Here is a 72,089-nt window from a genome sequence, read left to right on the forward strand (position 1 = left end):
CAGTCTCCTGCAAAGTCTTGGGATATGGGTAAAATGTAGACTTTTTCTTTTTTTTTTTTTTGCCAGAGCATAACACATATGGCCTCTAGGCCAACTAACTGCCAATGGAGTTCTTTTTCCCATCTGAAACCTCCTGAGCCTGGTCTTTGCCCTCTGCATTGCTATCAGCATTCTGGTCTCCTGAACTCTGACCAGAATCATAAATCAAGTTTGGTTTATAGAATTCTAAGGCTTCTCTAGCCAGTGTCTCTAAACTTGTACAAACTTCTACAATCCAGTTCCAAAGGCTTCTTAACCACATGGTCAGGTACAGCCATAGCAATGGTTCCAATGACCTGCCTCTTTTGACCATGTCTGACCTCCTAAGTTAGTCAGCTATAACACCCCTATGATCCAATTGCCTTCCAAACACATGAGGCTTTGGGGGGCCATTTTAGATCTAAACTATAACATTACTTTTCTTAAATATTTTCATTTTTACATTGTTTATATTGGAGTGATGCAACTATGGAAAGAGGGCCACAACCAGGGAATGTGGGAAGCTGTTAAAGGTAAGATAATAGATTTTCCTCTAAGAAAAAAAAGCAGAAGGAATGCCACCTTGCCCCCATTTTGATACGTTCAATGAGACTTATTTCAGACTTCTGCTCTCCAAAAGGATAAGATAATACATTTGTCTTATTTTAAGCTTCTAAATTTGTAGTCATTTGTTAGAACAGCAATAAGAAACAAGTGTAAGCCTGCCTTGCAAGTGCAAGGTTCTGAGTTCGATCCCCAGTACAGTGGGGGTGGGGGTGGGGAGGGGGAAGACAAGCACAAGAAGGCTAAAAGGCAGTTCTTCTGCAAAATTTATCTTATTATTGTTGATTCCTCCTAGGGAAACTGATTTTCAGTTCTCTGAAGATTTGAGTAAAAGAACTTCAGAACCTAGAGGGACTCCAGAAAGAAATTCAGGTGAAAGATTTGTTTAGGCTAATCAGCTGTTGAGCCAGGACAAGAACCCAAGTCTCCAACTTTTCATCAATGCATATTAATGATCATAAAATGTCTAACAAAAAGGCTGGGATGTAGGAGATAATAAGTTCTCAAGTTGTCATTACAAATTTTTCTTTATAAACTATATTAGTATTTCATTTTTTGAAAATTGCCAAGTAAGGAGTTACTCTGTTTAAAAATCATCAAAAAGCTAATAAGATGGTGTGTGAGTAATCACTTGGTAAGGAAGAGGATAGGGTCTATAGATTAAGAGTAATCTCGCCCTTGGAGGAATTACCAGATCCCAACAGATGGCTGAGAGACTGAGTTACAGTTTTGGTATCCAGGAGAATTAAAAAATGGAGTCTAGGACTTTCCAACAGTGATGACTTTGTTAAACCATATTTTGGTCCAGCACTCAAGACTACAGCACCCTGGGAGTAAAGGCAAACCAAAATAAGTCAGGATGAAATTCAAGGCTGACAATTTGGGCAATATGAATTATATGCTATGAAGTAAACTGTAAAATAGTTTTTAAAGCCAAGTAGAAATTCTAGAATTTAAAATTACAAAAATATAAAGTTTATATCTCAATAGATGAGTTAATACCATGTGAGAATCAGTAATTTAGCAACTATATCAGAAAAAAATCTACCCAAAAAGAAATACAGGGAGACAAAATGATGGAAACAAGGAAAAAGAGAGTAGCTCAGTGTGATGATCTGTGCCTGTAGTCCTAGCACTCGAGTGACTGAGGTAGAAGGATCATTTGAGACCACAATTTTGAAGTCACTCCAAACAACATAGCAAGATCCTGTCTCAAAAGGAAAAGTCTAATACAGCGGTACCTCGGTTCACAAACCTAAATTTGTTCCATGATTCTGGTCATGAACTGAATCAAATTTTCCCATGAAGTTCAAAGTAAATAAGGTTAATCTTTTCTGAACCACATGTGTTTTTTAAACACAAAAATATGAAACAAAGTACAGCACAAGACAGTATGAAGAGAGAGAACATTAACCTTGCTTGACATGACTTCTGGCACAGCAGACAGAAGGTGAATGGGGAGAAGGTTATTGTTTGGAGGGAGAGTCCCCCTCCATAAGGACATTGGACATTGGGCAGATCTCCTTCAAGGGTTTCCTCTCTTCTTTGTCTCTTAGGCACAGGGTCAATTTTGATGAAAAATCTGTCACTTATTTTTTCCTGCACTGCATAACTCTCTTGAAATGAGAGACTACATTATCATTTATCAGATTCAACACTCTGTTCATTACAGTTATGTTGGGGTCGTGCTTCTCAAAGGAATCCTGGCACCCATTCTATTTTGCCATAATGGATTTTATCACATCACTGCTAACCTTCTCCCTTTCTTCCTTCTCCTCAGTGGAGTGCTCCTCAACAAGTGCCTTTTGCTGGTCATTCTGGAGTTCAGCAAGTTCTTCCACCATTAGCTCCTTCTTCTGGTCCTCTGTGTCTGCACCATCAATGTCCAGACCCATACTCTTGGCCATGGACACAATCAGACCTTCCAAAGTCATGTTCAGTGACACATTCTGGCCACAGTTTCCTCCAGGCTGAGTTTAAGGTCTGGTATGTGACATCCTCCCAGGCTTTGTCAATGAGGTTGATGCAGTGGAGGACATTGAAATGTTTCTTCCAGAACTCTTTCAGAGTCAAGGACTTTTCCTCAGTGACATTAAAACACCTAGTGAAGAGCACCTTTGTGTGCAGCTTCTTGAAGTTGCAGATTGCTGGTCCATGGGCTGCAAAAGAGGTGTCATGTCATATCATGTTATTTCTTAATGGTGGGGGTGAACACATTATGCAGCCATTCCATGAAAAATTATCTTGCATTGCCCCTCCAATGACAGGTAGTCCACCCTTGTTCACATTCTGTTCCTTGAATGCATGAGAGGTCTCGGAATGGTACGCCAGTAGTGGCTTAATCTTCCGATCAAAGCTTGCATTCACACACAGGAAAAGGGTCAATCTGTCCTTCGTGGCCTTGTGCCCCAGCAATGCCTTTTTCTCCTGTGTGATATAGGTTCTTTCGGCATCTTCTTCCAGAAGAGCCCTGTTTCATCGAAGTTGAACACTTATTGAGCAATGTACCCTTCTGCATTCATGAATTCCATGAATTCTTTCATGTAGGTTTCTCCAGTGGCCTTGTCAGAACTGGAAGCCTTGTCTTATCACCCTGCGGACACCACTTCTCTTGAGGAATTTATCAAACTACCCTCTATTGGCTTTAAATTTATCACTTGTTGCAGTTTAGAGGGGTTTTCTTGCAGTAAGCCACTGTACAATTTCCTGGCTTTTTCACAGATCATAGTTTAACTAATGGTATCCCTGCCAGCTGTTTCTCATTCCACCACACTAACAAAAGTTTTTCCACCTTTTCCAGCATTCATGTCCTCTGCTTGGATAACATCGTTAACTCCTTTGACAGCATCTTTATTCTTCAAAATAATTAAGAGTGTCGATTTTGCCACTTGTACTCTGGGGCCATATTAGTCACATGAATACCACACTCAAGCTTTTCTACAATTACCTTCTTCAATGCAATGGTTGTTTTCTTCAAAACTTTCTTCTTACCATTTTTACTCAACACTTTCTTGTCATCTTCATTACTGCTCTGCACTTTCTTTGGAGCCATGCTGGATTGAATAATACTTTACAGTACTATATGTGCTAAGAATCACACAAAAAAGCTTCACAGCTAGAGTGCACAGGTTTGTCTGTGGCTACGATCTTGACTAGAAGCCACAACCATGTGTCAAAGTGGGGAAGATGGCTGTAGATGTGTTCGTCACCCAACACAGAGTTCATGAACAGAAGCAAAATTTTGCCAAATGGTTCTCTGTTCAAGAATTGAATTGTCTGCAAACAGAAGTGTTCACAAACCAGGGTATTGCTGTATTTAATTAGGATCATAGAAAGAGAGAAGAAAATGGGAGCCAGAAGCAATGTTTGAAGAGGTAATGCCTGAAAATCAATCTTCCTTTCTTTCTTGTACATATATGTTCTTTACAACGCACTCACACTCTTTTGTACCACAGCATGTAACAGATTTCTTAGTGGCCCCATAAACATTATTTTATAAGGGTTTTCTCCTAGAAGCTAAAACAATTCCTTTATTTGCAGAGAAGAACTTAGAGAAGATGGCTTAGAATTTTCCAGAGCTCCTGAACCATGTTAATCCTTATATTCAAGAGGTTCAGTGAATCCAAAGCACATAAACAAATACACTTCCAAACATATGTAGTAAAAGAACAGAAAGCCAGTCTAAGACAGAAATATCTTAAAAGCAACCAAAGAAAAAGAACCCATTCTTTTCACGAAAACAGTACCCCCAATTTCAGCTGACTTTGCACAAGCAACAACGCAAGTCAGACAGAACCTTGGAATGATTTTTGTGTACTCCAACATAAACTGTTTCTATTGTCACATCTTCTCTGATTCTACTGCCTGCCTCTTTAGAGACTATCAAAGAAAATCTCATATCAAGACCCCTAACTTAATATATCTATATCTGCAAAGTCTTTTGCCTTGTAAGGTGAACCTAGTCACATGTTCCAGGGATCAGGACATGAACGCCTATGGTGGGTCATTATTCTCCCTACCATACCACCAATCTAAAAATATGCAATCCCTCTATGTGGCTCTTTTCTTCTATAATGCTTCATGGAAGAAAGCAAATAAGTATTTTGAAGCAGTAGAGTATAGGGAACTTTGCATATTACAGTATCTCATTTAATCTACCATCAATCTGCAAACTCAGGGAGGTTCTATTTTGATATTAAAGATTATGAGACTGAAGATGAAAGTAATTCGAGGTCATCTAGTTGATTAAACGACTGAATAGAAATTTGTACCCACATCGCTATAGACCCATTTCCATGACTACAACCACGCTTTTTCTACCATACCAAGTACAGTTGTTGCTTGGCTTATTGTATGATTTTTGGCCAGTATGTATCTGAAGAAACACTAAAGTGGTGGAATTTTATTTGGGTGAAGAAAATATGGGAGTGTTATGGGGAAAGGTTTCAAACTGGAGAGATATCTTTGAATAAAGTTTGAGGGCAAAACGTTAACTTTATTGACCATGTAACCCTGGTTGAATGACTTAGGTGCTATTAGGCCTATTCTCTCACCTGTAAAATGGGATGTTTAAGGACAAGCTTTTCAGTTCCCTCCTGGGTCAGACATTTTTAATTGCAAGAGAGAAACTCTTAGCCTTATGATACCTCTACTTTGGAGTGTGGGTATGGACATGAAGTTAGAAGCATCTGAACTATGCAAAGAAAATCTGGTGCGGATCTAAGGAGGAAAAAGAGAAAGGAAATGAAGGACAGCACGGAGGAGATGAAATAAGCCAAAGACTACACCGAAAACTGAGATGGAAATATAAACAATGTGCAAATAACTCAAGATATCCACCAATACCTAGCATTTACGATGCAAATAAAACCCTGAGGATCCTGAAGATGCAGGAATAAGACAGTGTTCTTAATCTTGAGATGCTCACAGAAAACCCGAAGATCACATTTGGTATTTAACCGTGGACATATAACTACCACTTTTAAGCCCTGGACATGAAAAATGGAAAGAAAACTGGAATTGAAGATTTAAAAAAAAAAATGTGTGAAAGACGGCACGTGAAAAGAAAGTCTCAGGAAACAAGCGGGACCCACTGGTAGCCTGGAAGCGCCGCTGAGACTAGAAAACTTCAACCCACTTCCTCCCCCCAGGCCTAGCCCAGATGCACACAAAAGAAACGGCCGGGCCCTCGCGGAGCCGCCCGCCCCTCAGCCGGGCAGCAGAGCCCCCGCCGCCCGCCACCCCCGCCTGAGTCCCCGGGCCTCGGAAGTGACGCAGCGCGCCCCGCCCCCGCCGCCAGATCCGCTGCTGCTCCGCGGCGGGCGGACCTGCAGGCGGCGGCGGTGGCGGCAGCGGCGGCTCGGCCGAGAGAAGATGGCGGACGGTGTGGACCACATAGACATTTACGCGGATGTGGGCGAAGAGTTCAACCAGGTACGTGAGGGTCTGGGCCTCGCCGCCGACGCGGGTGGCGCTGCGGCCTGGACGCGGCCCCGAGCCCGCTGCGGGCCACGAGCCGGCGCGGCTGCAGACCGTGCGCCCTTTCCGCCTCCGGCCCGCGCCGCCCACCCCGACGCCGGACCCGGCGCGGCGCCCTTCGACTCCCCTGTTACAATGCGTCGTTTTCCGGGCCGCGGGGCCTGCAGCGCGGGTGCAGGCCGCCGCCAGCCCCTCCCTCGCCGCGGCCTCACGCCCCATTGTTGGCTGCGGCCCGCGGGCGCTTCCCGCCGCACTAGGCCCGGGGACCGGGCCGCGTGTGCGCCGCGCGGAGAACTGGCTGCGGGCCGGCGAGAAAGCCCCGTGGGGCGGCCCAGTCGCCTGGGCTCAGATTTCTCCCGCCGCTCCATTTTGTCTCTGTCCGCGCAAGGTTGCCTCATGGAAGGCCGCGTTCAGAGCCCTTTGTATCCCGCGCGCCCGGTCTCCTGGGCTCCTGTTCGCGTTTGCGACGGGTTTCGGCGTGGCGCTTTCCTCCTCCCCTCTTCCTGCGTGAAGACGGCTTCAGTGTGGGCACGTCTGCAACAAGTCCTTTGACTTTCGGACCCACGGATCGTTTATGAAAGGCTGCACGCTTCCCTGCTTTATGCACTCAGGTCTTGCAGTGCTTTGAGGCCCGGTTGTTCTTGGCCTTTGTGATGAGAATACCTGTAAAGATAAATGGCTTGGGCCAAAAGGAAGACTTGGGAAGCGCAGTGGTTGAACAGAACAAAAAGATGGTAGCTCACCAACTGAACAGAGTGATTAAAATGAGGGAAGGACGTTCACCCGAAGTTCTTATGGTGTGATTTAAAAATACAGAGTTGCAGAAAAGACCCTGTTTTTGAAAACAAAAGTATTTTCCCCCGAGGGCTCTGCTTCACCTTTTGAAAGGCTGGAGAAAGTGAGAATGCATGGTTTTTCCGGAATCCCATAGGCCACGGTTACGTAGAGCTAACTGCGGGGCTGTGATGTCTGATGCGGTAGCAGCATCCTTGTTTGTTAGTAGAGTAGTGATGTTTAAGCTCTTAGCTTGCTTTTCACAGCTTTAATGCATTTTATGTAGTAACACATTTTTTAAAAATCAAATTGTGCCTACCCCGATGGACCCAAAAGCTTTTTTTTTTCTTTAATATTTTCCAGGTCTGTGTGAGAGCCGTAATAAAATTCCATTGGTTAATTCACCCCGCTCTTCTGTTAAGTCTTATTTGTTACTGAGAGTTAAGATTTTTTTTAAAATATGGAAACTCAAACATCTTTACTGTTTTCCAGAATGACTTTGTTCCTCAGGTTTAAATATTAGGAAAGAAAAGCAATTTTCAATAGGCTGTACATGTTTACTACGCTATTAAAAACTGGATGCATTTGGATGTAATCCATTGCAATAAAACTATTACATTTGAAAAATCTTTTTTACTGTGTTTATATTTTGAATACATTTCCTTGAGTGAAGATTATAATGCTTTTAAAGTCAACAGACAAAAGACCTCTAGGAAATTTCATTTATCAAGTGAGTGTAAAATCACATCCAAAAGACAGCCATAATTGGAAGTAAAGCAACAATTAAGTACATTGTTTGTAAATTGTACATGCTTCACCTTCAGAATTGCCCTTTTTTGTCGACTTTTATTTTTTACTAATATGTGTTTGCAGTACATAATGACTGCATTCCTTGTGGGGAATTGGTACACGTACATAACACATCTTAATTATTTTCTCATTCCCTTCGCCTCCCCTCCTGTCCCTCTCCCTCCATGCCTTGGTCCCCTTACCTTTTGCAAAAGATCTATCTCCGTATTTCCTATTATCCCTTTTATTCTGCTCTGAAGTATTTTCTGGGAAGGAGCTTTAGAGAAAAAAATGTTCAAGATTATTTTCATTAGCTTTTCTTTGAAGAGAATGCATTCCTTTACCCTTCTTTGCACAATAAGGAAACCGTGGGGCACAGTTTCAGAAGCTAAGCTTTCTTCAGGACCTCTTTGTAAAATATTTTTAGGTTTTTGCGTACCTAATTTGGGAGGGACATCTTTATCCTGATAGGTGGATGAGTGATGCTTTCTTATCTTTGTGCAGTAACTATTGCTAAACAGAAGGTAAGAAAAGATTAAAATTTTGTGGACTACTTTGTAGGTTTTTTAAATGTAGCTTCATTGACTTATACACAGAATTAATAGGTAACACGTCATTGTATAATTTTACCAGTACAGTCTTTATGTTTGAATAGGTTAATAGATTAGAGACATTATTTGGCACATGATTGGTCTCTGTAAACTGCTTTCTTAATTTCTCAACAATAATAACAACAAAAGGACAAAATGATTTTTAAGATTTGTCCTTTTTTAATGTTACTATCTTTTTTTGTTGTTGTCGTTCCCGAGGATCAAACTTGGGTCTTTGGGCTTGTGCTTGTGCAGCAGGCAGTGAAACCACTGAGCTAAATCCTCGGCACTAATGTTACTATCTTAAAGAAATATTTTTATGACTTATTTGCTTGTAGTTGAGTAAAAGATTCTACAGTATTAAGTGTTAACTAGTCTTTATTTATTTTGGCTTCTAAGCTCCTGTTTTAGAAAATTTTTATTCTCCAGCGTGAGCTGCGATTTTCATTGCAGCTGTATACTTTGATATTCTGTGTAAGTCATCTGTTTTCCATATTCTACTATTTTAAATAGTTTTTTCAAATATTGGTGTAAACACCGTATCCAGAAAGTGGGAAGCATTCAGCAATCTTAGAAGAAACTAATTTGGAGACTGGGTGAAGAAAAAGTTGGTGAAACCCATAGAATTTTTTTTAACCAAATGGATTTTAATTGAATAGAGAATGCAGGTGAGGAGGGACACAAAGGGCTGGCTGCTCTTCATGGGTCCTACTTAGTTCTTAAATTGAAGCTTTTTGAATGTCACCAAATTGAAAATAGTTGGTTTAGTGGAGAGATAAATGGAAGAGAGTAGAGCTTCTAAAGCGCTACTTAAATTTGCAATAATGTATCAGTTTACTTTGGACTGGGATTTGTATTTAGTTTTAGTAGTTCTTCACTGGCCTAATATTTAGTAGTTCTAGATTTTTAAATTTTGACCAAAGCTAATTAGGTTAAAATATTAAATTGCTCAAAATAATACTCAAGAATGCCAACAGCAAAGGATAGATAGTCTCTACTCGAGGAATCGACTATAGGGGGGAGGGTGAAAGACAACTACATAGTTGTAACACACTAACAAGTCTTTTACTGTAGATGCCACTGTTCTATGTGTTTTATCTGTAGAATTTTCATTCATGGCGGGAGGGGAGGTCAAGAGAAATTCTGTGAACTCTGAGGAACCTCAGGTTGTGCATATCTTACCTGAAATGTTTGGGGCCAGAAGTGTTTCATATTTTGGAATATTTGCATAGACCTTTGCCAGTTGAGTATTCCTAATCTGAAGTCAGAAAAGCTCCAGAATCCAAAAATTTTTGAGTATCGTGTTGGCACTGAAAAAGTTTAGGATTTTTTGATTAGGGATGTTCAACTTATACTCTGCATTGAAGTGGTGTATATTTTGCTTGTTTGGAGATCAGAAACTGTTTAGGTAGAATTTAGTTGCAGAATTTAATTTCTGGTTTGTCAGGCAGTGGAATCACTGATAGCAATCTGACCACTCAACTTTAAGTATACAGAAGTAGTACTGTAGGTGGAAAAAAATTAATTTAGGAGTTAAGGATCTAGTCATCCTCAAAAGTCAACTTTCATTTCATGAATCATTTTGCTTTATATTTAGTTGTTATTTACTCTAGCCAGTTATGGAAAATAGGTTTATTGAACAGATATCAGTGAAACAAGTATCAGTATAAGATCATTTTCTCTGATAATTTATGTTTATAAACATTGGTTTTAAGATAAGTTTGTAAGATCAACAATGAGGTGTAGGTAAAGATTGATTAGAAACATGGATAGAAATGTTTAGGGGAGCTAGAACTCTTCACTTGGATCTTGTTATTTATGACCCTAGTTAATGTAGCTGCCTATTAGTTGTGCACTTTGTGGTTTGTGTGGCATATTTTAAGTATTAATTTGGCTTCCTTGCTGTTGAGCTTCTTGCAGGTACTATAAACTGATTTTAATGTGTACTCAAAACATAATCAGAAAGTGATATGTATTCTTAAATACAGTTAGCCTTCTGTATCCATAGGTTCCACACCCACAGATTGAATCAACCACAGATCTAAAATATTTGGGGTAAAAACTGTATCTGCTGAATGCGCAGACGTTTTTCTTAATGTAACAGTTTACATAGAGTACAGCTGCTACTTATGTAGCTTAAATTATATTAGGTATTGTAAGTAATCTAGAAATGATTTAAAGTATAGGAGAGGATGTATGTAGCTTATGTGTACTGTACCATGTTACACCATCTGTAGATTTTGGGATGTACTTGTACCAGTTTGGCAGTAATATTCTGGAATCAGTGCCCTGTTAATACAGAGGAACAGCTGTAATGTACTGGGTTATCTACTATTGGATTTTATGTTGGCATTTTTCTTCCAGGCTGTGGGATACATTTCGTAAAATGCAAAATGCTACCCTCCACTCCTTTTAGTTCTTTAAATGGGCATGCTTACACCCCATTATTGTTTTGTTGTTGTTGTTGTTATTGAAGTAAATTGGCTTTGAAACGTGACCCTTGCTATGTGTTGCTACAGTGTACAGATGGTATTAACTATAATTTTAGGACTGCCAAGAACAGTGTTGGGGCTGTGAAGAAGAATGAAGAATGCTTTAACAGCTCTGTTAGTCCCAGTAATGGAATATAGTATATACAGTATTAAACTTTTTTTGTGATATTAAACTTTTATAAGGAATGTTTAGGGGAAAACTGTCTTAAAATATATGACCCCTTGGAGGAAGGGGATGGTGCTGATGAAAAAGATTGGGAAATAGAGCCTTCAGAGAGCTAATAGGGTGCTGGTCATTTTTCTTCACCTTATTTTTTTTTTTTTTTTTTTGTACCGGGAATCAAACTTGGGTCCTTGTGCTTGCGCAGCAGGTGGCGAAACCACTGAGCTAAATCCCCGGCCCACTTCACCTTATTTTTAAGTGCTTTTTCTGACTTGGCAACAGCTATCTATATATCATGCAGAACAGTCTTTTAGCTTGATTAGAATTAAAAGTAATAGGTGAAAAGTCCCTTCACATAGAACTTAGCAGTATTTGACTGTTTTTCTTTGACAAAGTAGAAGCCTTTGTTTTTAGTTTGTTCAGGTTTTCAGAACTCACTTCTTTATATGTGACCTGTGATGAACATTTTGCATAATTTCAGAATGTGCATATTCCTTGATTTAAGTTGAAATGAAGCTTGATGTATTCTGTAGTTTTTAGTATGAAAGATGGGTATGATACAATGAAGCTGAAAAGAAGTTACTGATACTACAAGAGAGTTAATGCTTTGAGTTGCATTTTTTAGTAATGGTGACAGATATACTCAAATTACTTAATATTTTTTCACCAAGTCCAAATGAATGCTGCTGGGGCTAAGTACAGGCTATGGCCTTGGAACCACCTAAAGCTAATTAATCCACCAGGAGCTCAAACTCCAGGACCATGGTCTCACTTAGCACCATACTTCAACCAATTGGAAACATTTCAACTACCAGGAAAAATGGCGATTCTAAATATTAGTAGAAGAGTATGAATGTAGAAAATTAGTTGTTGTCAATGTAGGAATTCATGGACATACAAAAAATAGTGATTTTAATCCACCAGGTTAGTGTAGCTGCAATTAATGGTTGTAAATTATTTATGTAAATTTTTCTCAGATTTACAATTTAATAAATCATAGTGTGTTAACCTGTCTGTGTAAGTGAAAGTATAAATTTAAATATGTTAGCCTTGCTATTAATAATTCTTGATTCTTTTTTACTCTCCCTCAGACTGTATATTGTGATTCATCTCTGCTGTTAGGATGGAAACACAACTCCTTTTGAATAATAGACTATTTGGTGTACAGAACTGGATTGTGTGGGAAGCTTTTTAGTACCTTTTTTAAAAATTAATTTTATTGGTACATTTTAGGTATACAATATAATTACATTCATCATTGGAAATTTGCACCTTTACATAATCTCTCTTGGGCAGTATCTTAAGTATATGGAATCAGTGTTGGTTGCATCCACACCACCTGACGCTTCAGCTTCACTCAAAAACTTTTTAACAAAACATAGCCCCACTTTTTCTGTTTTTCCTACTGTCACTGCAATTTCAGTATATTACTTCATTTAACACTCACTTCTTAGAGATTATTTTGGTATTGCTGTACAAACAACATAGAGTTAATGGTGTTATTCAGTGACTTGTGGTCTTAGTTTCTGCCCATTGCTAAAAATGGTTTTGTGCTCTTGGCTTTAGTTTCCTGAACCCCTTATTAAATAAGTTAAAAAATTGTGCCTTATAACAAATAAAATTGAAATGTAAAGATTCTTTTATATAAGTAAGTTGAATAGCTCACTGTTTATGCAGATTACCTAAAGATGACATTGCCAATTTGAGGTCCATTTGGATATATGTATATGAATGTGTGTCCCCGCCCCCTCCCCCAAGTTGTTTGCTTTTTGCTTTCTTTTAAAAAATATCTCACTCTAGTTGTCTTCTGAATAACAAAACAATAGCTGCACTTCCTTGGAGCCAATAATATCTTACTGATCTGTTTTCTATAACAAGTGCTTTCTCTTGATCATTATCTATATACTAGTCCCTAAAACTATCAGTTCTTTCTAATTTCTTAATAAATTGTAAACATTGGAGAGCATATGAGTTATATCTGAACAGTTAAGGTATCTTATAATTATCTTTTTCCTTGTATTACAAATGTTCTACTTCAGAAGAATAAAATAATTCACACTGATTAGATAACCTAGTCTGGAACTTTATCTCTGCTACAGGTTTAGTCAAGCTTGTGACCCAATAGTGGTTACCAGAGGCAATCAAATGTCATTGTGTGTTGTGCTCATACCTACATTGCATTTTTCTTGTGTTTATTCCTCTCTTCTAATTTTCTTCTGCTCACCTATCTCTCTTCTTTTCCTCCTCTTACTCCTTGCTTATCATTTAGGCATGTAAATGACATCACTAGATTGCTTTAATTCTGCTGGTGAAAATCAAATGGGAAAGGTTTACTAGATCTTTATTTGTACCATTTTTCCTAACTTACTTGGCTAGACATCTAAAATGGCAGGTAAGCACTGGCTCTTTGTTGAATGAGAATATTATTGTGAGATACTAATTTGGATAGTTCTTACCTGTGTTTCATTTATTGTTTCTCTTTCCGTAAATCATTTATCATTTCTAATCCCTTTCCTGTGGCTCAGCTCACTTTTCTTTTTCTGAAACTGTTAGCTTTTTCAGGGTTGGGAGCAAAAACTGAATATCATAGAAAACAAGTTACTTTTTTTTTTTTTTGTGGTTAAACACTGAAGACTTACAGTGGCTCTGGTTTTTGTTTGTGATACTCCTATGTCAGATATTCTTTTAAAAGTTTTCTATTTGCATTCATGTATTACTGTTTAAGAATATTTTGCTTCTAAGGAAAGTTTCAGTTACAGTTACCATTCAAGAATATGTCTGTTGAAAAAGTGAGATCTGTACTGAGCTCTTTCAGCCTTTTATCTTCCATCAGATTTTTGAAATAAAAAAAAAGTCGAATGAATTTGTATTCAAATCTGTATAGTAATCTGACTGTTATATAATCTGGAGCACTATTTCTGTATCTCAGGAAGCGGAATATGGTGGGCATGATCAGATAGATTTGTATGATGATGTCATCTCCCCATCTGCAAATAATGGAGATGCTCCAGAAGACCGGGATTACATGGATACTCTACCGCCAACTGTTGGTGATGATGTGGGCAAAGGAGCAGCACCAAATGTTGTCTATACGTATACTGGAAAGAGAATTGCATTATATATTGGAAATCTAACTTGGGTGAGTAAAGCTAACAAGAATTATTGGTAATTGATTTTGAACTGCTCTAGTAGCTAGTGTTTTTGTCTGGAGTTTTAAAATAAAAATTTGAAGTTACTATATTTGTTTTTCTAAATGTTTGGTCACGAGCAAAATCTGGCACCTTCAAAAGGCCATTAGTTTTAATTCTGTTTGAATTTTGTGTCCTTTTATCTCATCTTGGTAGACATACCAGTTAAATGTAAAAATTACTTTTGTCTTCAGTTGTTGTTCTTTATGTTACTACTCATTCCTTGCTTTCAGTGTTCCAATTTTACTAAGAAAAATGTTCAGATAAGGTTTGAAGCCAGAATTCAGGAGATAATGAATACCATTCCTGATCTTAAAATATTGTTCATTTTCTAATTTAGATTATAGACTTAAGTTCCATTTTGTTATGTTTGAAATCTGATTTATAGAAATACTGCTACATACTTTGAAAAGTTTGAGTTGTTTCAGGAAACTAAGATTATTGGCTGAGAGCTTCATTAAGTGCATGTCTAGAGACCTATTTATATTTACATTAGCATTAAACCTGAAATATTCACTAAAGCAACCCTATGGAGTTCTTCATCTCTATTATTAGACATATGTGAAAGTTTATAGATCTAAAAGTCAAAAGAAAACTCAGCACTTTTCTACTTTGTTAAAAACAGCCATTTATTTATTTATTTATTTTTCAGCACTGGGGATTGAACCCAAGGTCTCATACATGCTAGGCAAGTGCTCCTCCACGGGCTCCATCTTTAGTTTTTATTTTTTGAGACAAGTTCCTACTAAGTTGTTCAAGCTGTCCTCAAATTGTAATCCTTCTGCCTCAGCCTCCCTAGTAGTTGGGATTACAAGTGCATACTGCTGTGCCCAACTGAAAAATGTTTTACTTAAAATAATTTTTTTTTAAACTAAGGGACTAATTTTCCACAATGCAGTCTAAGCAGTTTTTGGAAACAGTAGCAATGTATTTATGAGAGTCTAGTTGCTAAAGAATTTGAACTTTGGTTCCATCATCTCTTAGTTTCATGACTTAGTTGTTTCATCTTGGCTCAAATGGGAATAATAGTAGGGTTTAAGAATCTTAAAAGTTATACAGTTGATATAAAGTACCTAGTAGGTACTCAACACATGTTAGTTTTTCGTCTTTCCATTTTATATTCAAGAATAAGATGAAATTTATTTCACACAATATTTTCCTTTGAAGGGAAAAAGTGACAAGTGAGATTGGTTTTATTGAGAATTTAAAATCATAGCAGTTTAAAGCTGGAAGAAACCAGAAACTCGTAAGAGTAAAAATCTATCTTATCTCTGAGGGTATGTACCTTCTAATTTCCAAAACTCTTATCAGGGAATGAAGTTAGGGTCTCAGATGCTTTTGTGGTATTTTAAAAATTGGAGGCTGATTGCTCACTTTGGCAGCACATGTACTAAAAATTGGAGGCTGACTGCTAGTAATTATGCTTAAATTTGCACTGAGCAATAATTTTCTGTTTTTCTTGAGCTTACCTGTAAAAGCTACATTTGAGCAATAAAAATTCTGGATATGCTTCAGTGGTTAATAAGGGAAACATGTCTTGCAGTGGACAACAGATGAAGACTTAACTGAAGCAGTTCATTCTTTGGGAGTAAATGATATTTTGGAGATAAAATTTTTTGAAAATCGGGCAAATGGCCAGTCAAAGGGGTAAGAATTTGTGTTTCTAATACAAGTTAGTAGCTGTTGATTGCAATTTATAAGTTAGCTTCCCTTGAGGTTAATGGTAATTACAAACATATAGGACACATGATTATATTGGAAGGAGGATCTTAGGCAAAGAGTCATTCTATCTTTTCACACATACCTTGTTATTTAGCACAGTAAGACCAATGGAATTGGGATTGTGGACAAATTAGGCCTATTTTCCAATTTTCCTGAGTTTTCTCCATCTGTGGTTGAAACGACAGTTTATAGGTGTAGTAATCTTGTGATTGATATGGGGGAAAATGGGTGACTGGAGAATAATGTGAGTAACCTGGATATTTTGCTTTTTATTCTTGATTATGAAGCCTTATAAGTGAGATAGTATAATATGGGAACATTATAAAATACAGATATCCAAAAGTAAGAAAATGAAATAATGGCATAAACTGAGTCATCTACATATTGTCACATATTTGTATGTATTCACTATACTTTCAGAATTTTCTTTTAAAAAATGGTATTACAGTTTGCATGTTTTATAAAAGGTTTGGTACAGGAAGTGGAACAAATATTTAGCAATAAATACCCATCTTCCCTTATTTTTTGCTACTTTGATATCAAGTAATTTTGCAGCAGACATAATTTTATATAAGCCTTGAGGTAGGTGAGTTGGTTTATTTTCTTTTCAGTACTGGAGATTGAACCCCTTTATAAATTTTTTGTTTAGAGGCCAATTCTCATTAAACTAAGTTGCCCAGACTGGACTCAAACTTGGATCTTCTTCCTGCCTCAGCCTCCTAAGAGTGCTGGGATTACAGACATGTACCACCACACTGAGCTAGATTCTTTTTTTTTTTTTAATTGACAAATTATGGTAAAGATAAGTTGGATACAGAATGATAAAAAATATGCCAACTTTATAATGTTTCACCTGTTCCGAGTCACCATCTCTCTCTCTTTTTTTTTTTTTTTTTGGTGCTGGGAGTCGAACTTAGGGCCTCCTGCTTGCTAGGCAGGTGCTGCATCATTGAGCAACATTCCAGGCCCACTTATCTGGGCTTTTGTAGTAGCTTCTACACTTGATCTTAGCCAAAAGGCCAAGAAGCGATGCAGTAGCTTCTGAACTGGCATCCCTTCTGGTACTCTAATCTTCTGGGGTGTGTCAGTTCCACATAGATGTTTTTGAAGTTGTTTTGTTTTGTTTTTTTAAGATAATATCAATATTCTGCTCAGGATCTTCAGATGATTTCTTATCTCAGTGTCATTACCTCGGTCTGCAAGGTGATCTGTTTCTCTACCTCTTCAACTGCTATGCCACTTTTTTTTGGCCATGTTACTCTCTGCTATTTCACCAATAAATTCTTGCGTTAGACCTTTAGCTGTTTACTCTTCTTTTTTTCCCCAAATATCTGTCCACATGGCTCATTTTTCTTTTTCTTTTTTGAAAGGTTGTCTCATTTGATCTTGCTCAGGCTGGCATTGAACTCATACTCAAGTGCTAGAACTATAAGCCCATACATGACACAATGCCCAGCTTCATGGCTCAGTCTTTCACTTCATTCACTACGCAAACTGTTTTAAGAATTTTCTTTTCTGAACATCCTATATAAAACATCAACCTTCATAATCTGTCTCTCCTATTATTATTATTATTATTATTATTATTATCTTTTCTCACTGGATTGTAAACTCCATGAGAGCAAGGATTTTGTTTTGGTTCACTCTAGCCTTAGAGTATATGACAGTAGGAGGTGATGCTCAGTGAATAATTATTAAATGAAGTTTTTTTTTTTTTAAATGAAGTTTTATTTTTGCCCTTTTTTTTTTCCTGCTGTGAATTGAACCTAGGGCCTTGTTTATGTTGAGTGCATGCTTTTACTACTGAGCTATAACCCCAGCCCAAATAAATTGTTTGTAAATATTGTGATTCAAGATAATCCATACAGCAGAATTAGCTGAGTAGAGTAGGAGATCTGCTTAAGGACCGTATTGAACATTAGAGGAAAAAAAGATTTTTCACCTCCTGAGAGGCCCCCTCTAGTAATCTAGAATATTCTGTAATCATACTGATAGTTTAGTTTTTAAGTTATTTTTCTTGAGATACAATTCATATACCATGCAATTCACCCCTTTAAAGTATGCAGTTCAGTGATTTTTAGCGTATTTACAAAGTCAAGCAACCTTTGCCACTATCTAATTTCAGAACATTTCATCACCCCCAGAAGAAACCCTGTTGCCTATGAGCAGTCACCTCCTAATCTGCCCTCCTCCCCTGCAGACAACCACTAATGTACTTTCTGTCTTTGGATTTGCCTATTCTAGATATCCTGCCTGTTCATTTCTTACAAATGAAATCATATGACATGTGGTCTTGTGTGTCTGGCTTCTTTCACTTAGCATAATATTTTCAAAGTTTATCTGTGTTCCAGTAGGTATCAGCCTTTCCATAATGGATGAATACTATCCCATTACATGAATGTAGCACTTTGTTTTTAAATCCATCATCCATTAGATGATGAGCATTTGGAGTCCTACTTTTTGCTATTAAAGAAAATGTCCCTCTGATTCCTCTATTTACCAATTTTGTGTGAACATTTATCTTTGGTTTGGTTGGCTATATACCTAGCCATGGAATTAAATGGGTTATATGGTAACTTTTTTTTAACATTTTAAGGAACTGCTAGTTGTTTCCCAGGCTAGCTATGCCATTTTACATACCCATCATTAATACATGACGGTTCTAGTTTCTCTATATCCTCACTAACACTTTAGTGTTTTTATGATTATTACAGCTATCCTAGTGTGAAAACAAGCCAAATACCTATGAACTGATGAATAAATTTTTAGAAAATGCAATATAGCTACCATAGAATATTGCTCAGTTGTAAAAATAAATGAAGTAGTGATATGTCTAGCATGGATGAAATTTCAAATTATGCTGAGCAAAAGAATCATGTCATAAAAGAGAACATATAGTATAATTCTGCTTACATGAAATTCTAGAATAGGGAAATCCATAGACAAAGTAAATTTGTGGTTTCCTGAGGTAGAGGATGGGAGAAAATGGGAGTGATGGCTGCTGGTTATGGAGTTTATTTCTGAGAGTGATGAAAGTGTTTAAAATTGACTATGGTGATAATTGTAGAGCTCTTGAATATACTAAAACTACTGAAATTGTACCTTTTAAATGAATGAATGTTGTGTATCATTCTATATTATACATTTTCATAGTTAGTAGATATGAGAGTATGAACTTGTGGAGCTTTAAGAAGTATTTTCTGGGCTTTCAAGATAAAAATAAATTTAAACCATTTCTTTTTTAATGATAGTAACTGTTGACCCCTCAACTTTCTACTTCCATCCCTTTAAACACTTCTTAGATTTGCACTTGTTGGTGTTGGATCTGAAGCATCTTCAAAAAAGTTAATGGATCTGTTGCCTAAAAGAGAACTTCATGGCCAGAATCCTGTTGTAACTCCATGCAATAAACAGTTCCTGAGTCAATTTGAAATGCAGTCCAGGAAAAGTAAGCAATCTCCCAGAGGCCTTTTTAAAAGATGGTGCATTTTAACCAATATTGCTTGTATTTGTTAGATGTTATGCTACAGAAGTTACACATCTAATAGTTCATTAGAGAATTTTTTTTTTTTTTTAAAGTCCTTACTATTGATCATTGGTTAATGCTGTGGACCCAGGTCCTGGAACCTGATCCTGTTCCATTTTTCTCCAGATCTCACAGACCCAACACTATGTGATAGTGTGCAGGTTCTTTAATGCTGCCATTATTGTCCTGTCCTTCCCATCTTAGAGAAAGGAAGAAACTGCATTTTAATCCTTAGATTGAAGGAAAGCTATGTGTATATGTGTTACGGGTTGGGAGAGACTGGTAATCAGAAAATATTCTGCTTGGCGCCAAGACTTTTCACCACTTGGTAAAGTGAGTGTAAAAAAGACTTATTACATACTTAAGAATGTTAACATTTAAAGAGATAAGATGGATGATCATGTAATTAACAGAAATTCAAGTTGTTTTTCTTTTGATGTTTTAGCATTTAAGATTTAACTGAAGAGCATATTACAAAATTTAAATGATGTGTACTACTGAAATTAAGATTTCTGTTGAAGAAATTTGGTCTTGGCTGCTGCAGAGTACTGGTATTTTGAAAGTAACCCATTTACTCAGTGGAAATGATTTTTTTTTTGAAAAAACATTTATACTTGGATATTCAAGACTTAAAAGGACTTAATAAATGTGACTATTTTCCTTATCAGTAATTCTCCAGTAGTTTGTACAGGCCCAAGGTTTCTGCAAATTAATATATAGTATAACTGAACTTTGAAATAGAGTTGTTTCTAATAACAGTGGCTACATTTCAGAGAACTGTTTTAATGAGTGCTACTTAAGAGTATTTGGATGTTTGCAGCTACACAATCAGGACAAATGTCTGGGGAAGGTAAAGCTGGTCCTCCAGGAGGCAGTTCACGTGCAGCATTCCCACAAGGTGGTAGAGGACGGGGCCGTTTTCCAGGGGCTGTTCCCGGTGGGGACAGATTTCCTGGGCCAGCAGGACCAGGAGGGCCACCCCCACCTTTTCCAGGTAAAACTTTTCTTAAATTACTAAAAATATAATGTGTCTACCTAATACCTCTTTTCCTTTTCTCTCTTTTTCAAGTAATGCATTATTAATGTGACTTACTCTCCTTGTTATGCTATTTTTGGAATCCAGGAAATTTGATCAAGCATCTTGTTAAAGGAACTCGGCCTTTGTTCCTGGAAACTAGGATTCCATGGCATATGGGGCACAGCATAGAGGATTTACCCATTTTTGGCCTAAAAGGTCTTTATTTTTCTCCAAACTTGCTTGACTTATATATAGAATATTTACATCCGTCTTATTTTCTTACCTCTTAAAAAACCCTTTCAAGACCATTTTTCCTTGTTTCACTTTCTAGCTTGGCATCAGAGTAGAATATAAGGTGGGTGATTTCAATGTAAGAAGTCTGTGTATGCTGAAAGATGGAAAATATCTCTAAACATTGTAATTTTTAAAGTTTTTGTTTCAGTAATTTTTGTTAAGCATAAAGCGAGATATTTAAATTTGTAAGGATATTCTTCACCTTTGTAGTTAGAATAGCATTTACCATATAGTTATGCTTTAAAAATATAATCTTGGCATGTAAAGGTTAAAATATCTATTATTAAAGTTGTTTTTTTTTTCTCTCTCTCCCCACCCTCTCTCTTTATTCTGTAGCTGGACAGACTCCACCACGTCCACCATTAGGTCCCCCAGGCCCACCTGGCCCACCAGGTCCTCCACCTCCTGGTCAGGTTCTGCCACCTCCTCTAGCTGGGCCTCCTAATCGAGGAGATCGCCCTCCACCACCAGTTCTTTTTCCTGGACAGCCTTTTGGGCAGCCTCCATTGGGTCCACTTCCTCCGGGACCTCCACCTCCAGTTCCAGGTTATGGCCCTCCTCCTGGCCCACCACCTCCACAGCAGGGACCGCCGCCACCTCCAGGCCCCTTTCCACCTCGCCCACCTGGTCCGCTTGGGCCACCCCTTACACTTGCTCCTCCTCCACATCTTCCGGGACCACCTCCAGGTGCCCCACCGCCAGCTCCACATGTGAATCCAGCTTTCTTTCCTCCACCAACTAACAGCGGCATGCCTACATCAGATAGTCGAGGTCCACCACCAACAGACCCATATGGCCGCGCTCCACCATATGATAGGGGTGACTATGGCCCCCCTGGGAGGTAAGTTAGTGTGTAGCAATGAAAGTATTTGCTTAGTAAAAGAGAAAAACGATTCTGCGAAATTTATTATAGAAAATATAGCATTTCTGCCCTCTAGAAAGATGGAGTTTCTAAGCTGCTACTTTATTTCAGCTGAAATACATTGTTGTAAGAATTTTGCTTAGACTTGTTCTCTTTGTAGACAAATAGCATACTTTAGTCTGGCAAATAACTATAAAGGACATGTCAAAGACTGCTAATATGAATTGATTTACACTGTCATGAGTAACGTAAAAATCTGTAGAGTAACAATTTAAGATTTTCCTTTCATAGGGAAATGGATACTGCGAGAACACCATTGAGTGAAGCAGAGTTTGAAGAAATCATGAATAGAAATAGGGCAATCTCAAGCAGTGCTATTTCAAGAGCTGTATCTGATGCCAGTGCTGGTTTGTATATTTCTTCAAGTATCAGTATTTCTTACTTACATGTACTGTTTTTATATTCCCAAGTCATTACCTATGACATATTTAAAAAGCATTGAGAACTTATGTCACAATGTAATGAAAAGAGCCTCAATTTTAAGTTACTAGGTTTAGATTTGATGCTAACTTTCACATTTAATGGTTCAGAGGCCTAACACAGCTCATTTATTTTTGTATTTGAAAAATGATAATTATAATAACAACAAACTGTAATTTCATTAATTTGAAAGCCTTTTGCAAATTTTAAAGCGCTTAAAAAAAGCATTAATCTTCTGTAGTCACTTTAAAACATACTGTATTGTGAAATGCTTTATCATTTTTGTCCCCAAGTGGTTTGATGGCATTTCAAAAACAAAATTTGACATTTAACTCTTGTTCTACCCTACAGGTGATTATGGGAGTGCTATTGAGACATTGGTAACTGCAATTTCTTTAATTAAACAATCCAAAGTATCTGCTGATGACCGTTGCAAAGTTCTTATTAGCTCTTTGCAAGATTGCCTTCATGGAATTGAATCCAAGTCATATGGTTCTGGATCGAGGTAAAACTTTCCTGTCTCATGACTTTTTGTTTGGTTTTTGTTTTTTGTTTTTGGTACCAGAGATCGAACTCGGGTCCTTGCACTTGCACAGCAAGCGGTGGAACCACTGAGCTAAATCCCTGGCCCATGTCTCATGACTTTTTAAAACTTTAGTTAATAAAAGGAGAAAATACTGTTGGGGATTTTAAAATAAGACTTTGATTTTATTTAATGTCTACTCAGCAGAGTAAATTTTTAATGCTGAGTCAAATGTCAGGAAATTTGCTTAAAAATCCTTCAATGACTTCTACTTAGAATCAAATTGTAAACATTGAGGCACTGTGTGGCTTCTATTTTACTCTTTAGAGTAAGGCTTATCTTTTTAGACTGATCTTGTACCTCCCCCCATATACAAATTGGTCTCCCTTTTTTTCTTTTGCACACATCTTTAACATTTGACCACTTCACTGATTTAGTACTTGGCATTCCTTCGGTTGGGAACTCTTCTCCCTGTCTGTTCACATACTTGGCTTTATATCCATTATGGCTTAAATCTCATTTTTCAGATCTTCTTCAAGTTAGTCTGTCATTATATTTATTTCTTTCATATATTTCATGTATTATAATTAGAACATATTTGAGTGATAAGAATCCCCTTAGCTATCCTGTTCACTATAGAACCACATTTATGTCTAAACATTGCCTGATACAGAATAAATATTTCTCAAATGAGGGAGTTGTGAGTGAGTAGATGATTTATTTCTCAATAGTTTTTTTAAATTAGGTAGATCTTTTTAGCATTACTACTAATCTTGAAATTTTGTATATTCTTGATATTTAATCTTCACATGCTATTCTTAAATCTGTATTAAGTTTACTTTATCTGGAAATAGAGTCATCTTCATGAAGGGAAAGAAATTTGCCTTGGGCATGGCCTTCAACTTTATTTTTACCATTTTGACCCACTATAAGGATCATTATATCTGAACAAATTTGTTATAGCTAAAGATATTAGCATATATTGTCTTTGTTTTAATATTTTAAGTCCAGAGTCCGAAATTCTACCTTGATTGAAGAACTCAACACCTAATAATGTTTGTCTAGCTGTCTAGTTCAGAAATACATAAACTATAGACATTTGCTATTTCCTTATTGTGAGCTTAGAATTTCTAATGCTTTTCAGGCTTAAACATTTCTACTTATAAAATACAGTGGGAATGCAATACCAGTCCTCTCCACTGGTCACAATTATTAGGCATTTCTGCCCAACCTTCTTCACACCTTCACACAGTTTCTTAGTGGAGCATAGATAAGTCATATTTTGGTTAGCTAGGAATGCAAAACAGGTATTTATATTCAATGGCCCCTTGATATCTGAAGGGATTGATTCCCAGATCCCTGAGAATACCATAATCTGCCGATGCTCAAGTCTCTTATATAAAATATTTGCATATAATCTATATACATCCTCCCACATACTTTATTTTTCCTCCCTCCTGCCATTTTACTCCTGTGTACTTTAAATCATCTCTTCATTTAAAATACCTGATGTAAATGCTATATTAATAGTCATTATACTATATTGTAGGGAATAAAAAATTCACATTTCCCATACAGTTACAATTCTTGTTTTTGCTTTTTGTCAAATATTTTTAATCTGTGAATACAGAGCCCACAGATACGGAGAGCCATCTGTATACATTTGGGTAACTTACGTTAATAGGTAGTAGTATTTATCCATTTAAGCTCCATTGTATATTGGGTGATTTTTGTGAATTTTATGCTTTAAAAAAACTACTCTAGATCTTATTTTGAGACACAAGTGATTTGACATTTTCTCTACTTTTCTGTGTTTATTCAGTAACTATTATGTGTGTTTTAAGATACTAATTTAAGTAGATGATATGATGTATTTATGTGTTTTCTCCATTTTTTTGGCAAATGTTTTTTAAAGTAAAATTTTTGGTTCATGCTTGCTTGATGATTTGGTTGTCATCAGCATTGGCAGGACAGGATAATCAGTCTCAACTGTGTCAGAGAATTTTTGCTGCCTTAGATTTTTTTAAATGTTTTATTTTATTGTAATACGTAATTAATGTTTCTCATGGGGAGTTGGTACGTGTACATAAAACACCAAAATAATTCCACTGCTGGGGATCTTCCCCAAAGAATTAAAAGAATCATACCACAGTGATATATGTGGGCCCATGTTCATAGCAGCACAGTTTGTAATAGCTAAAACTTGGAAACAGCCCAAATGCCCATAAACTGGAGACTGGATAAAGAAGATGTGGTTTTTTTATAAAATGGAGTACTACTCAGCCATAAAAAGTGAGAAATTAGAGACATTTATAGCTAAGTGGATGCACATTGAGGTGATACTCTTAAGTGAAATAAATAGGACACACATGTATAAATACCGAATAGTTTCTCTGGTGTGAGAAACTGAAAGTGTAAATAAGGACTAAATGTATAATAGGTAATGTGAAATAGGAAGAAAAGGGGCAAAGGGGAAGGAAGTGGGAGGGCTAGGGGAAAGGATAGAAGGGAATGGGATTAATATGAGAAAATGGAAAAACAGGAACAAAATCTTTGTAAATAGGGAGGACTGGAGGGGTTGAAGGGAGGGCTGGGCAAGGGTGAAAAATAAGAACCAAGAGAGATTATATAAAGGTGCAAATTTCCAATGATGAATGTCATTATATTGTATACCTAAAATGTACCAATGATTAGAATGAATAATCGATAATGTAAAATAGGAAGAAAAGGTCCAAAGGGATAGGGGTAGTGGGAGGGGCAGGGGAAAGGAAAGAAGGGAAAGGAAAAATGCTGAGAAATGGAAAAAATGGAAATAAAGTCTTGGTAAATAGGGAAGGGTGGAGGGGGTGAAGGGAGGTGTAGGAATGGGGAAAAAATAAGAACCAAGATGCATTATATAAAGGTACAATTCCCAATGAGAAATGTAATTGTGTTGTATACCTACAATGTACCAGTAAAAGAATTTAATACAAAAAAAAAAACAAAACACCAAAATGTAGTGTCCCCTCTTACAAGGATATGTTCTAAGATCCCAGTGGATTCCTGAAACCCCAGGTAATACTAAACTGTAAATCAGTGTCATTTTCATCTTAAGTAAGCACTTATACACTGGCTATGACTCTTTGTGTTTTGAGGTATGACCACAAAAGTAGCACAGATTTCTTTTTCCTTCATAATTTCACAGCTTCCTACTGTAGATCTTAGCAACTTCAGTGATGATTCTTTTCTTTCCTTACGAAGTCAAGAACTTTTTTAACCTTTTCACTGAGGAACCATATCAAAATTGCAAACAGTACTACTCTTATACTTTGGGACCACTGTTAAGTTAAAATAAAGGTTACTTGGACATGAGCACTGCAAAACACAACAGATTGTCTGATAACTGAGATAGCTACTAAAGGACTAATGGACAGATAGCGTATACAATGTGGATGTGCTGCACCAAGGGATGATTCACATCCCAGGCAGGATGGAGCGAGGACTATGTGAGATTTCATCACTTTATTCAGAATGATGTTCAATTTAAAAGTTATGTTTTAGTTTTGGAATTGCTCATTTAATGTTTCAGACCATACTTAACTGTGAATAAGTGAGACCACAAATGAGGGAGGGCAACTGTAGTGAATATCTTTTTAACTATCCAATTATGGAGAGCATTAATCCAGTAATTTCTTTTAGAAGACGTGAACGATCAAGAGAGAGGGACCATAGTAGATCACGAGAAAAGAGTCGGCGACATAAATCCCGTAGTAGAGATCGCCATGATGATTATTATAGAGAGAGAAGCAGAGAGAGAGAGAGACACCGTGACCGAGACCGAGACCGTGACCGAGAGCGTGACCGAGAGCGAGAGTATCGTCATCGTTAGAAGGTGGGTATTCCTGTTCCTGTTACATTTAACGTGAGTATTATTAACAGTGATTATAACTCCAGGGCTGTTGTTTATACAGTATATACCTACATTTTAAATGGTCCAAGTACTTGTTCTGAATTTAATCGTCTGGAAACATCTGAGACAAATAACAGGTAAGTGATCACAGGTAAAAATTTTGACCTTTTATCCTTCAATATTGTATTGCTGAGTTATCGGTGTTAGGTTTCAGATTGTTAATGGTCTTAAAGCAAAAAAAATAATCAAGAGGACTCATTATGCACTTCTAAAATCTACAAATTGGGGTTTTTGTAATCACATACATAGTTGACATGTGATTTAAAGTACTTACAGGGAGTTACTGCCGATACAAATAATGTGCTTGGATTTTTAAAAATATGGTTTTTTATTGCCCTCAGCTAATCTAATTTGTCCCTAAAACTTCTAAAGACAAACACTGTAATAGTTTATAAATACAATAGAAAATTTTCTCAACTTTGAAAGAAGTTTTTTCTTTAAAAAAAATTATTTTAAGAGAAGGGACTGTTTTCCTGGCATCTAGTTTTTGATTTTAAAAGAAGTATTAGCCTTTAATTTCCAAAGGAAATGTAAGTTACTAAATTAAAATGGGTTCAGGTTACATATTTCACATTTTTAAACTGTATCAAGCCATACATCCCCCATTAGAATAACCTTGAAATAATTTTCTTTGATGTTTCATTCATAAACCATAATCATTGTCTTCTTTCTGTACTTTACAACTATTTCTTGTGTACATTTTTCATAAAGTGGGGAGAGTTGTCTGTTTATACTTCATTTTCACATGTAATTTTATTTTTATATTTGTGAACAGCATATTCATGTGAAGTGGGGAACTGAATTTTGTGCGTGTGACACAGAGGTTACTCTGTAAGCAAAAGTATTATTTCTTATGTTGGCATATCCAAATTGAATTAGGCTTAAAACAGACCCCTTGTAGGTAAATACTCTGTGTGATTTTTAGTAATCATGGGAGACTTAGTGAAAATTCAGTCATGGTAATTGTTAGTATTTAAATTGTGATGGGCAAAATCAAAGGCTTTATCAAGTGTATGTAACTGACAGAATAACAGTTTCTTTTAACTGTAACAGATAAATATTAGCAAATGAGATCCATTTTGAAAAATACTTGTAGAAAATAAGCATGTAAATCTTTTATGAAACAAATAGCTGTTACACTATTTACAATTTTAAAGACTTTTTGAACTGAGAAAGCCCATTCTAATACTTTTCCTTGTATTTTGAGTATATAGCTTGAATATGTATCAAGATTTTTATGCAGTTCACCATGTATTGTATGAAAAATTTAGTATGTCTCAAAACATTTCAATATGAGACAAAGCATTTTCTTCTTTTAAAACTAATCTTACTGAAATTGGTGATTGCTTTTGGATGTAAAAATTGAGTGTTGTATCATGTAAATCTAAGCACTAAATTTTACTGATGTAGCTTTTTTAAAGATGTAGCTTTTTAACCCTGAATTGAATACATCTTATCCCATCTTTTGAAAAAATTCTTAATGTTCAGCAGTTGCTTACGGTGGATTGAGGCCAAGTTATTACTTGAAATGCTTACCTCTGTAGCCATTCTATTTATAGGAAGGTTACAGGATCTGTAAGTTATTTTTCTAGACTTTTATAAGTTGTCAAGCTTTAGTTACTAAAGAGATGATTCTGAAATTTGAATAGTTTTAGTCATCTCCAAAATTGATGTACCATGTACCCATCAAGGGACCTCCAAATCAGTTTATACTGGAGATTAACTAATGACTTTTCTTACTGGTTTTAGTAAAACTAGCATAGTCAACCAAGTAAATTCCTTCTGAAAAGTCCATTGTTAATTTTAAATAGCTCTAATATACATTCCAGTATAAGTGAACCTAATATATCATGACTTGAGTTTCATTACATTCAGGCATTAACTATGAATTCTTCATGTGAAAACTATTGTTGACATTTTTCTTAGTCACTGATGTATCATACCCAAATTCCCATGTTTTGTTTGTACATTAATCAGAATTGAGTTGTGATATTGTTATATGCCTTCATCCAAGCAAAATTTTACATAAGTCTTTCCAATACAAAAAAAAATTGTTATCTTGGATTATTGTATCTTTGCTATATCAAACAGTATTTATTATGGAAGTAGACATGAATATAGGAGTGGGGATTGGAATTAAATATATTGAAGTGAAAATCTTTTTTTAAACAAAAAACTATTTGCAAATTTTGTTACCATCATAATAAGGTCTGTTGTTGACCTCTTTAGAAGTTTTTAAATATGAGTCCTTTTGAGCTTTCATGTAAATCTTAAATGGAATAAGTGACTTGAAAGGTAAAGTGAATGTCAGTAGTAAGTTTGTACATAAATAAATGATAATGTGATCTATTATTAAAATGGTGATGAATGACTAAACGGACAAACTTAATTTAACTGGAAATTTAATGATGTTGACAAACTGTTAAATGTCTGTCCCATCTTAATTTTTTTTTGTGTTTGAACTGTTGGATAATGTTAATTACATTCTCATTTAAAAATGTATTAGTTTTCCCCAAAACATTCAATATCTAAGTTCAAATAGATTATATTTTAATGAGAAAATACCAGTATTGTAAATTTCCTTATGTAAATACATTGTGCTTCATATTCTGTATTTTTTGCCCCTATTCTGAGACCACTCTGAGCAAAATAAGTGATTTTAATTTGTACACATCTTACAGAAATAATTTTACCTTCATAGTTGAGTTATTTTAAGGTTGTGTTCCTCTTACTACCTGTCAGAACAGTCCTACTCAGCAAATTTCTGTGAACAGTTTGTTCTTTAATGCTGAAGAGTAATGAAAACAAAATATTTAAAAAATACTCCTTACACTCAGGCTTTCTGTTTTCCCATTTTATGAGGTTTTACATATTCTCAAATCATTACACATTTATCAATAAAAGTTTTGTGTATGAGGGATCTGGATTAAGTAACCGTATTTCCTTGACTGATTACTTCTACAAATATGCTGTTAGATTTTATTACTGCACAGGATGTTTTATATTGCTTCCTGAGCTTATTATAGTTTTGTGTTAATTTGGGCAAAAACCAAAAATGCTGCAAGAGTAAAAAGTTCATTACTAATATGTTAAAAGATATTACATGTCCTTAGGAATTAGTGTTTTATTGAGACTTTCATGAAAATTAAATTGTCTTGATTTCCTTGTGAAAGATGACTGTTATAAGATTTAAAAATTATTTTTGCAACTCTTAGATCATCTGATCATCTACCTCATATTTCCCAGTTACCTGTTTCCTTGTGTTTACCCATATATCCTAACTATTCTGTTAGAGCTCTTAATTACTTTAGTTCTAATTTCTTTGCTTTCAGTATTATTTGCAAAACCTGTCTGGCTATACAGCTGTCTGCTTGCAGTGACAAAAAGAGGGTAGGAAGTGATCACATGAATGGATGATGTGTTTTGCTCACTGTGGTTGAAGAATATTAATTTTGTTTATAAATGATTAATGCTTTGTTCCTGCTGCGCAAGCGGAAGGACCCGAGTTCGATCCCCGGTACCAAAAATAAAAAAAATAAAATGCTTTGTTTAAAAAATTCAGTGCTAATATGAGTCACCTTGCTCTCTCACCTTCATCTCAGTGTGAAATTTACTTCCCTTGTTTCAGTTTGTAAATTAGATTGTTTTGAATAATGTTTTGAATGAATATTTAGTTAGTATTGTTTAAAGAAAACCTAATAAAGAGTAAGGGTACCATTTATGCCATCCAAATTTATGAATGTGCCCTCTGTGGTAGGATGTTTTTTTTAACTGTCACAGTGGATTCTGAATACCAAATAGCTTATTTTGAAATGTCCATTTTGTAAATTTTTTAGAGGCAAAGCTGATTTTTTTCTTTGTGATGGAATTTATTTCTATTAGTGGATTGCCTAGAGCAACAAGTATGTATATGTTTTATATTGAGAGATAAAATGCTTTTTTGAAATGAGGTAAGTACTATGTCCACAGGTAGAAAGATGAAAATATGAAGTATTTTGATAGCAGGGAACATTTTGTAAACATCTACAGTAAACAGAATTGCCTTTGTGTAATATGTTGTAAGAAGACATTTTTATCTTAAAGATTTAATATGTATTTAGACTTGTTTTTCTTGCCCACTTCATCTCCATTCCTTTCATCAAGAGGAAATTTTCAGATAGAGAATAGTAAATTTTGTTTCATAGAAGTAAAAATACAACTTTACAATTAACATAAAAATCCTTCTAATTCATTATATTAATATGAAAACCTATTAAAATGCTCTGTCAAATATACATTTGTTTTACTTCAAAGATGACTAAATACTAATGCTAACAAATATGCTTAGGTAAATTTCTAACAAACACTCAAGATTTTGGGTGGCTTATTCTTACATTAACTGCCTCAAAATGCAGGCAAAATGTTTTGACATTTTACTTGATGCTCAGCTTAGTTTATAGAGTTTAGGAGCTATAGATTCCATTTGTCATCTTAGTTGTTTAAACAGCTGTTTACATAGGTTCTTTTTATAACTGATAGCTAAAGCAAGTAATTGTGTGGCTTTGACATAGATTTGACCAAATGATATTCTGAGGACATGATCGTTGAATGTATTTGTTACTTTTCTTTTTGCTATCTTTGTTTTTGTAGATGTCTATTTAGATAGACATTTGAGACTGTTACATGGAATTGGATTATTGGAAATGGGTTGTATTGCCTTTAAATTTGCTTCCTTTTGAGACTGTAAAATTTGTATATCCAACTGGATAAATAAATGTAAAATGTTTAGAAATAAAAACCTACTATCCCTCAAATTTTATATCTGTATCATGAAAATTAGGATTAATAGTAAAGATCTATCCATGAAGTATAATGAAGCAAGAAATCAGATGTATATTGTAACTTCATAAATAGGACTCTATAAAAACTAGTAAAGTTCTCTGTTGGAATGATAAGATACAGTTGCAGTATATAGCATAAGTTTTTTGGAAGGATTGAATATTTTTGTGTTGCTTACTGATTTTAAATAATTTCCTCTTAGTGATCCACTCTCTTCATCCTTTTCAGCACAACTAAAAACTTAAAGAGATAGCATGTTTTTAGAGTAAGGTTTCTTGATTTCCCAGTTTTAAAATGAGAGCATATTTTTTGTCTAATTTTTACCAGCTTTTTAAAGTGCATTGCTGGGCTGGAGGGTGTAGCTTAGTGATATGCCTCATGGCTTAGCATGCACGTAGCCCTGGGTTCAGTCATCCCAGCTAGCTGGCTAGCTAGCTAAAACGTAGACAGGTAAATAAGCGTCACAAGTGATAACACAGTTGAAAGCTGACATTTTACTTTTTTCTATTAAATAATTCTACTAAATAAGCTTTATCACCATAACATGAAGGTGAAATAGAAGGTAACATTAGAAATGGCTTAAGTATCTCTTTGAAAAATATGTATAGAAACTATTTAGAAGAGGAAGATCATGTTTTTAACATTTGGTTTTTTTCCTTATGTAGTTGTAAGGTCTTAAGTTTTTATTGCTAGGCAGTGTGAATGGATCTGTGTACTGGTGCTCTTAATATGTTTTCAACATAGGAGAAAAGAACATAAAGGGAAAATGTATTGTGCTTGCTTTGGCAGCACATATACTAAAGAAAGAGATAATTTATAATTGTGATAGAAATTACTCTTAATAGCAGAACAGCCAGGTGTGGTAGTGCACACCTGTAATCCCAGCACTTCAGAGGCTGAGGCAGAATTGCTACAAGTTTGAGGCAAGCCTGGGCTACGTAGGGAGTTCAAGCCCAGCCTGAACTACATAGTGAGACCCTGTCTCAAAAAAAAAAGTGTTTTTATTTTTGTGGCAAAGTGTCACTAAACATTGTGCCCTTTAGACTCTTAAATCACTTTTACAATGCCCTCTTGGAATTTATATTTTAAATAGTTGGTATTTCATTGGTCACTTATATGCAAATTAATTGAATATTTCTTTTGTGAACCTCTTCCTGAAGTTTGCATATATATGTATTCTTGAGATTTAAGTTAATCAACTTTGTTTCCTTTTTTTCCTTTATGTGAGTTTTCAGTGAAATCATTGTAGATTTCCAGTTAGCTTGTTTTTGATTAGTTTATATGCTACATTAGATATTTCAATATAGGTGGAATAGAATGAAAGCAAATGTCTCAAATTGTATTATGTCTAAAGATTTGTATGTGGATGTCATATTTATTTAAATGTCCATACTGAGCTTTCTATTTACACATTTTGTAACACGGAACACTATTTGATTTATAACAATTGCAGAGGTTCCTGTATATGTCAAATAAACACAGTCAATTTGTAAAATTTATTGCATTTTATATTCAGCTCAGCACTTAATTGTTAAATGAGTTCATATAGAATTAATATGTGGGTAAATGAAAAATATCTACATTAAAACCATCCAAGCACTTTTCCATTTATTTTTGTAGTATGCTTATTTTTAGAAAATGGTTTATGACTATTTGCATCATCACAGAAACAGTAGCTGCTATATTTTCATTTGTTTCAGTCATTAAATTTGAAAGACAATATTTAAGAAGAGTGGAATCAGAATGTCTCATTTTGAATCATCTGATGAATTGGGAGCATTTCTCCACCACATAGGCAGCTACTGTTTCAGTTAATTCTTATGTTGTGTTAGAATACATAACAGAGTAGATGCACGACTTGTGTATGTATAGTTAAGCCAGCTTTTTTCTGTGAATTATGGGGAATAGCAAAATCTACATCACAAATTTTGACACATTACAGCTGAAGGAAGAGGAACACCTTCCAAGATAAAACAGTCTTCATGGGGGAAAAATGACGCTTATCCAGCAGTTTGCTTCTTGTGATTGAACTGAACCTATAAGGATTCATGGATAAACTGAACAGGAATAGATCTGAATAAAGCAAATCTGCATAAATGGTAACCAGTAGCTCTACTTTTATTTTTTATGTTGCTTAACTGTTTTATTTGGAGGAAACCTGTGTGATTTAAAAAGTTAATAGCTTTTGCAACTTTATTACTGGTTATATACATTTGGCCATTATAATGTGCAAGCAATTGGAAAAACAAAGTCAAGTAAATGCTTGTTTTTATAGTAGTTCTTGTTAAAAATGTTCATATGATAATGTCTGTAAACAGCACCACTTTGATTACAATAGATGTAGTGTTGTAATAAACTGTTTAATGGGGCTGATGTGTAAAGCTGTTCAAGTTATTTGATGTTTACACCTCAGGGAAAGTCTTGTGTTCAGCAATATCTAAAGATAATGTTACTATGACAACATTTTTACTGTCCTTTACAAAAAGCATTGCAATAGCGTTTTTGGATATGCATCAATCTATTCATGGGTTCAGTGAATTAAACATAACTGATTAATGTCTCTTGCCCTTGATTTTGATATTAGAATAGGTGATTACATGGATATTTAATATTTCTATATTCTGCTTTTCTAGCTGTTTTTACCTAGTTAGCTTGTGACTTTGCTGAATGGTATATAAACTTGTAAAAACAAAACTTGACAGACATAGCAATCCAGTCAATGTTTTAGGGGTCAAAAAAATTTGAGGTTTTAACATTTAGTAAAAACTCATACGTATTTGCCACGATAGTACAGCTTAATTATAACACAGATAAACTGAAATACTTAATTGTGAACAGCTAGCATTGAAAGACAGATTTGGGTAATTCTAACTGATGCTGCAGTATTTGGTGTTTCTTATTGATGGTGCTTATGGTTTAATTTTGAAACCATAAGTAGTGTAAATACAGCCATGCAGCAGATTTATGTGAGGAGAGAGCCTTAGTTTTATTTTCCCGTTGGTATAGATTTCTGAAGGATGTGATCTTCATTAACTTTGGGTTGTGTTCTCCATTGTGAGTAATGGAAGATTATAGGTATCTTCGCAGTTCAAGGAATTCTATGTATATTCATGCAACCTGTTAATTCATGTTAGAATTAATCAAAGATTCTTTTTGAACCTACCTTCTATAGAGGCCTATATTAAAAGCATCTGGCTAGCATGTGTTCTACTTGCAAAATTAGCAGAGGCAGAATGTCAACTTGATTAAATATTTTTATAGGAAGGTAATTGTGAATCACTACTTAAGGAACTTGAGTTAAAGTCCTTAATTTGTTTTTAATATATTTTTAAGATCTGATTATTTTTTGAGATCTGATAGCGTACACATTAGTTTTCAAAGTATAACCAAATTTTGGGACAATACTCAAAAGTATTTAGGTACCTTAGGTAATACACAATGTCAGCTGTAGAAGCCCTCTAAAGATGTGCACTGCTGATCATTTTCATTTTGCCTACTGTCCAACTGCTCATAAATTAGCTGTTTCAAATTATCCATATTACCACCAGCTTTATTTTAAAACATTTTGTGAGTGGAATACTTGTGCATAGGATCATTGGTATTTACTGCAACTGTTTGCTCTCAGAAATGGTTTTTTTAAAGTGTTTTATCTTGTTGAAAATGCAGATGCCTTTTTAATATTATTTGAGAGTTGTATCAAAATCTTCTTGTTTTGTGTATAAGTGTTGTAAGTTTTGTCATTTTTTAAGCTTTTGTATATTTTAATCACAATGCCCTAATATGAAGACGTTTGGACATATATATAACAAGGGAAATTAGTTAATAGTAAGATTTAAAGGTAAGTAAAATGTCCATGAGAATAAAAATTTCTCTGAACAATTTTTAAATGTGATCACAAAACTATACTTGAAATGAAACTGGAAATTTTGTACTGATTTAATCCTACATTTACCTTTTCATTTTTTATCAGTGGAAGCCTTTAATTGTTCCTTCTATATCACTCTTCTCCATGTTAGGCTGTTTTTATTATATGACTTTTGTTGTAGACAGTCTGAGTGTACTAGAATTGTTTGCTGCTAGTCCATTATTTTAAGTGTTGTCAGGAAGAAATTACTTTTTGATTTGACCAAGTAATTTTGCAAAGTACTTCTCTACCTGATAGCACATGAATGTATAGCAGTAAAGGTAAAAATTGCAAATCATATTTTATTTGTTATACTCTGTCATCATTTATGAGCTGATGTTATTTGAAAAAAATTTTTTTAATGTGTAGAAATAATCCAAAGAGATAAGTCTTTGCAAAGACACCAAAAAAGAAGAGTGTGTGTGTCTTAGAGACCTTTTTATTTTTTATTCATTTATAATAACTGTAATGGCTATGAAAAAAATGAGTTGAATTTTAAACCATAGCATTTATTAGTGCTGTGCAGTCACATTCCTTTCAGCTAGCAGTGAAATTATGGATGAGTGAGTGGTACAGCAGCTCAATGGTATTGCTTCTGAAGCAACACTGAATTGAATGTGTTACTTTAGATTAAAGGAAGTATGTTACAGAAAGGATATTCCATTGTAAATTTTCAAGTGTTTATTTTCATGAGCAAGATTTGAAATAACTCGCTGTGACTATTGTTCATAGGTTAGCCCACTTAATGGCCCCTTACCTAGAATGTTCTTAAGCAGTTAACTATAATTTGGAGTTCACAAGTAATGTGTAGCTTAAGGTGTTAATTTTATTTGCTTCTCCTGTGGAGAATGTTGTTTTAATTTCTACTAGTTAAGGTCAGTTCTAAAAATAAAATTGGAGGTTTAATGAATGTTGTATAATATTTTATAGTGAAAAGGGGAAATTATTGAAAGGGTAAAGACTTTTTCTTTCCCTTATGTATTTAAATGTGCCAATAACCTAAATACATACTGTTTTATATAATGAGATGCTACTACAAGACTTTTCTGTTGGACTGCTCTTGGCATTTTGGTTTTCATACCTGGTTGGTCATTGCATTTTCTGTATTTTATAAGGTGGTTCCAATTTTATGTTGTAAGCTTCAGCTTAAATTATTTTAAGAGGAAGATTTTGTCCTGATTCTTTAATGCAGTGTTGAGATTCTCACTGTTTTACAAATAACTGCTTTTTAAATTTTACTCCCTTACATTCATTTGCATCCCATAGCCTTCTGTAAATGTTTCTTCCAGTTGTATGTACTTAAATGCACGCTTATCCATTGTACATATTAGACATTTTTTGTGCTAAAATATATTAAGTGGGATTTTTGTAGCAAAGCATTCTATTTTTCTGTTTTTACAGTGTGTGTGTGTTTGTTTTTTAAACATTAACCTTCAGTTTAAACACTGGTGTATTTATTTTCTTTAGTAACTTGACTCTTAGAAGCCTTAGACTTTTAAAATATTCAGCCAAAAATTATAAATTTATTAAGATGTGGCCTTATATTGACATTCCTTGTGTTCATAATGTGAGAATTTTTTAATTTAGAGAAACCAAGATTTAGGATTAAAGGTTCATTTTAAATTGAAAGAGAAAATGTATTAAAATGTCTAGGCTTCTGAGAGGAAGTTCTTGTACTCTTCTTTCTTGGCATTAGAAAGAAGCAATATGAATTTTTATGAATATTCAAAATATTCAGACAGTTGTATCCTGTTCAGATTGATTTAGGTTTGTTTTAACCAATGTCTCTTTAAAATTTCAGGTTGTTGGCATTCACTGAGTACACAGCTGCTTTGGTTTTTGTATAGGATATATAAACACTTGCTTATGAACAGATTTCAATGTTTTAAAGACTTCCTGCTACATTAATATTGCAGTGGAGGCTTTTAAAATATTAGATTGAATTTAATTGAAGTCACACAAATCTTGAAATGGTATCTTTGGATAGTAAACACTTAAGGAGTTTTTCATGTGGGAGTAGCCTAAAACTCCACCATGGGTGTAAATGTTTTACATTAATTTCGTAATTGGACAGACCCTACATTTAGTTAAACATTTCACTTTGAAGGTATGGTCTTTGTTGCACTGTTACTGAGTAACACTTCTCAGCATTCTGTAAGTTAATTTAAAAATACAATGGTAAATTCATGTTTTGTTTTGTTTGTTTTTACTTTAAAAATTGTGGTACTCAGGTGGTATTTAGTAGAAAGTGATCCTTTGGGGGAAATCATGTATTCTAAGGAATGCATCTATAAAATTGATAACTTTAGCCTTAAAAAAAAGGTCGGTTATTCCTTCTTTCCTCTGCATCCCATGGTAAATTAGCAAGATAGTTTACAGCCCACTGCAGCCTTACAATGTTGTTTTACAGTTTTTAATGATAGCCCTAAATAACAACAAAAATTGTATCATATTACCAGTATCCACCAATTATTGAATCACGGTTTGTAAATAATTTATCTAATATTAGAAGGCCAAAGAAAGTCTTAAAATTTTAGCTATTTACTCTGGTGACTTCATAATAAGATTTCTGTGCAAAAGGTAAGGTGATTATTTGATCAAATAGACATCTTTTTGGTTTCTATTGAGAACTGGACTTCCATATTAGTTTCTATTAAAAATTTTATTCCCATTTATTAAAATGTAATTACAGTTTTGTGTTTAATGTTTACTCTGTCTTTTCTTTCTTTAGCATTTAGGTGACTGTTGAGCAGTTTGCTGTATGGCCATTGTTGGCCTAAACTGCACTGATAACAAGCATGGTCTTGATCTTGTACTGAAAATAAAACAAAGTTTTCATAATACTGTGCAGTGTGTGCTTTTTGATTTATAATTTGTTGGCTCTTGTGTATGGTTTTAAATATCTGTTTATAAAACGTGGCCTAACACAATCAAGACTGTTGTGCTTTATCTTTAAGCTAGCCTCTCAGTGGTTGTTTCCTCCTGTACTGGATCTTGATGCTCTTTAAGCAGATCTGGCTGTAATTAAGATTAAGGGACATGAAGGTTTCTAGGCTTAATCTTAAATCCAAAATTCATAAAACATTTGTTCAGTGTAGAGAATATTAACCTCACTAGACTTTTAATCAAGTAAAAATATTTCTAGATCACAGAAAAAAAAATTCTTTTTTTACCAGTTAGCTTGGGTATTTTAAGAACATAACACACTTTTTTTTCTTCTTTAAATATTTAAATCAAGTATTATATCAGCCCTCATTCCTTACCTGCAAGAACGATGTGGAATCATTGAAGTGTATAAAGTGTCACAAGATTGGTATTTCAGAAAGCTGCTTTGGCAGCAGTACAATTAGGAAAAGAGAGTGGTGAAGTAGGCCAATGAAACTTTTACAAGAGTCTTCCTTCAACTACTAGATGGTGGAATAGGAGTAGAGGAGAAAGCAGTTGATAGACCTAGGAGGCAAAAATCAACAGGATGTAGTGAAAGTTTGGATGTAAGAAGATAAGAGGATAGTTTAGAGCGTGAGTAGTTGTTACTGACTAAGATGAGGAACGTGAGGGAAAGATTAGGGGACAGTGTGAATGAAACCTTTGAGATTGGAAAAATAGTTACATAGCCATGTGATTCTGGAGTGAAGAAGGCAGCTGTGGGTTAAAGCCTTAACTTTGTAGCTGAAGTAAAATATTTGAGTAGAAATCTGTGGAAAGAAATGGTTGGAACCATGTGAAAGGAAAGTCCAGGACAGCTTCCTGTATTTGGTTGGAAACAAGCTGAATGATACTGAGATCACTAAAGTATTTATCCTTCCCCCGGCCAACAGAGGAAGGGGTGTTTCTTTTTCTACCCATACCTACTTCATACTACTGTATGTGGAAGGTTGTGGGCTTGTAGGTAGATGGTGGAAATTTAAGGTGTTCATATTTAATGACGTCTGTGTTTTTGAAATAGAAATATAAGAATGTGGTGTAGGTGTAGCTTAAGTTGGGAAAATAATGGTGTCAAGGTATAAGAATTGTGGGAATTTTGTGAGTGCATCTAAGGTTGGGTTCCAGTTTTATGGTGGCAGCCCACTTAGTGTAATGCATTGTCTCAAGAATGGTGATCAAACAAAGACCAGGATGGGGAAGGCAGTAACTGGCTTCCTCACTTTTCAGTTTATTGGTTGTCAATCCAGCTTCAAAATACAGCTGATAAATGCAATGACCCATGTCCTGCCTGTTGTTTCTTGGGGAATTAACATTTCATTTTATACCTATTTTCTCACTACCTTCTTGGTCACTCTAAGATAGATTTGACTAGTGTTCTACTTTTACAAAGCCATGAAAGAATTGTGACTAGCAGAACATTGAGTAGAGGTTAAAATGATTTTAAGATTCCAACATTTCAGTTACTTGCCAAATGTTATACTAAGCTGGGTAGTTTTAAGCCTTATTGATAATTTCCTGAAAAGTAAGCAGTTAGAAATATATTTAAAATACTCATTTCCACAAATCTTAACTCTACAAACTACTGTGTCAGATACTTTTTGGGCAATACAAGACAGCAACTTAGTGGTATCTTATTTTTTAAAAAATGTTTCTTGTAAATATAAGTTCTACCTACATAATTACTACAACTATCAGATTCTTTTGATTCAGAGTATGAATAGTTTGGGGTTTTTTTTGTTTTTTGGTACTGGAGGTTGGACTCGGGTCCGGTCCTTGTGCTTGCATGCCAGGCAGCAGAACCACTGAGCTAAATCCCCTGCCCTAGTTCAAGTTTTTGATACATTAAATTTCCCCCGATTTAGCTTTGTCACTGAATATGCCTGTTCACATTCTTTTGGATGAGTGCTTTTTTAAGAATGTCCGTTTTGGAGATGAAAAACAGGTATCATATTTACATACTTAATGATTTGCATAGTGGCTTTTTTTTTGTAGGCTCAGCACTCACGAGCTAGCTTCCATCCCAGCTTTTTAAATGTTAGTACACTGTATTGTGCTGCCATCTAGTGGCAAGTTTTCGTGGCAAAAATGTTAAGTCTTGTAACTTCATTTGGCAATTGAGGAAACAGTTCAGTAATTGCATTCACGATCCATGTTATACAATCACTAAAGGACAGACCAAAACAGAACTACTATCTGAAATATCCTTTTCTAATTCATTGTCCATTAGGTAACAGCATTATAGCCAAATGAGAAGGAACATAATATGCTGAATATTCTGATGCAATCATCGGATCAAAACTTTAGTTTCTGCCATTACACTGAAATGATTACTAAGTTTGTGCAGTGCATAGTAATTGAAAGGGAAAGACACTTTGTACTTGATTACCTTAATGAGAGAATGCATTTAACATTTTTTGGTTGAGACAGTCTTGCTGTGCATCAGGCTGGCATTGAATTTACCATGTAGCTCAGGCAGACCTCAAACTCACTGATCTTGCTTTAGTCTTTCAGAGTGCTGGGATTGTAGGCACACACCATCATATCTGCCACATTTAAAATTGTTAAAAGGAAGTAGTATATTGAATAGAATTTTCATTGTAGGTGTAAGAGATAAGGGTTAGTTATATTCAGGTATATAATGCTGGTTTTTGTTTTAACTCTGGGTGAAAGCCTATCTTTAGAATTTGAATAGCTATTCTGTGGTGGTGGAGAGTGTTCAGGAAAGGGCTATCAAGTCAAAGTCATGTGTAATCAGCAGTCCAGGAAATAGAACAATTTCTACTCAAATACTCAATATTAGTGCAGTGTGAAAAATATTTCCAACAGCATATCTGCAAGAAGGGAATTTAAAAGACTAACATAAATTGGTCATTTAATATGAGCATCAACAATTATATTGCAGGGTTCTGGCTTTACAGATGAGGAAACAAAGTTTCAGTACAAAAATAATGATTCACTTTATCTTGGAATCAGGAGCTTACCTGGAAAACGTGACAGTAGAGCCAGGCATAGTAGCACATGCGTGTAATCCCAGCACTCAGGAGGATTGCCCCAAGTTCGAGTCCAGCCTGAGCTACATAAATGAGTTCAGGTCACCTGCAAAGTGAGACCCTGTCAAAAAAAAGAGGTGGGGGTTGTTTCTTAGTCATTATTTGCAGATGATGTGAAAGAATCTACAGATGAATTAGAATTAAAAGTTACATAAGTTCATTGACTACAAAGTTAATACAGACACCAGATATAGTGTAGCTAGGGTTTATCAGGGAAGGTGCAAAGTCTTTGGGGGAAAATTTTTAACCTTTATTGAAAGAAATGGAGGTGGACCCATATCAATGTATATACTATGTTCATTGATAGGAGGCCAGTGTTGTAATTCTTCCCAAATTGATTTATGGTGGTGCATTCCTGTAATCTCAGCACTCAGGAGGCTGAGGCAAGAGGATTGCCAGGAGTTCAAAGCCAGGCTGGACTAACTATGCCAACCACATTGGCTTATAACATAAATTGAATCAGAAGTTCTAAGATTTTGTTACTGAATGTGACAGTCTGGTTCTAAATTTTATATTGAGGCCAGAGCAAATGATAACCAAGATAATGACAAACTTTACCAGATACCATAACCTGTAATAGATCATACAGACTTTAGACAAACTGGCCAAGGAACAGAGACTAGAAACTACACATATATGAAGACTGATAGTATGGGAGTTACTATGAACTATTCTGAGATGTAAAAGTTAAAATAGGATTATTACCTTATACTATACATAAATGCCAATTTTATATGGATTTAATATGGACTTAAATGTAAGATGCAAACCCAGACTTAAAATACAGAAAATAATTTCATGAAATGAATAATTATTAATGAGAATTTGCAAACGTGATACTTGAAACACATAATCAACAGACTAATATAAATAATAATAGACTACAGTTCTACAAAAGATGCAAGTTGGGCAATAAACATAACTTCACAGAAGAAACAGTCCATAAATGCATAAAGTTCAACTTCATTGTGGAAAATGGATATTAAAATCACAGGTGCTGTTTTACACCAATAAAATTAGCCCAAAAATTCTTTTTCAGTGCTGGAGGTCAAATTCAGGGCCTTATACATGATTGGCTACCCAAGCATTTTACCACTGAGCTGCATCCTTACCCCTAAAATGTTTAGCCATTTCTTTTTTTTGGTACCGGGGATTGAACTCGGGTCCTTGCACTTACGGGGCAGGCGGTGGAACCACTGAGCTAAATCCCTGGTCCTATTTAGCCATTTCTCATTACTGGCTATGGTGAATTGGGAAGTAGTGCTGAACAGAGTGTAAAATGGTTGACCATTTTGGAAAACGTCAGTGTTTCATCAGTAAACATATAATCTAGAGAAATGTGTATCTTTAGGAGACATAATATGACTGAAAATGAGGGAGCAATTATATAAATGGGCAGACCAGTTGGGATGATTTTGCATTAATGTAGGTGAAACAGTGGCTTAGACTAGGGTGACATCAATTTCATCATAAAGGCGCAGAAACTTGGGTATGTAATATGTTTATTTAGAATATTTCTATTGATATTACTAATTTTAATTTTATCAGTAAAGTATTGAGTTTTGTAATGAGTTTATAAAACATCAAAATTTTCAACATAATTTTTTTGGTGTACAAAATCTAAAAAATAATATATGAACTACAATGAGAATACCAGTAGCACTCTACCAAAAAAACCCTCTTCAATTATCACATGTAAGGTAGTTTTCACACATGACAAGTGCATGTTCAATACATATATCTCGCTTACACTGACAGCACGTGTTTTGCTTTCCTGGCCTTTTGTTTTGTTTTTGTTTTTTTGTTTTTTGGTACTGGGGATTGAACTTGGGACCTTGCACTTGAGAGGCAGGCAGCAGCACCACTGAGCAAAGTCCCAGGCTTTCCTGGCCTTTTTGTAGGACATACTTGACATCTCACTGGCCTTGCTGTTTGGCCAGGAGGTTATTATATTACACAATGTGTACTTAACAAGAATATAGTATCAATAAAATAAATATTAAATTCTTAGTATTGTGCATTTAGAATAAACATTTTCACATTGACTGTGTTCTTAGAAAACCTAAAAGAACATCAGAAATAAAAACCTATGTGAGCTGCAGTGTAAATGCAAACAAGATTCTACCACGGAAATAAACTTTGCTTCAATTGCCACACCCAAGGCAGTCTTCACACATGGCAACTGCATGTTCAATGCACATGTCTCACAGTGATAACACAGGTTCTTAGCTTTCCTATGTGACAGGGCCATTCTTGTCACCTCTCTGTTGCTACTGTGCTGTACAACGTGTGCTTAGCAGGAAAATAAGATCAATAAAATCAAATATGAGTGCTTAGAATAAACATTTTCACATCAACTGTTTACTTGCTTACAAAACCTAGAGATAACATTAGAAATAAAAACCGATCTGATCTGAATTAGTGTAAATATAAACAGAAGTACCACAAATAATCTTTGCTTCAACTGTCACACCTAAGGGAGTGAGTCTTCACACATAGAAATTGCATGCTCCATACACAAGTATCGCTTACTCTAATAGCACGAATACTTTGTTTTCCTGTCCTTGTGGGGCACAGTTGACATCTGTTTGGTTTTCCTGTTGTCACAGTAGGTCTTTGTGATGTTGCACCTGCCTGTTCACCCGTCTGCTCACCCAGTTTTGTATTTTTTTTGCATATTTCCCTGGGCGGAAACATTTTTCCTCTTCTGTAAATAATCTTTTAAGAATTACAGTCCCAATCCTCTTAAGAAAATTTCTCTGTGGTATTTTGTGGTTTGTTATTTTCTTTGTAAACTATCAAACTATACCACACATGGTTAGGATTGAGTAAAACAACCATTGACCAATGCATTGTGTTTTGAGTGACATTATAGTTGGTGCATAATTGATCAATAACATCTACTCTGCCTTTGATTTTGTTGGAGAAAACATCTGATGTGTCAGGCCTTGTTTTGTCAAGGTTTCCCTATCAATATTTTCACCATGGTGCAATGTTGATATCAACAGTACCAAGTTTGTTTTGCTTTGCCACATACAAGGGCAATGCAAATCTTTCTGAAATCCAAAGATTGTACTATACAACTGTTTTGAAATTGCAACATTTCATTTAGAATTTCTGCTTTGTTCCTGAGTACAGTTCCTATACTGTTCAACCTGTGCTCTGTTAGCAAATGTAACATCAATTGGAAACTGGTAAACCAGTTGTCAAATGTCATACTGTGATTAGTCTGGGAGATGAGAGCAACAAGTCTCTTCACGTCAGTTTATATGAATAAGGACCTGGTGGCTGAGTTCCAGGATAAATATCTAAATTGAAAATCTAGTAAATCTGCATCTACATGTCATAACATTTTGTGCCATATTTTGACCCATCGTTTTCCCATAAGTCTTTTGCATTCTTGCAATTGCCATGCAAATCCCTGCTAAGTACAGCAGACCTATGAATGCTTTCAGTTCAGCTATTGAGGTATCATAATAAATACATTTTTTAGTGTAGCTATTGTTGCATACAAAACATTTTACTTGTATTTCAGCCTTTCTGTATTTCACAACATTTTGCAGCATTTCATCTGTTACAATTTCTAACATTGAATGACAGCCCTGGCATTCTGTCCAATAGATTTCACTCCTGCCAAGATCCTCAATATATTTTGGGGCCTAGTTTTAACAGATCATTCCATTTGGTTGTGTGACCATTTTTCAACATTTTGACTCATCAAATATTCACTCACATTGCTGTTTTGTCATCTGAATCAAGGAGGTCTCCATTCCTTGTGTCCGTATCAGTCAATTCTTGCTCTATTGCACTGTCAAAGGAACTTTGGGTCATATGGCCAGCGTCAAAGTTACTATCTTCATCATCTATGGATGAGTAATCTGATGATTCACTTTTGACCTCCAAAACTTGCCAATCTGTTTTCCTGAGCCTTTGTACTGAATTTGGCCACTTCTACCAGAAAAATCAAAAGAAAACTATAAAACAAATCTTAAATGCACAAAAATTTAGCAATGAGCATTTCATGGGTAAAACTCACCTGTTGCTGCTTTGGAGCTCCTGTACACACCTTGCCATTCGTTTGCCAAGTGGGTGCACAGATGGGTTTTTACTCTCCTCAGGTGCAACTACTGTCACACCTACATTCCTTTGTGACATGTTTTCATAACAGAAGAGTGGTATGAGTGTATTCTACCCCCTGTAATGTTCAGTTAAACATACACAAAACTTGTTAGATGCACCATGTGGGTAAAAATCCGGTTTGACACTTCTGCACACATGCACACACCTTGCCTTTCATCATACCAAGTGAGTAAACAAATTGCTTTCTGTATCCCCCAGGTGCAGCTACTGAGATGCACAACCAGCTACTATTATGCTAAAGTACAAATTCTTGGTAGAAAAGTATGGGATGGGTTGTTGTGACCCAATGTTATGCCCTTCATAATCTCAGTGGAGACATGATAAGATTTGGAGTATACTTTTAAGGTAAAGTTAACTTTGTTGTCTGACAGGTAAATGTGAGAAAAGGGAATCGTTTCCAAAGTTTTTGGTCTAAGAAACTGGCAAAAGGAAATTGCTTTTCTACTGAGACAAAACTGGTTGTGGAGTGGGAACTTTTTGAGGGTAGGAGTCACAAATTTCCTGTTGGATTGGGGAAAATCATTAAACCCGTCAAGTGGGACTACCAAGTAGTCATTTGAGTTTACATATCTGAAATTTGGGGTCAAGGTCAGGGGTAGAGATATAATGTGTGTATGGGTGTGTAGTATTTATAGCGGTGGGACCAGATGAAATAGAAAATGGAAATTGATCAAAGTAAAGGTCTGCAGGCTTTTTAAGAAAGATTGAGAATGATCCAGTAAAGAAGACACAGGAGTGATGCCTGTGAGGTGAGATGAAAATGAAAAAATGGGGAAAGGAAGAAAATCCGAGAATCCACAAAAGGAGTGGTGAAGTACATTACGTGCTACTGGGAAATTGAATTAAGATTCCTAAAGTGACCATTTTGATAATTTAGTTCACTAGTTATTCAGTAGTAATAATTTCAATGTAGTGGTAAAGACAAAATAATGACCCAAGTGAATTCAGTGGGAAGCAAGAGGGGAAAAGGTAGAAATAGCCTTTCAGGATATTGTAGGACATCCGCAAGATAGTAGAACAGGAAACCCTAGTCAGTGGTGGCATACCTATGGCACATGTGCTGCAGCCAGCTGTTCATTGTTGAAAGCTCTGAGGTTCACCATCGCTGCCCTAGACTGTCCCCCACATAGAAACAAATTTCACAGTGATACACAAATTGCCTCTGAGAAATATAGAAATTAAAGTGTACTGTACCACAAGTGAGTCAGATCAACCTCAAAAACGCCAGATAAAATACAGGGCACTATCTTCCCAGAGCTTCCCAGTTACCCTACTTTTTGCACACCATGGTGCAAGTGAAAGGAAATCTTTAACTTCTGTCTTTGCCCTGGGGAAAAGTGAAAAACATCCAATATGCTGCCTGCACAAGGGAACTGTTCTGTTTTACCTGGACCCAAATGACAGGATGCAAGGTTGAAGTCTTAAGAGAGGGACATACAGTATTACACCTGAATCTTTAGTGCCACACCCACCCACACACACACATTCACTGTAGGTGGAGCTCTAGTGTGGGACTTACCATAGCATCAGAGTCGCTACAGTATCAAGACACCAGGAGGAGCTCCTGAGTCAAAAACCTCTTCAATTAGATTGCAAGCCTAAAACCGGATACATTTCCAGGAAAAGCTTAAGCCTCCAGAATTTCTAGGCAGACAGTGGAAAAAGTCTTCCTTGTGTAAAACCAGACCATAAAATCTAGGAGAGATGGATAATTCTGAAGTGTTAAAATCCTAACAAAAATTAACACATAAAAAGAAATGGAAACAGTACATTTAAAGAAGAAAATCCAGATATTAATCTGAAACAAATGGTTGCAAAAGAAGTCAATCACCTCTGCTGGCAAGCAGAATAGATAAAACTCTGGAAGACAGGTGTAAAGACTTTGAACAAAACACATTTGGACAGGAAATATTACAAAGAACCAACAAATGGGATCACATAAGATTAAAAAGTTGCACACCAAAGGAAATCACCAATAGAGTGAAGGGACAAGCTACAGAATGGGAAAACATTTTTGCCAGCTACTGCTCAGGGTACTAATGTCTAGAATATATAAAGAACTAAAAAAAATTATTCTCAAAAAAAAATTCTCCCCAAAATTAAAAGACAATCCAAAAATGAGCACCTGAAAACAACAGTCACTTCTCAGATAAAGAAGTGTCAATGGCCAATAAATACATGAAAAAATGATCAACATCTCTGGCCATTTGAGAAATCCAAGTTAAAACACTGAGATTCCATCTTGAGAAAGAATGGCTATCAAGAAATCAGTAAATGCTGGCAAGGATGGGGGGGGCCCTTACCTATTGTTGGTGGAAGTGTAAATTGGTACAATCAATATGGAGATTCCTCAAAAAACTAAAACTAGAGGTTCCATTTGACCCAACTATTCCCCTCCTCAATATCTTTCCAAAAGTCCTATCAGTCATCATACCAGAATGATGCATAAATACTCAGTTTATAGCAGCACAATTTATAATAGCTAAATCCTGGAAACAGCCTATGTGCCCAACAACAGATGAATAGATAAAGAAAATGTGAAATTATATACAATGGAGTACTACTCTGCCATAAAGAAGGATAAACTTGACTTGTTTTTAGATAAATGGATGCACCTCAAGACCATAATCTTAAGTGAAATAAATAAGGTACACAAGTTTAAATAGTGCATTGCTTCACTTGTGTGAGAAACCTAAAATACAATAAGGAGGAAAATGGAGGATATAGATTAGTAGGAAATAGGAAGAACTTGTTAAAATAGGAAGGGAAGGGCCAAGGATTTAGCTTAGTGGTTCCACCACCTGCCTCACAAGTGCAAGGACCCGAGTTTGATCCCTGGTACCAAAAAAAAAAAAAAAAGAAAAAAAAATAGGGGAACATGAGATGGAGGGGGAGGGAAGGAAGGAAAAGAGGATTTAAAGAAAAAAAAAGAATTAAAAGGAAAAAGTGGAAATAGATCTGTAAATGAGGGGAAGAAGGGTTGAAGTGAGAAAAGGGAACAAAAAATTGAGATGTTTTATGTACATGTACAGATCCCCCCTGATGAATGTAGTGATGTTCTGCAAACTAATAAAAAATTCAAATTACCATGATGAGGATGCTTAATTAAAAGCACAGACAACTAAATAAAAGCAGGAAAATGTTCCAAAAACAATAGCAACAGATACTATAAAGAAATTCTAAAAGAGCACACACCTGATTTGAAAAATTCATTAGAGAGATTGACATCAGAATCAAACATGTATGTATTAGCTTCATATAACTCACAAATACCTGAGGCAATTAATGTATAAAGAGAAAACTTATTTTGCTTATACTTCTAGAAGTTCCAAGCTAGGATCAGCCATCCCTATTGCTTTGGGCCTCTGATTAGTGTGCTGAATAGCAAAGGTAAGGGGTGTGCGGTGGAGTATACCATTTACACCATGATCCAGGAAGTGGAGAAGACCAGTTGGGGTCCTACCTCTTTGGGGACATATCCCTAATGACCTAAGGACCTCTCACAAAGCCCCATCTCTCAAAGGTTGCACCACCTCTCAATAGTACCATACTTGAAACCAAGCCTTAAAATATGGTGAATACTCATTGAAACCATAGGAAAGTAGAAGAATCAAGTTAACTCAAAGTTAGGATTTTTTTTTTTAAATTAGCAAGGCAAAGGACAAAAGGAAAAATGAAGAGAACCTAAGGGTCTCATGGAACACCACTGAACAGAAAAACATACACATTGAGAGCTCCAGAAGCAAAACTGAGAAGCTACTTGAAGAAATAATGGCTGAAAACCCCAGATCTGAAAGAAATGGACATACATATGAAAGAAGATTAAACAACTCACAACTAGGATAAATCTACACCAAGATGCACCATAATCAAATTGTCAAAAGCCACAAAGAAAGAATTTTGAAAGCAGTAAGAGAAAAGCAACTCATTTACAAGAGAGCTTCTGTTAGATTATCAGCAGATTTCTCAGCAGAAACAACAGACTAAAAGGGTGGGATGATATATTCAAAGTATTGCTGTGAACATGAGTGTGCACATACTGTGATGTGATATTTTTAACACTCTTTCCAGATGATGCCTAGAAGATGGATAGTTGGGTCAAATGGAATTTCTATTTTTGGTTTTTTGGAGATCTCCATACTAGTTTTCATAGTGGTTGTACTAGTGTGTATTCTTACCAACAATTTAGAAGAGTTCCTTTTCACCCCACAGTCTCACCAGCATTTATTATTTGAGCAGCTTCTTTCTGGGGGATATTTCCCTGAGGCTAGGCAATAGGGGAGTAGAAGTGGACAAATTTCTAGAACATAAAGACAACTGCCAAAACTGACGTGAAAAAATAGAAGTTCTTTGCCTTTTAAAGGAATTTTATAATCCCCACAAAGACAATACCAAGTCATTTCAAACATGTAAAGAAATACCAACTACACAAAACCTTTCAGAGAATAGAAAAGGATGACCTAAGGTAGTGGTGGTGAACCTATGTCACATGTGTTGCAGACAGCTGTTTGTATCATTGAAAGCTCTAAAAGGTTCACCATCACTTACCTAAGGGGAAGAGTGAGTCCATGTAGGAGATTGGCTTATAGTGTGAGTCCAAGCTGGATGAGATTGCCCACATGGGGGTAGCCTTGTGTAGGTTATCTTCTCCCAAACAGCTTAGCAAGGTGTGCACGTGAAAGGGGTAGGTAGCATGGTGTGGCAACAAAGCAGAGGTCACAGGATCCCTATGGGGAGTAACCTTGTGGATTACAACCTAAGTAGAAAAATAAAGGTGTCTGTAATTGATTGCATCATTGGGGTAGAATATTCTGTCATAGGGTGCCAAACAGGGGGAGTAGTGCCCGTGTATGGGAGTAATCCAGTGTAAGGAGTCAGAGGCTGAGTAGCTATGCTCACAGTGAGCTGTCCTGGTGTAGGTTATCAGAGCCTAAGCAGGGAGAGATGTCTGTGTGATTAGCAGTGAAGATGAGAGGTCAGTTATAATTAAATGTACAATTGAGTGACTTTTAGTATATTCACAAATGTATGCAATCACCACCACAATCAATTTTAGAGCATTTTTATTGCCTATTAATATTCACTTCCAATTTCTTCCCAATGAGTCCTCCTATCCCTACACAACCACTAATCTATTTTCTGTTTCTATAGAATTGTCTATCTGGATAATTCATATTAGCAGAATCATATATTTGATCTTTATGACTGGGAATCTTTCATTTAGCCATTTCAAAGTTCATCCACCCTGTAACATGTATTAACACTTCATTTCTTTTTATGGCTGAATAAACTCAGATGCCACATTTTATTTATCTATTCACCAGTTAATGGACATTTTTGTTTTTTCTGTTGGTGAGCTATTATGAATACTGCTACTGTAAGAATTAATATCAAGGGCTGGGGATTTAGCTCAGTGGTTTCGCTGCCTGCTTCGCAAGCGCAAGGACCTGAGTCCAATCCCTGGTACCAAAAAAAAGAATTAATATCAACTTTTTGCAAGAATGGATATTTTTATTTCTTTCTTGAAATGAAACCTAGGAATGAAATTACAGGATCATATGGTAACTCTGTTTATACCTTTTTTTTTTTTTTTTTGAGACAGGATCTCACTGTGTAGCTTCAGGCTGGCCTTAAACTCACTATGTAGCCTAGGCTGACCTCAAACTTGCAGCTATCCTCCTGCCTCAGCCTCTCCAGTGCTGAGGGGATTACAGGCATGAACCACCATGCTTGGTTTATGTTTATACTCTTAAGAAACTGCCAGATTGTTTTTTACAAAGTAACTGCACATTTTACATTCCTGCTAGCAATTTTTGAGGGATCCAATATATCCATTTTCTTGCTATGCTTCTTTCTAGTTCTAGCCATCCCAGCTATTATCACACTGTCTTGATTACTATTAATTTGTAGTAAAATTTGAGATCTGGGAATGTGAGCCCTCCTACATTATTATTTTTCAAAATTGTCTCAGCTATTATACCCTTTCATCAACCTACAAATAGTTGTTGCTGAAGCATGCTTAATAATAGATTCTCTGCCTTTTTTTTTTTTTTGCCAAGATGCTGGTTGCTCTGTTACTCTGATGCCAGCCATCAGCATGATGCCCCAAAATTGCCCTTCCATGGGGTTACAGATTGGGACTCCCTCTTGTTTAGCCCCAGAGTAGAGATATGTATTCCTCAACAAAGCTGGGTTCTTTCTCACTAATCCTGTCCTGTCCCAACAGAATCTGGAAAGTGAAACTGACAGTTGAGAACCTAGGAAGTTGGAGATGTGAGGATCATGGATCATGTGCTGCAGAAAGCTAAGGAAGTGAATGAAGTCAGTCCAAAAACAGGCCATGTGAGCTGCAATCAGCAAGGTCATAGGGGTAGGGCTGCCCAAGCCCTTTCGAGTTCATGTTCCACCAACACATACTCCAAGTGCTAGGCATGGAAGTACAGGATTAAATATTTGCCTGCTGGGTTTTCATCATGCTTTGGCCCAAGTCCTTTTTATTTCCCTAGTCCTCCCTTTTGGAATGGAAATGTTAACTTTGTGCCATTTTATAGTGGAAGTATTTAACTTTCTTTTTATTTTTACAGGGACTCACAGCTAAAAGTTTGCTTTGAGTCTCAGAGGAGACTTTAGATTTGGACTTTTCAGCCATGCTGAAATAATTAGAACTCTAGCAACAATTAGAAATGGAATAAATGCATTTCTCATACTGAGGCAGACATGTGTTTTGGGGAGCCAGGGGCAGAATGTTATGGTTTAGATCCACAACCCCCATCAGTTCTCTTGTTTGGAGGTGAAGGTTGATCAGAGGAGGCAGGTCACTGGGATGTGGACTGGAAGGATATATTCTTATCCCTGGTTCCTCCCTATCTCTCTCTGCTTCCTTGCTACCATAATGTGAACAGCTTTTCTTCACCATACCCCTCCACTATGCCTTGGAGCCAGCCTTCCATGAACTGAATGCACTGAAACTGTGAGCCAAAGTAAACTTCTTTAAATTTCAGGTATCAAGTATTTTGTCCTAGTGATGGGAAGGCTGACTAATATACTAAAGAACAAAGACAACATCCCAGCAAACCATGAACCTAGCACTTGTCCCTAAGGCAGGGAGAGATTCCCCCATAATTCTGAATAGAGGTGACATGGCTGTGAAGTACAGATAAATCTCTTAGATCTTGTTAGTTTTCAGATCCCAACTCTGCTGAAGGGAAAGCCCTTATCCCACTCATAACATTGAAGCCATTAGTGAGCTGAAAATGCCTACAAACATTACATAGCCAGATACAGGTCTGCTACACACTGAATTGACTTGGTTCTCTTCCAGTAACTGGCAGAGAAGAAGAGCTTAATCTTCAAGTGTTCCTTAATGGCCGTCACCATCTAGAAAGAAATTTGCTACTTTTTGGTATTTTAATAAGCTTAAAATATGTGTGTGTGTGTGTGTGTGTGTGTGTGTATGTGTGTGTGTGTGCATATAGTATTTTTTCCTTTGAGAATATAATTGTATTTCTGGTTATTCAGTAAGCTTAACTTGTGTATGGATTTGTGTATATGCATGTATGTATGTATATGTGTGAGGGCATGCATGCATATCCATATGCAAAAAAAGTGAATTTGGATTCCTACATTGTGTTGTTTCACTACATATAGAAAATTAACTCAAAATGGATCATTGACTTCAATATGTAACCTTAAACTGTAAAATTTGTCAAAGAAGAGATAACAGAAAAGTCTTTGAACCTTGGATTAGGTAAAAAAACTTTTAAACTATATTATCAAAAGTATGATTCATAAAAGAAATCTATAAATTGGGCTTTATTCAAATTAAAAACTGCCATTCTTTTAAAGATGATGTTAGAAGTCTGAAAGACAAGTCACAGAACACAAACCAGGAGAAAAATTTACAATGCAAATATTTGCTAAAGGACTTTCAAAACTCAGCAATAAGAAAACAATTCATTTTTAAGGAGAAATAGATTTCAATAGACACTATCAAATAATATATATGGATTTCAAATGAACACCTGAAAAAAATGTTCAACATCATTAATCATAGAAATGCAAATTAAAAGCAAAATGAAGTACCACTACATACCTACTAGAAAGGCTGAGGTTTAAAAACTGACCATACCATGTGTTTGGATATGATGGAATCAGATCTGGTGGAATCAGAATTTTCATATGCTGGTGATGGGAATGTTAAATAGTAAAACCACTTTGGGACACAGTTTGGCACTTGCTTAAAAAGTTAAATGTATTCGGCTATGGATACTAAATATGTAGCTGAATGATAGAGTGTGTACTTAATATATACAAGTTCCTGGATTCAAATCATAGCACTGCCAAAGAAAAGAAAAGAAAGAAAAGAAAAGGAAGGGAAGGGAAGGGAAAAAGAAAAAGAAAGAAAGAAGGAAAAGGAAGGAAGGAAGGAAGGGAAGGAAGAAAGAAAAAGAAATTAAACATACCTGCTATGTGATACAGCCATTCCACTTATGCATATTTTCCAGAGTAATAAAAGATGTCTATGCAAAAACTTGGACACAAACAATTATAACAGCTTTATTTTGATAGACAAAAATTATAAACAGCCCAAAAGTCTATCAACAGATAAATGGAATAACAAATTGTGGTATAGCTATACAATATAATACTGCTCAGCAATAAAAAGTAGACTATTGATACAGGCAATGAATTTTAAATGACATGCTGAGTTAAAGAAGCTAGACAAAAAAGTATATACTATATGATTACATTTGTATCAAACTCTAGAAGATGTAAACTAATTTATAGTGACAGAAAGCAAATCAGTAGTTGTCTGGGAATAGAAGGTGAAAAGGAGAGGGAAGGATCACATAGGGGCACAGAAATCTTTTGAAGATGATGAGTATGTTCATTGTATTGGTAGGGATTATTTCATAAGTACATATGGCAAAACTTGTACACTTTGAATATGTGCAGTTTATGTACTTATACCTAAAACAGCATTTGAACCTGGACCCTCTTGCAAGCTAGGCAAATGCTCTATCACTGAGCTACATCCTCAGCACAAAAAACCCTTTTTAAAAAATGAAATATAACTCCCTACCCATCAGATAAACTACAATTAAAATACTGGCAATACTCAGGATGGAGAGAAAAAGAAACTGTTGTCATTGTTGTTGGGAGTCTAGTTACACACAACTACTTTGGAAGACTAACAGAATACACTAAAACTGAACAAATGTGTCCTGTGACCCAAAAGTTCCAATTACACTTCTTTGACTGCAGTGAAGGGAAGTGAGTGCACATGTCTACCAAAAATATGTACCAGAACATTCATTGCAACTTTATTCATATATGCAAAAAAAGAAAAAGAGAAGAATCCATCAACTGTGGCATACTCATACAAAGTAACAATACACAGAAAAAGCAGAATATAGTGAAACCGCAAGTTAGGACTGGCTTGACATACAAACAACTTGAGTTATGGCTGGAATTTTATCTTACTACCAAAGTCTTGAGTTATGACCCAAATGCTGGGTGCTTGTGCTTCCAAATGGTCTCAGATACAGATTTAACCCTTAAAGATTTCTGGAAGGAACATTACAATGTCCTTTCCTGTGTGGGTTAATTGAGAAATCCTGGGCCAATGTCTCTCTAAGGACACAGATCTGCCTGTATACAGGGGAGAGACTTTGAAGGCCATGCAGAGGAGCCTGAGCCTTCATTGACCAACTTGAGTTACAACCAATCCTCCGGAACAAATTGAGTTCATAAGTCAAGGGCCCACTGAATTGCTACAAAGTGGCAACATATGGATGAATCTCAGAGACACAGTACAATGTTGAGTGAGATAAGTCAAACATGAAGAAAACATACTCAAGATTCCATTTTTATGAATTTCAGAACAAAAAAGTTGAATGGTTATAGAGATAAAAATAGTGGCCACCTTTGGAGAAATGTTTATTCAAAGGGGCATAATGAGCCTTCTAGGTTGTTGGATATATTCTATATATTGATCTCTATGTTAATTCCTCAGGAATATGTAAAATTCTTTCATTTGTACATCTACAGTTTTACTAACAAAAGCAATAAGAATAAATAAATGACTACTCAAATTCCATGAAATAAATAGGAAAAGACTTACAAGGAGAAACACAGATGTGCAGAGCAGAATTTCAAAAAATTAGGCCATAGAAATTTCACTCACTGGGAATTTCTAATCATAAGTACAGAATTGTACTTGCTGTTATCCCAGGGATTCTCAGTTGACTTTGGCTTCGTTTCCAGTTTTAGTATATGTGCTGGTGAAGTGAGCACTCTGACTTTGTTTCCAGAGCCTGGTTGTAATTATTTCAGGGGAAATCATGAAATTCTTTTAAAAATTGGAATTCCTCTTTATTGTGGTCAATGCCAGAGAAATCAAACTGTAATGTGAATATTTCACTTTTCTAAGTTAGTAATTCACAGCTGCAGCTCAGACCCTGAAGGATCCCAGGATCTAACAGCCTACTGCTATGTCCACTTAGTACCTCAAACACAATAGATTCAGAACGGAACTCATCATCTCCCACTCATGTTGTCCTTGAAGTTTATCCACCACACTGCATTTCCTATAATTGGCCCACCAGAAACTGAAATATCAAGCTAAATTTCACCCCAGCATCTTGTACCTCCCATCCAAGCAATAAAATAATTCTGTTGATTTTGCCCCCTTGCCATCTCTTTTCTGTCTCTTCTCTGTGTCTACTTCCTGCTTCCCCTATCTTGCCTTCTCATTATATCTCTTACAGATTGAAACAGTAAATTCTCACAGCATGATTTGCAACCCACAGTCTTTTTTGTTTGTTTGTTTGTTTTGGGTTTTTTTGGTACTGGGGATCGAACTCAGGACCTTGTGCTTTCGAGGCAGGCGGTGGCACCGCTGAGGTAAATCCCTGGCCCTGCAAGTCACTGTCTTAAAAGGCGATGAATTGATCAAAATATGAAAGTTTGGTTTTCATTTTTGTGAACTAATGATGCAAAATTCTATATATTTTCATGTTTATATAAGCAAGGGATTAACTACTAATAACCACTAGGGTTCCTAAGGGTTCTTAAAATGTTGTGTAAGTAAATTAAATTTAATACTTTAATAAGATTCTCTGACTACTAAGAACCAGTATTCTCTAAAAAAGAAATCTGGCTGTATGCAATGTTATTGTACCTAAGTAGTTGGAATTACTCTGTTTCAGAAATATGCCTTCTGTGTCATGGTTTTCAGTTTCTGCTCTTTTACTTCTTCATTATAGCTTCCCATAAATGCAGAATTATATCACAATGCTTTATGACTACAATTTTGATTCAAATATTTTAATCATTCACAACCCTGATGCTAAAGTAGATGTACACATAATCCCCCAAAATTGATTTTAAAAGAATTTATTGCTAATGACTCAGACCTTTTCTACAGGAAAATGGGTTGAGAAGAGCTATAGAATCACTTGTTCTCCCTAAAACTGGATCACTGCCAAAAGTATTTGAGAGCCACTGTGTTTATTATCACTTTTCCCTTACTTTTAATTCCAGGCTTCCTATTCCAAGCACACTATACTGTCACTTTAGTCTGCACTGCTAAAAGTAATCTCAGGCTGGGCATGGTGGCACATGCCTGTAATCCCAGCACTTGGGAGACTGAGGCAGGAGGATCCGCAGCGAGTTCATAGGCCAGCCTGGGGTACATAGTGAGTTCAAGACGAGTCTGAACTACATAGTGAGACCCTGTCTCAAAAAAGAAAAGTTATCTTTGATTTTTTTTAACATAAAATTCACAATTAGACTGTTTTTCTTGCTCAGAATACTGAGTTTCTATGTTGCTTTCAGCAATGATTATCAACACATTTTAGGTACTTTTCCCTTGAGAATAAATAAATAATAAAGCTTTTTGCTTTCTTCTGAGAAAAATGTACATATACAGATCTATACCATATAATTTTTTTCTACACATTTGAAGCCCATAGAATTTTGGAGGTTTCACACTCTTCTAAAGCCCATCCATAGATCCTCAATGAATGGAATTTCCAGGTCACAGTGTGTCCCTGCCCTTCCTCCATCCTTCTCCCCTCCTCCTCTGCCCTCCTCCTCTTCATCTTCCTCCTCTCCCTCCTCTTTCTTCCTCTCTCTTTCTCTTTCTCTCTGTCTCTCTCTCCGTCCCATCCCCAGCACCATAAGGATCAAGCAAACATAAGATCTCATGCATGGTGAGCAAATGCCCTACCACTGCACTACATTCCCAATCTACCATATTCTCTCTTATACCTCCTTTGTGGTTTACTTAAACATTTTATTTTAGAATACTTTGAAATTTACATAAAATTGCAAAGACAGTACAGTTAGTTCCTATATACTCTTTAGCCACTTTCCTCTATTACCAACATAACATCAAGGTACGTTGATTTACAATTCATGAACCACATTGATATGTTTAACATTAAAGCCCATATTTTACTCAGATTTCTTTAGTTTTTAATCTAATGACCCTTTTCTGTTCCAACATCCTATTTAGGAGCCACTAACAGTTGTTATAAATCTTTTGGCTCCTTTTGGTTGTAATACTTTGCTGTGGTTTGGATATGCTGTGTGTGTCCCTCAAATATTTACTAGAAGCTTGGTTCCCAACATGGTGATACTGAAAGGTAGTAGACTCTTAAAGAGGTAGAACCTACTGGAAGGAAATTAGACCATTGGGAGTGCTGCCCTCAGGAAGAATTAATATAGTTCTTATGGGACCTTGGTTAGTTCCCAAGAGAAAGTGTTGCTATAAAAAGAGCAAACCTGGCCCCTGAATCCCTCTGGTTTCCTGTCTCACCACCTGATCTCTTCCACATGTGCTCCCACCATGGGTCATTGGCCCTCACCAAAGGTCAAGCAGATGAAGCTGCCTGATCTTGGATTGTTACCCCTGTAAAACTACGGGCTAAATAAATCTTTCTTTGTGAAGTACCCACCCTCAGATATTTTGTTATAGCTACAGAAAGCAAACTAAGACAGAGTTTCTCAGATTTTCCTTGTTTTTAATGACCTTGACAGTTTGAGGAATACAGTATTGGGTTGGTAGTTCATAAAACACTTTTAAATTGGGATTTGTCTGATGATTTTCTTGTGCTTAGGCCAAGGTTATATGTATTGGGAATGAAGACCATAGAGGCAAAGTACCTCTATTAAGGATATGTACTATCAATGTGCCTTATTACTGTTGATGTAATCTTTTTTATTTTTTTTCGGTATGGGGGGATTGAACTCAGGACCTTGAGCACCACTGAGCTAAATCCCTGGCCACTGTTGATGTAATCTTAATCTATTAGCTGAGGTAGCATTTGTCAGGGTTTTCTGCTATAAAATTTCTCCTCTTTCTGCACTGTATTCTTTAGAAGGAAGTCATAGCCTATACTTGAGCAGGAAATTATACAGTACTTCTTGAGGGTGGTGTATCTAGAGTTCTTTTTTTTTTTGGTACCAGGGATTGAACTCGGGTCCTTGCACTTGCACAGCAGGAGGCAAAACCACTGAGCTAAATCCCTGGCCCAGGGGTGGTGTATCTATATAAAGTACTTGAAGTCCTTTTACATCAAATATTTATCTATTTTCTCCTTTCTATATTTAAAAAATATATTTACCTCTACCTGGAGTGCTAACATAAAGAAATTTCAAAATTTTAGTGGCTTAATACACATTTCATTTTTTGTTCATGCCAAAATGTCTATTAAGGCTCAGCAAGTTCCTCTAATCCACATGGTTGGCTCAGAAACCCAGGCTACTACAAGTCCCACCATCAGGGAACTACACCTTCTAAAATGTACAGCTTCATCAGTTTACCAAGGTAAAGGAAGAGCACTGCAGTGTTTAGTGCCAGTAGTTAAAGGAATGACATTTTTACTCACAGAATTAGTTACATAACTCTGCCAAACTGCACAGAGATAAGGACATGTAACCATCCCTGTGCTTGGAGAGAAAGAAAATCAGACATGCCTACTAGAAGTTTCTATTACAAATCTGCCCCAACTGAGCACGAAATATAATCTTACTTGCCCGCCAAGGAGACCCCGTGCACTGCTGCCAACACCCTGGCAGAAAAACTGAGGTCAACATCAAATTTGAAATATTTAAACTATTTCCGCAATGCAGACAATTAAGTACGTTGTTGTGGGTGATGGTGCTGTTGGTAAAACATGTCTCCTGATATCTTATACAACAAACAGATTTCCATCTGAATATGTACCGACCGTTTTTGACAACCATGCAGTCACAGTTATGATTGGTGGAGAGCCATATACTCTTGGGCTTTTTGATACTTCAGGACAAGAGGATTATGACAGATTACTACCATTGAGTTATCCACAAACAGATGTATTTCTAGTCCATTTTTCAGTGGTCTCTCCATCCTCATTTGAAAATGTGAAAGAAAAGTGGTTGCCTGAGATAACTCACCACTGTCCAAAGACCCCTTTCTTGCTTGTTGGGACCCAAATTGATCTCAGAGATGACCCCTCTACTATTGAGAAACTTGATGAACAAACAGAAACCTATCACTCCAGAGACTGCTGAAAAGCTGGCCCGAGATCTGAAGGCTGTCAAGTATGTGGAGTGTTCTGCACTCACACAGAAAGGCCTAAAGAATGTGTTTGATGAAGCAATATGGGCTGCCCTGGAACCTCCAGAACCAAAGAAGAGCCGCAGGTGTGTGCTGCTATGACCATCTCTCCAGATCCCTTTCTGCACAGCTGGTGTCGGCATCATACTAAAAGCAATGTTTAAACCAAATTAAAGATTAAAAATTAAAATTCGTTTCTGCAATAATGACAAATGGCCTTCACCTACCTACATGCACTCACGTGAGACAAGGCCAATAGGTATGGCCCCCAACCCTCCCAGTACTAGTTAATTTTGAGTATTGTGATTGTCAGAAAAGTGACCAGTACTAGTTTTTGTTTTGTTGTTTCAAAAAAACTTTTTTTGTTGTTGTTTAAAAAGTAAGGCATGCTTGTGATGACTCTGTAACAGACTAATTTGAATTGTTGTTGAAGCTGCTCCCTGGTTCCACTTGAGAGTAACCTGGGACATCTTAGTATTTTTCCCCCCTTCTGTTTTTTGGGGGAGTGTGTGTGTGGGTTTGTTTTTTAGTCTTGTTTTTTTAATTCATTAACCAGTGGAAAGCGCTTAGGGGAGGAGGACGGATTGATTCCACATTCCATTTCCTAGATCTAGTTTAGAAAAATGTGTTCCCTACCTGGTGCTCTTAGGAAGGAGTATAGTAAATGCCTCATTTAATAATATACTCATTTTTGAAAGTTGCCTTTTTTCTCTCTCCACCCTTGAGTAGATCCAGTATTTGATGAAACTCATGAAAATGGCTGGAAGCTGTCTTGCCCCTCCTCTTTTCTAGGATGCACTCTATATGTGACTGTGACTTTCAAGGAAATTTGTTTGCCATTTACTAATTTCTTTTTTGAAGTTAATTTTAACTTCTTTCACTGATAAATGAAGAAAAGTATTGCATCTTTTGAAATACACCAAATGGATCGAGTTTGTAATTAAAAAATTTTCCCCGGTCAGTCATTGTCTTATATTAACATAGGTTTGCAACTCAGTGGTTGTTTGGTGTTCCTAGAACCTAGCTGAAGATCTTACACACAGAGGAAATATTAGGGGTGGTGCTACAGGACAGATGCCTGGGGGATAACTGGCATCCTCTTTCAGGTTGTGAGGATGCAGGCCTGCTTCATTAAGAAGCTGGGGGTGGGGGTGGGGGGTGGGGAAGAACACTTACCAATATGGGGACCTAGGGAAATCCCCTTATTTCTGTTTTGCATATGAGGAACTCTATAGCAACCAGTTGAGGCTCTCTAGTTTAATAAAAATCATACAAGGAGTCTTATGAAGACTGTTTTAGTAAGTGTTAATAGGGATTTTATCAGCTTATTTTTGTTGCAGATTCCAGGTTTTAAAAATGTTTAGGTAATTTTTTTCACCTTCCCCAAAATCTTAATTCTTGAGATTACATTAGTGTTGAACCAATGCTTTCTCATGTCTCAATCTTTGTATATGCATTCTTTTCAAATGTATTAAACAAAAGCCCTTCACAAAAAGAAAAAAAAAATCTTACTTGTCCTCCAATTACACTCAGCTACAATTCTGTGAAACTTTCACTCTTTTTTTAGGCAGATTTCAGGTCCTCTCCATGCTCTATGAGAATTTTGCAGATATCAATATTAAAATAACTAATATAGACTGGATTGGATTGTAGTTGGTTTGCACGTTCTGTAGGAACCATTTTTTTCATGTCCTCAGTATCAATACAGTTCCTGTTACATTGAAAACAGTCTATAAATGTTTATTTACTGAATTGATGAATAGATGGATTCTTAAACTTTCAACCAAATGTTACACATGACCATCTTCTACAATAAAATTACTCATATAAATTTTTGGCAATTCAAGTAGATTTTGTCCTTATTAACTTTAAATGACCTGCAAATAGATTCTAACTAGATTAGCATGAGAAATTCTGTGTCTCAAACATAGGGTTTTATTTCTAATTTATTTTAGAAGGCTGAATTAAGTGTATATGAAAATTATTTTCTTTTTTTTTAACTCTAAGTTATCTTTGGTAAGTTCTAGTGCCAAAAAGAAGATCCTTAGGTAGTTTATGGTTGGTTCTTACTTGTAAGTTGGTTTCTATTACTTCATTGCAGCATTTGTAATGTGAGAATCCTATTTGAACACACATGGTCAAGAAAGGAGAGCAAGGTGGAATTCTTTCTTCTTGTTTTTCTTCTATTGTCACTGGGCATTGAACGTAAGGCTTTTGCACCAAACTAAATCCCAGGCCCTTTTTGGTATTTGTATTTTGTGACAATGTCTAGTTAAGTTAACCAGGTTGGTCTTCAACTTGTGATCCTCCTTCCTCATCCTCCCAGAGTCCTGAGATTATGGGCATGCACCACTACATTTAGCTAGGAATGCATTTTTTAATACAGTGACTTAACCGTATTTGTTGAATGGCTACATTATACAGGTGAGTGTGCTTCTCAATGAAAAGATGAGGAGAATGTTTAAAGAAGCACAAGGCCTCAAAGGCCTCATTATGACAAATATAAAGGTAATCTGATAAAAGACTACAATCATATACAATAGAGTCATGGATGATATGTGATTGATGTGAAGGAAACATATCTTTACTTCCTAGATTGTAAAGTCTATTCTATTTTTTTATCAGATCGAAGTTTATCATTCTGGTATTTTTATATCATTTCTGATTTGCCAAGTTAACCCTTAATTGACCATCAGTTTGAGTCAACAGTCAAAGAAACTATTTTCAAAGTAAATGTTTGAGACACTGCCAACTTTGGGTCAGGCAGACTTCACTGAAAGACCCATGTGTAAATGATGCTAGATTTGTGAGTTCAATTTCAACTTGAATGAATTGGAACTAGAATGTTCATGCTGGAACCAGACACCTCACAGAGATGTGCTACTAACTGAAGTTGGGGGAGACAGGAAGGAAGAATAAAATAGTGTAGCTACATCCAAAATAGAGTGATACCAGAAGGGAGAACAGCATCATCTTCAATTAAATGTGTGCATACAAGCTGCTGTTAATAAGAGGCTAAAGCATTTTATCTTCTTATTAAGGTTGCAACAAAATGTCTGTCAAAAGGAAGGGAAATACAACTGAAGTATATGACCCATTCCTCTATTTGTGACAATTTCATTCCTTTTCCCTAATGCTTTGTGATGTTATCAGAGCCCATTTAAATTTTGAAATCCCTGCTTTCTAGTTCAATGAAAGATAATGTAATAAATAAGCACAAATAAAAATTATTATAGGAAACCTTAAACCCAAAGATCATACTTAATGCAGAAATGAAATCCTGAAGAGGAAATGAAAATGGGAAGATTCCATTTCTTTCCAAATAAAGCTGGATTTCATCACATTTGGAAAGTTACTTAATGATTTCATTACAATTTTGCAATGTTGAAAGCCCAGCAATTGTGTAAATTGGGAAGGGATTTTTTGTAATGTGACCAAAAGGGGAAGGAAAATATTTGTTTACAATGTAAAATGAAGTGAGAGTGAGCCAACTTTGCATTGGCCCTGAAAGCTTAAAGATAATAGGAATAATAGAGCATTGAGAAAGTGTTCACAGATAAATGAAAAGCCATCCAGAATTACTTAGGCACCTGTTAAACACCAAGAAGACTTATCAATTAAAAAATAGCCTGTAGCTATTGCCAAGGCTAAAACAGAGAAAAGCTATATTTGTATGCAACACTAACCCTTTGACTGCTAATGTATATTTCTGCTTGCTATGCCTTGTTATAGCTGTATGGGGTACCTATGTATTGCTTATAAGAGGGAAATGATACTTACATAAAGACTCTGGTAAGAATTTTGATGGTTATTAAGTGTTCAGTGTCACCAGACAGGGTCTGAGGAGGTATTTTATCTTCAGAATAATTTTCCAGGTTCACTGACTTCTGTCTTGGAAAAGCCTGTTCAGGATGTGTCAGTAAGAGGCAAAAAGGGATTTATTAGCCAGACATTTAAAGGTACACACTCAAAGAAATAGAGTGCAGGCCCTCAGGAGAGAGAGAGAGGCACATTATTTTCTGGAACTGGGATACTTATGGGAGTGGAAACCTCAGGAAAAGGTGGCCCACCCCCAGGAAGGTACTGGCCTATTTTATAGGTATAATCCCAGTTTTTTAAAAAGAGGTATTATTTAAGCATTCTTTGAATTGCAATCTGTTCCTTTATCTTAGGATCAGGTTCCTGCTCTTTACTATCTCAGTTAAGCCAATTTGCGCACTTTTGGTATTCTAAAGGAATTCTGGGCGTGACAGATCTGGAAGTATATAAGCCAAAATTTAACCAAAAGGATGCTGATGTGGGTTGCCTTGGGTAATTTCAACTAGCTTCTGAAAGTTGTAGTTTTTTTTAAGTACAATTTTTAATTATGATTTTCCTTGTCTCCTTTTGACCTAATTTATTTCTTTTATCCTACCTCAACTAGCACTTTAGAAGTATTCAATAAACAGAAGCAAGTATATTTGCTTTCTCTTTTTTCATTATCTTCAAAGAATCTGGATAATCAAATTGTGGTAATTCACTTTTCTACATGTCTCTTAATCCCCCTCAGTTCTCTCCATACCCCAACATCATCAGCCATTTGGATTGTCAGGTTTCTAGAGGATCAGTCACTAAGTCCATTCTACAGTGATTTCTAAAAATGATTTTGTGCTTCATACTGTCCAGTTTACCACTACTCATGAAAAGTATTTCATATTCTTCAAGATTAAGTTGTATATCTCAGTGTTTGGGGGGAATTAAGCATCTGATCTGACCTTTCTTCCTCCAACCTAATTCCCTTTGGTAGATTTTATCAGACACCCTTACACTTTTTCCATTGTCTTCATCAGCCTACTCTTAAGTGCTTCTTGTTCTGTAGAAATCCCCACACTTAAAATTTGTTTTTAGTCAGCATTATTTATCATCAGTGAGCTTTAAGAAACCAAAACTGATGTCTGCCTCACTCCTACAACAATCTGAGGTCTTAGTCCAGTGCTTGTCTAGCAGATAGTAGCTGCCAGAGAAACACCATCAAACACTTAGTTCCCAGTAAAGCATGGGAGGATGGTACATGGCAATGACAGCTCCTGTAGGCAGTGTTAAAATTACCACAAGAGCATAAAAGCCAGGATGCCTTTCGCAAAGGTATTTCAAAACTTTAAACAGACTTCTAAGAGTGTGAGAAGTTTATCCCTTTTTAGGAGATGCTCTTAACTTTTAAACTGTTTTGGGAGGTTCCTCCAGCTGTGGTCCCTCCCTCTGCTCCCTGCCTTTGTTCATGTTGCTTGCTCTACCTAGAGCACAGCATACCCACTCTCAACTCCCTGCATTCCCCTGGCTGGCAATTTTTAAAGACTTAAATATGTTGCACGGTCCTCTGTGATTACTCCTCTGCCGTGCTCACTCTGCTCTCTTAGAATTCCCTGTCCCTTGCAGAAAGTGGACAAGTAGATGCTCAGTTTTTGTTTGGTAAACGAATGAATCCAGGATTGATGAATACTGAGTTTCTTGTGGAGTGATTTGTGCTGTAATGGATTAAAGTAGGAGAAATGCACAGCAGGGACTTACTAGGTGAGGGCTATTTATTAGGCTCAGTAATCAAGCAACAGGTTTCAAACACAGTCACTGTGGTTCTTCCTACATAGTATGGCACCTTATTGGTTTTATAGCACAAATAATTCCTTTACCCAGCCCCCTGGTGCATGTTAAATTATATTATTTTTTGTCAGTATTACTCAAATACTGACTCAAAAGGCAAGAACAAGAGCAAAACCATAGCATAAATTAAAGCTAGAAGATAGTTTAGATGGTGTCAGAAAACCAGGAAAGAATTATCTGTCTTTTTTGACCTAACTTTCAATGAGAAGGAGCTTAGTTTACAGAGATATTCAGCACTAAAAAACCAGAAAGTAATCTGTACTCCTTGAAGAAAAAATACACTGGCCTGGATTTTATAACACAAATTATGAGCCATTTATGAGCAACTTGTGCACTTCTGGGGCAAACAAAATGCCATTGTGGATGGAATTCAAACCCTGTTCCTGAGGCAAGGGATGATGCCACAGTAAGTTACCCTGACACCTACAGGGACAGGTGATTGGGGGTTGGTCCTGTTGTACAGGCTGTACACACAAGGCAGCTCCACTAATGGAGACAGGAATTGCTTCACTGAACTTCCAGCATCTGGTCTTCTCTGGAGAGCCAGAAGGTGTCATCCCACCTGCTCAAAACCATGCAGATTCTCCTAGCAGCCATGCTGCCATCACAGACATGAGGCTAGGTCCCCTGAACCCTAGCCACACTGTAGGGAACAGTATCAACTGAGTGAGGACTGGATACCCCTGCCCTAACCATGGCCTCTCAAGGGCTTCAGCAGCTTCCAGAAGCAGTGCTGCCCCACTGGCAAGAGTACATTGATGCCCTTGCACAAAATGCATCACGTTGCTTCCTTCCATCAGCACAAATAACTTTAATTAACTGCATCAGTGACTTACTGAGGTTTAAAGTAGATTTTCATATCCCTCAAATACTGACTCAAGAGGATTGTAATTATTACAAAGAAAGCAGAACTGCAGGATAGACAGCAAGAAAGAAAAATGTAGGGCTGGGGATTTAGCTCACTGGTTCTGCCACCTGCCTCGCAAGCACAAGGTCCTGAGTTCAATGCCCGGTACCAAAAAACAAAGAAAAGAAAAGAAAAATGTAAGGATGGCGTAAGTTACAGTGAAACAAGATTGTGAACTGTACACCTAGTGTATTGTGTATCTGTGCTGCTGAAGTGAGGACTGATGGGATTTGAATCCTTGGAACCCAAGAGCTATTTTTATGAAAACAGTTTAATCCTTAAGACTCCCATGTACCATCTCACTTCTCACTTTCCAACTCATTCATTTTTGGGAGGTGGGGGTGGGTGGTGAGACAGGGTCTCACTGTGTAGTGCAGGCTGGCCTTGAGCTCATTATGTAGCCCAGGTTGGCCTTGAACTCCCAACAATTCTCCTGCCTCAGCCTCCTGAGTGCTGGGATTACAGGCGTGTATCACCATGCTCAGCTTTCCATTTTATTCTTAATAGATCAAGTGAATCTAGATCAAGTTGCATGGATGTATAAAACATCAATTGCTTTAGTTTTCTAAATCAAACAAAATTTTCTTCTTAGCTCCACTTCTCCAAGAATGATAAAGCCATAGTAGTGTTTTGAAAAATTTTTTGGAAGATTCCCTGTCCAGGAGCTTCCAAGAGCGCCAAGACACTATAAAGTCAGGGAATCTGGGGAGATCTTAGAGCTCCAGTCTGTCCCAGCTGGCATGGTCAGGAAAAGGCAGGAAGTGTCTATTCTGAGCTTGTCCACTCCCAAGGAAGGGCAGTTAGTGTTCAGCCTTCCCAGCCTCTACATGCCCTCTACATGCCCAGGCCTTCAGGCTTATCCTTGGCCCAGATAGTAGTGAGATCAAGGCACCTCTTGAGTCTTCTATTCAATGCATTATTAATGGAATCTTAGTGATTAATACCAAAGGCTGTTTTTTATTTTCTGTTTATTTCTTATAATAGCATCCTAGCTTGTTCCATGGATGTGATATTTCTCTTTATCTCTCTGAAATGCTCATTATCATTTAGATTTTATTTTGTGTTACTGCTGTGTCCTCTGAGTTCCTCTTCTATAAATGCTTATTTTTGTCTATCTTTCACTGGCTCTCATCAAATGTCTGGTGATCTTGATTGATTGTCTGTGAGCCTTACGCCCTAAGGAGCTGAATGGAAAATTTGTGAGTCAGGGTGAGCCATACCACAAGTAATTGTGCAAAACTACAAAACTGGCTGCTTTACTGTAGTGCCCAAATGTTAGTATCTGTAAGTGTTCTCTCCTTCTGACATTGGCCCCAACAAGGAATCCTACTGGCTCCTATCCAAGAAATAATTTTGGCATCCAGAAATCAATGAACTGAATGGGGGAAAGGTGGCCTGGCTTATCAAATCTTCCTGTTTGCATTACAGCTTTGCACTCCTGCCTTAACCTTCACCTGGGCTCTTTTTCCCTGTGCTTGGGATTGAACCCACCACCTAAAGCATGCTAGGTGATTGATTGCTGCACCTCTGAGATACACTTCCAGTTGAGATTATGTGTTTCATCTCCCTGGTTTGACTCTGGATGGCAAGCAAATATTTGCTTATTCCAGGGTGGCCCCAAACTTGTGACCTTCCTGTTTTAGCCTCCCAAATAGCTGAGTGCAGGCATGTACCACCACGCACAGTTTCAGAGCATCACTCTTCATACATGAAAAAAAGAAAGAAAGAAAGAAAGAAAGAAAGAAAGAAAGAAAGAAAGAAAGAAAGAAAGAACAAAAATATCTTTTTGAATTGACAAATCAACAAGTGCTTCTTGCTTTGCACACAGCTCAGGAGGTGGGGCCTGCAAACCCTCAGAGGAAAAAAAGAAGTTAAAACACTTTAAATACTGTGGCTGACTCACCCTGCTCAGCCCAGCAGTCTGGCTCCCCAGTTGACATGAAGGCTCTCCTTATTCTGGGGCTTCTCCTCCTTTCTGTCACCATCCATGGGAAGATCTTTGAAAGGTGTGAGTTGGCCAGAACTCTGAAGAGATTTGGACTGGATGGCTACCGGGGAATCAGCCTGCCAAACTGTAAGTCCCCTCTCCTCCTTAGCTCCAGACAGTTATCCACACGTGGAACAGATACCTGGAGAAAATGAATGGTCAGAAGGGCTTTGAGTGAATACCTGCACCTATTTCTTTGTGAGTTTGAATACTTAACAGTGGTGAAAATATCAGTTGGGTCCTTTAGAATCAGAGATTCCAGGTGAAGGACTGAAGACATGAGAGGGAAACATCCCACACATTCTACTTCACACAGGACTTGCTGTCCTTCCCCGGAGTGACTAGATTGGTCTGTTACTGGACTCAAAGGCCCAAGTAGACTGAGTAAACGATATGTTGGAGGGCCTGTTTGGAACATGAGCTCTGAGAGCATGAAGTGGCATAGTATTTTTTTCTTAAATTTCCCAGCGGTGACAGAACTTTCAGGGCAAAACTTTTCTTTCTTTCTTTTTCTTTTTTCTTTTCTTTTTTTTTTTTTTGGTACCGGGGTACCAGGGATCAAATTCGGGTCCTTCCGCTTGCAAGGCAGGCAGCGTAACCACTGGGCTAAATCCCTGGGCCCCTTATTCTTTCTTTTGAGACAGGGTCTCACTATGTAATTCAGGCTGGCCTTGAACTACTATGTAGCCCAGGCTGGCCTTGAACTCATGGCAACCCTCCTGCCTCAGCATCCTGATTGCTGGAATTATAGGCATGTGGCACCACACTGGGCTCCGGAGCAAATTTTTTTTTTTTGTACCTGGGATCAAACTCAGGACCTTTTGGTTCCAAGGCAGATGTGATGCCACTGAGCTAAATACCAGGCCTCCAGAGCAAAATTTTTAAAAATTACATTGAACTCTCAAAAATTGGCAATAGGAAACTGTTTCCCCAGTCACTGTTTATATAAGGAGCTCTGAAATTTAGCATGAAATGCTTTATTACTCTTACTCACTCTAGGTTGACTTTATATTATTATTTTTCATTTTCTTCTCCACAATTCAGGTTGTATCACAAGGAAATGTTACTTTACAGCTTACTCTATATTTGTCAATGTTATCACTGTACTTTTCAGATTAGAGTCAAACATTTTCCATCAGTGACTATTTTTGAATGAATAAGTGAGTAAATAGATGAATATATGGATAAAATCACAGAATAACTTTTTCTATTCTCTAGTCTTTGTTTTCAAGATTCTAACTTGACATCCAAATTCACCTTTAGATATTATAATTTCTTTCTCTCAGAAAAATCTTTATTTTTTGTAATAAAATCATTTTTCAGTGGGCATTATGGTGCATGCTTGTAATCCCAGCTACTAACAGTAGGATAGCAAATTCAAAGCCAGCCTGGGCAGCTTAGAAAAACCTTGTCATAAATTAAAATAAAAAGGACTAGGGGTATAGCTCAGCATTAGGGTCCTTATATAGGATAGGTGGAGTCAGCATTGAAAAGAGGGCATTTTTCCATCACCATATGTGCCTGTTATAAATTTACTAAATCTATCAACAACTCTACTGATTTTTTCTATTCTAAGCTGAATATTGCTTGAGCAATGAGATCAGAGGAAGAATTAAAGTAATGGAGGAAACAGCTATTTTAATATTTTTTAAAGTACTTCATCTTGCTTTGTTAGTGTTACACACTGTTGTATTGCAGAACAATACCCTTAGAGGCCCTTTAAAACTAAGGTGTTGGGTGGGGCAAGGGGTTCGGTACCCCCAGTCCTGGGTTCTTGGGAGCCTGAAGCAGGGGGATCATTTCATCCCAGGAGTGCTGTTCAGCAAGAACTAAATAAATAAAGTGTTAAATAGTATATGAATTAAATATGTCCTTTTACATCACTAATAAATTAGAAGTAATTAAATAGGACTGATGTGGGGATACAGTATACATCATTTAGTGTTGCTGTTTATTACTAAAAGTAATTCCTTTTCAGGGGTGTGTTTGGCCAGATGGGAGAGTAGTTATAACACAAAAGCTACAAACTACAATCCTGGAGACAGAAGCACTGATTATGGGATATTTCAGATCAATAGCCACTACTGGTGCAATGATGGCAAAACCCCAGGAGCTGTTAATGCCTGCGGTATATCCTGCAATGGTAAGAAAAGGTGGTACTGCAGTGAAGGGCAGGACCCATCTGGTTATAGAGACTAAAAGTCAGTGCCAGCTACTGAGAGCAGGCACAGTGCCTGAATATCACTGGGGAGTTCCTAGATTCCAACCTCAGCAGGGCAAAAAAATTAAAATAAAAAAAAATAAAAATAAGAAGCTAATATAAAATATTGGTGACTTTAAATATACAAAAGATTCTGAAATTGCTTATTAATTTAATCTAAATTACCTTATTGATGCTTTGTCTAGAACAATGCCATTCCTCTTATTAGGGGTAGTTTAGGGATAATTTGGTTGTCTGATCCTTTTTTTTTTTTTTTTAATGCCGGGGATCGAACTCAGGACCTTGTACTTGTGAGGCAGGCATGTCGCCACTGAGCTAAATCCCCAGCTCTGTCTGATCCTTTTCTGATTATTTTACCTTTTATTATAAGCTTTTCTAAATATATAAAAAATTAGAATAAACAGCAATATACCTGTATACTTAATAGCTATTAACATTTTCCCACACTATTTTCTATATATATAAAGTGTACATATGTGTTTATGCACTACGCATGTATTTTTTTGAGAGATTTTAAAGTGAGTTAGAAACATTCTGATATTTTATTTCTAAATTATTTAGTTTGCAGCTCCAAAAATACAGGTCCAAAGTAATAATTATCACAATAAATTAACTTACAAATTTATATATTTGGAATGAAACTCACTTTCTCCCTAGAAAAAGAACACATACTTTATTACATGCTGATGCCATGGGAGTATTAGACTCCTGAACTCATATTAAAGTTAAAATAATGTTGAATTGTCAGTGCAGGAAATAGTGCATAGATCCTGCAAATTGATGTTGTTGAATTTTTAAATGTTAAAATTCTCTATCTACAAAAAAGATAATATTTAGAATAGTCTTTTTTTAATCTACTTAATTTACTTTTTAAATATTTTCTATCATACAATAATCCATGGTCATTGAATAAAAATTAGAAAAATATAAGCAGAAAACAATAACACCCATAATCTTAGTTCCAAGAGACATAACCATTGGGAACTTTTGGTGCACCTTCTTCCGGAATGTAAATGAGTCAAGAGCACATCTTGCCAAACACAAACATGTAACCAAGTTGTGTTTCTGCAGAAATTAAATTTTATTATATACACTGCTTTACAGTTTATCATACAAAATTATTTTCCATATTGACAAATACAACTTCATATTATTAAAGAGTGAACAGAATTCCGCTATGTGAATATTCTATAATTTACTGTTCCAATTCAATTAAGTACTTAAATTTTTCCATTTTTTTCCCCTTTTATAAATTGCTATGGAAACCTTTAGACATTCAAGTTTGGGTACATTTCTTATGTTTCCTTTGGATACACTCTTAACGTAGAATTGGTGAGTAAAATGTTATTAGGCATATTTTTTAACAGTGTGGTGCACAAAGATGACCTCCCATCATATTAGTTAATAATTCCAGACCTTCAAATGACTTTAGTAAATGAGAAAAAGAGTTCTTTAGTTCATGTCA

The 72,089-nt window shown here is 36.3% G+C and overlaps 2 protein-coding genes and 1 pseudogene across 8 annotated transcripts in view; all 3 read left to right on the top strand.

Moving 5' to 3' along the window:
- The first annotated feature begins 5,857 nt into the window (after nucleotides 1-5,857).
- Nucleotides 5,858-37,995, top strand: Cpsf6 (cleavage and polyadenylation specific factor 6). 7 transcript variants are annotated; one of them, XM_021252359.2, is made up of 11 exons: nucleotides 5,858-6,015; nucleotides 13,798-14,007; nucleotides 15,600-15,703; nucleotides 19,081-19,226; nucleotides 20,125-20,298; nucleotides 20,428-20,538; nucleotides 20,953-21,457; nucleotides 21,770-21,885; nucleotides 22,310-22,463; nucleotides 26,160-26,352; nucleotides 26,432-26,620. In XM_021252359.2, the coding sequence occupies exons 1-10, from the start codon at nucleotides 5,956-5,958 to the stop codon at nucleotides 26,347-26,349; spliced, it is 1,770 nt and encodes a 589-aa protein (XP_021108018.1). In that variant the 5' UTR covers nucleotides 5,858-5,955; the 3' UTR covers nucleotides 26,350-26,352; nucleotides 26,432-26,620. The 7 variants fall into 7 exon arrangements, with proteins under 7 accessions (XP_021108018.1, XP_021108017.1, XP_012924840.1 ...); XM_021252358.2 differs by lacking the exon at nucleotides 26,432-26,620 and adding an exon at nucleotides 33,191-33,806 and having other exon boundaries at nucleotides 5,859-6,015; XM_013069386.3 differs by lacking the exon at nucleotides 26,432-26,620 and adding an exon at nucleotides 33,191-33,806 and having other exon boundaries at nucleotides 5,859-6,015; nucleotides 26,163-26,352.
- A 21,325-nt stretch (nucleotides 37,996-59,320) lies between these two features.
- Nucleotides 59,321-60,142, top strand: LOC101723503 (cell division control protein 42 homolog pseudogene; annotated as a pseudogene).
- A 7,956-nt stretch (nucleotides 60,143-68,098) lies between these two features.
- The window catches only part of Lyz (lysozyme), a 4,927-nt gene continuing 936 nt past the window's right edge, over nucleotides 68,099-72,089 (top strand). Inside the window, exons 1-2 of the mRNA XM_004875034.4 lie at nucleotides 68,099-68,490; nucleotides 70,382-70,546. Of these exons, the coding sequence (XP_004875091.1) occupies nucleotides 68,355-68,490; nucleotides 70,382-70,546 (301 nt within the window). The 5' untranslated portion in view covers nucleotides 68,099-68,354. The remainder of the gene's footprint in view (nucleotides 68,491-70,381; nucleotides 70,547-72,089) is intronic.

This window comes from Heterocephalus glaber, unplaced genomic scaffold, assembly GCF_053883595.1.
Source record: "Heterocephalus glaber isolate CG9 unplaced genomic scaffold, H.glaber_assembly_v1.0 deba00001571, whole genome shotgun sequence".
NCBI classification, from domain to species: Eukaryota; Metazoa; Chordata; class Mammalia; order Rodentia; family Bathyergidae; genus Heterocephalus; species Heterocephalus glaber.

Coding starts and splice junctions, on each gene's coding strand:
- Cpsf6 (XM_021252359.2), top strand. CDS start 5,956: ATGGCGGACGGTGTGGACCACATAGACATTTACGCGGATGTGGGCGAA. Junction 21,886..22,309: donor TGTATCTGATGCCAGTGCTG/GTTTGTATATTT, acceptor TCTACCCTACAG/GTGATTATGGGAGTGCTATT. Junction 22,464..26,159: donor TCATATGGTTCTGGATCGAG/GTAAAACTTTCC, acceptor AATTTCTTTTAG/AAGACGTGAACGATCAAGAG.